Source organism: Muscardinus avellanarius (assembly GCF_963383645.1).
Source record: "Muscardinus avellanarius genome assembly, chromosome: 18".
NCBI lineage: Eukaryota > Metazoa > Chordata > Mammalia > Rodentia > Gliridae > Muscardinus > Muscardinus avellanarius.
The window spans coordinates 5,932,383-6,002,076 of record NC_137804.1 but is presented as its reverse complement, the minus strand read 5'-3'; the positions used below and the strand labels follow the sequence as shown (position 1 = coordinate 6,002,076).

Sequence of the window (69,694 nt, the reverse complement as noted above, 5' to 3'; positions counted from 1 at the left end):
CAGGAGATCACCGATCTCTCCTGTGCGTCCTCCAAACACGTTGGGGCTGTGTGCTCCAGCGGTCTCCGCTCTACCTGTCCTGAGTCGGCCTCTGGAGGAGGGCAAAGCTTCCAAGATAAACACCTGAGTGACTCAACTCTGGGATCCTCATTGCTGGGGAGCACGTCCTGCCCTAGAGAGCCAGTCGCAGCCTAGCCCAGAGCTCTGTGGCCCCGGTGAGCAAGGGGCCGCCCACCTCCTCGCACACAGATGCCCTTGCCCTTTCGTGCCAGGAGTGCTGGGTGGGAGGTGCAGGCCGATGGCTTGCCCTTTCTCCTGGGCCCTACCCCTTGACAGGGGCTGGATGGCACAATTTCTTCCTGACAGCTGCCAGGCACGCTTGGGCAGTCCCGGGGTGGGGAGAGGCTGGCTGAGGAAGGGACCCACCTGAGCGCAGCCGGCAGGCTCTGCCCGGCTCACTGGTTCAGCCCTGAGACACTTGGCCCTGTGTAAGGCCAAGTCTGTGGAGTTCCCTAAGAACACGAATAGGCCCGGGGTGGAAAGGTTCTTAGCAAGAAGGCCACAAATGCAACCTTTAAAGCAAAATGGTCGAGAGCTCTAATTACAAACAGGATTTCACGGGCAAAGTTAAAAGAATGGGGGAAGATATTTACAGTGCTCGGCACCTTTAAGGGCGAATACTAAGGCATTGTGGGGGAATGAGCAGGAAAGAAGAGAACAGGCTCAAAAAGATGGTGAGCAGCTTACAGAAGAGGAAACCTCAGTGGCTAGTAAGCTTATGAAGAGCTTTGGAATCCCCAGTGATGCGGAGCAGTGCACGTTCAGTCAGTCACCTCGCACCTCGTCTGCCGGCACACGCCTCGACACGAGGCCCTGAGCGCGAGGGGGAGGCTGGGGCTGCAGGCACGCGTGCTGCGGGCAGCCAGCAGCACACACCCTCTGCAGAGCCGTGCGCTGTGTGTTGAAGTCCTAGCCCCACACCGCAGAACGTGCCTCGCCAGCCGGACCTGGTGGCGCTCACGCGTCGTCCCAGTACTTGGGAGACGGAGGCAGGAGGAACTCGGGTTCATGGCCAGCCTCAGCTACTTAGTGAGGTCCTCCCTAACACAGTGAGACCCTGTTTCAAAATAGAGAATAAAAAATTGGTTTGGGGGTATAGCTTGGAGGTAGAATGCCCCTGGGCTCAATCCCCAGTAACACACACACACACACACACACACACACACACACACACACACACACACACAGAATGTGCCTGTGAACACATTGAGGTAAAATGAGGGCAGATGTGCGGGTCAGATGAGGACTGGTGTCTGTATAAAGAGAGATGAGGATGCAGACAGAGGGTCAAGGGGAGACAGCCGACACCTGAGTCCTGAGAAGGTAAACTCCATTGTTGAAGCCGCCCAGACGGTGGTATTTGTTTTGGCAGCTGAGGTAAACTAATACAGCCTATATACCCTAGTGCAGCGTGCACACACTGGGATGCAGACCTTTCACTCCTGTTTTGGGAAAATTCTTACCCAGAGCCTTCAGGGGACTGGTATAAAGATAAACGTTCATGGAGCATTGTTTGTGGTGGTGGGAGCCCATCTGTGTTCCACCATGGGCAAGCAGAGCACAGGCTCACACACCACAAAGCAGGCAGGGTCGCTGGGCTTCAATGTAAAGTGGAAACACGGATGGATCTTCAAGACTTAGCGCTAGCCGGGCGTGCTGTACTTGTACAGGTTTGAGGCCAGCCTCAGCAACGTAGGGACACCCTCAGCAACGTAGCAAGACCCTGTTTCAAAATAAAAACTAAAAAGGTGTGGGGGTGTGGCTCAGGGGTAGAAAGGCCCTGGATTCAATCCCCAGCACCAAACAAACAAACATCCTTAAGAGCTGAGTGAAAAATAACTTTTATATGATTGGTAACATGCACGTAAAATGGTAAAACCTTTTGTAAACACATATGCAAAGAGAACGTGTTAAATGCCTTTGAGGGGTTGTCTACAGGGACTAGGATCACGGGAATTAGGTAAAGGGATAGTAAGGAATTAAAAAAGAAAACGTTATCAGCAGACAGGTCTGAGAGCTGGGAAACAGGGTGGGTGGTATTTCTCCCGGGTGAGCCCTGCGGGCCGCCGGGCACTGAGCCTCCCATGAGCAAGGGAAGACCTGGAGTAGAGACGAGGGCTGCCTTGGTCAGGGCCGGCTTCTGGAGCCTGTGAGGGATGGGGGGGGGTTGCTCTGGAGGCCGAGCGGGTGGGCCGGAGCCCCCTGGGCCACTGGGGGACTTTCTCCTCCCCAGACTCGGGCTGCCTGACCAGTAGTTTCCTGGCGGGGACTCTTTCCCACAGGAGGGCCTCAGCCAACCAGCTCTCAGGAGGACGAGGACCACAGCTGCGGGGGACGGAGGTGGCCTGAGTCCTTCCTCCTACCCCAGAAATAGCCCAGAGCGGGAAGCGGGAAGTGGAGCCTGGGCTGGTGGCTTGGCCGGGCTGCCATTGCCCTGGGGGGCGGTGTCTCCGAAGGCAGGTTTTGGAGGCCCCAGGGATCGGCGCAAGGACCAGAGGCGAGGATGAACTTTCTCACAGAGCAGTCCAGCTGGGTTTGGGAGGGCAGCGAGCTCCCCGCCTGGAGGTGCGCAAGGAGGCCTGGAGGGGTGCAGAGAGGCGAGATGCCTTGGGTGGGACCTCGGAGCCTGCTGTTGCCATCTGGCAGACAGACATCGTCTTGCCTTGGTGTCCAAGGGGACATCGGTCTGTCCCCCGGGGTGTCTCCTGTGTCCATGGGGGCGAGCCAGGCTCCGGCTACAGGAAGCAGCCTATGCCAGCTCCCGTTTGAAGAGTAAATATTAGTCTTTTCAAGAGCTGCCTGTTCTCTGTCAGTTGGCATGGAAGACACTGAACTGGGGAGGGGGGTCACAGTCCCCATGACCAGATGGAATCTGTGGTCTCTGCTCACTCCACAGTGGAGGGCTCGAGAAACAGGCCTCATCCCGCTCCCCACTGCCCCAAACCTGTGAGCCGCTGAGCCCTGCCCAGGACAGGTTCAGCCCCTGCCAAGGCCCTAGGCAACAGCCCCTGGCTCTTAGACACTATACCAGCTGCTTTAACAAAGGCAGGGGGCTAGCTGTTTTACGTGGGCTTCAAGATCTCTGGGCCCCAGCTCTGACATATATGGTTTAAAATCCTCTGATTAGCTGGGCGTGGTGGCACATGGTTGGAATCCCAGTACTTGGGAGGCTGAGACAGGAGGAGCACAGGTTTGAGCCACACACTCAGCCCTATTTTATTTATTTTTTATAAATTTTTTTGCAGTACTAGGGATGGAACCCAGGGACATTCTACCTCCAGGCTACACCCCCAACCCTATTTTTTTTCCCTTTATTTTGAAGCAGGGTCTCAGTGAGTTGCCAAGGGCCTCACAAAGTATCTGAGGCTGTCTGCAAACCTGGATTCTTCTGTCTCAGCCTCCCAAGTGCTGGGATTACAAGTGTGCGACACCTCTCCCGGCTCTGTTTTTATTTTATTTTATTTTTATTTGAAACAGGGTCTCACTAACTTGCTGAGGGTGTAAGTTGCTGAGGCCGGCCTCAAATCTGCGACCTTCCCATCTTGGCCTTCAGAGTTCTGGGATTACAGGTGTGCACCACCACGCCCAGTGTACTAGGGCCTCGGGGCGGGGGGGCTACTCTCTTGCCCGACGAGGCCACCTGCAGGACCCCTGCCTCAGGGGCTCTTGGCCCATCTTTGCCAGTTTCCTACCAGGGTAAGCCGACAGCTCTGTACCTCATCTGTATTTCTTGTGGGTAGCACTGCATGCCCAAGAGCACCTCTGTCTCCCGCGCGGTCTATGAGTTGGTGTCCTGCCTTCCTGCCTCTCAGCGCTATGTGAAGCAGCCTCTGCTACCTCCTCGGAGGCTCCCGGTAGTAAGAAGTCCCCATTGCCCCAGGGGTGGCCAGCTCAGTAACTCCTCCTTATATTGACTTTTTTTTCTTTTTTCTTTTTTTTTTTTTTGGTACTAGGGATGGAACCCAGGGGCCTTCTACCTCAGAGCTACACCCCCAGCCTTATTTTTTATTCTTTATTTTGAAACAGGGTCTCACTGAGTTGCAGAGGCCTCACTAAATAGCTGAGGTTTGCCGCGAACCTGTGACCCTTCTGTCTCAGCCTCCCAAGTACTGGGATTGCAAGCGTGCGCCACCACGTCTGGATCTATTTTGTTCTTTATCTTGAAACAATAACTTATTTTATTCTTTATTTCTCACCAAGTTGTGGAGGGCCTTGCTAAGTAGCTGAGGCTGTCTGCAAACCCGCGATCCTCCTGGGCTTTATAGCGAATGTCTTCACGTCCTCTTTCCATTCTTTTCTGTTTCTGGGTCAGAGGCCCCCGTCTCAGGCACCGCTTTCTGCCCACTCGAGCTACAGAACTGTGCTGGGAATCATGGCTTGGCACCCAGCGCCTTCTCTGGTCCCTCCGTATTTCTGGAAGGCTCGGGATTGCTTTCCCGGGTATTACTCCTCCTGGGGGAGAGGCGCTGCCAAGAGGGTGGGAGGGCCCAGAAAGGCACAGCCAGCGCTTTCTGCAGCACACAGCTGCGGGCCAGCCCGACGGGCCAGAGGGCTTTTGTGACCAGGAGTATAGAAGTGGGCGCACTCGATTCCTCCAAGCCTCCCTCTGTGAAACCTCTTTCTGCACCAAACACCTAGGCCATGTTCTGATTCCCCACACTGGTCCATGACCGATCTGCTTCCATCCCTTCTATCAATCATCTACTGTGTCCACAGGTTCCGGGGGGGGGGGGATCCAGAGGTTCCACTCCTACCCAGAGATGGGCAGAGACACAGAGCCAGGCTCTGTCCCTACCCTCTAGCCATTCTCCCTTCCTTCCTCAGCAGATCAACTCCCCCATAGAAGCCTGAGGTCTCTCACAGCTGGAGTTCAGGTACACCACCCAATCTTGAGCCCCCAAGAGTCTGCAGACACTAGACCTCAAACGGTCATCTTCCCTTCTGCCTGCCGGTGGATAAGTTCTACGAGAAGGCAGTGACAGCCATTTTGTAACCAGGAGGCAGTTAGACCTGAGGAGGAAAGCCAATCTCCCTCTGATGGTAGAGCGGGCAGAGAGAAGACACGGAGGTCCACGATGACGGCCCTGAGCTGCTGCCTCCTCTGCCCTGCATTACCCTGCAGGATCTCCTCCCTCTGAGCCACGCACAGGCTGGCCCAGGGCCCTCGACGGTGATGTGTGGGAACTCCCTGCCCTGGCCTCAGGTGCAAATTGAAGAGGGTGGATATTTTGGGAGCATTTTCACCCCTGCGAGCCAACACCTGGCACACACAAAACTTAGGGGAAGAAAGATTTGTTTACGGGACTGGAGAGCTTAGTCCGTGTGTATACACAGTCCAGTTACGTGGTTCCCAGGCAAGGGCCTGGGCAACAGGAAGTAGGGAGAGCAAGAGGGGACAAGGGACAGGTTCGTCCCGAGGCCACACCCCGGCCCCACCTCTCAACATGGCCGTGGGAGCGCCTGCCTCCGGGGCCACTTTACTTTCCAACCGTAACAGCGGAAAAAGCAACAACAACCCATAAGCAAGGCAAATAATGTTTTTAATGCGATTATTTTAAAAAGTCAAATGAATGCAAAAAATATATGGTGAACAAAATATCAAGAGATTTTTTTTTTTTAAAATACAGACAGAATCAGTATTGCTAAGTAGATCTGCTCCTCCTAGTCCTCCACACTGGAAGGCCTTGCGATCTGACCCTCTAATGGAAGAGGCTCCGGGATTTGGAGAGTTGGGTTCAAGGCCAATCCTGAGCAAATCCCCATCCTTTTCTGGACTTTGGTTACCCCATCTGTCCTGCATGGAGCCCGGGGCATTGCTAAGATGGCCCCCTGACCTGTCCTCCTCATCCCAAGGCCTGCTGAGGTTACTGTCCTTCTTCCTGGGAGGCTATGTCTCCAGGGCCATCGGCTTCTGGCTATTAATATCTCCGCCATCCCTGGCCTGAGCAGGGTGTTTAATGACTGCCAGCTGTGGCTCTGGCCCCCTCCCCCAGGAGAGATAAGAGCAGTTCCTGTTCCCACATGGGGGGAGAGAGGGGAGACTGGCTGCTGCTCATTAAAACAGGCCTTGGGAGGTGGGAAGGCCAGCGGCTCTGGCTCCCCCCCTTCCAGATGTCCCACGGACATCATATTTGGTATGTCCCACACCAGCATCTCCCTGGCCCTCCTCCTGCCACCTGGGTGGGCGCCTTTCCCAGGTCTCAGCAGTCAGGGAGGCCTGCCCCGGCCTGCTCCATCCCGTCGGCCTCCTGTAAGCAGCCTCCTCTGTTTCTGCTGGAAAGATGCTCACCTGGGTTCAGGTGTCCCTGGCACCCACCCCATTCCCTTGGGACCCAGAGGCCCCTGCCCAGTCCTCAGAGTCAGCCTTAGCCGGGACGCTGGTCTCTGCCCCTTCTATGGGACATCCCCACTGGGTGGCCTGTGCCCCACAGCAGGGGAAATCACCCGCAAGGAGGTCCTTCCCACAGCGGGGCTGTGACTCTTCAGGCTGAAGTGGTGGTGGGGGACTCTTACCCTTGGATTCCCGGGGATACCCCTTGAGTTGGCTGGGCTTCTTCCTCAGGGCCCGGGGTCAGGGCCGATAGTGGCCAAGGTCCAGCCTGCGGCCGGCCAGAGGCTGAGCCTTGCTTGGGCTAGAGCAGGGCGCCTGTGGGAAGAGGTCCGGGGTTTTGGTCTGAGGGCCAGGCTCTGGGCCTTTTTATCCCAGGTTGGCTCAAGGGCCTGTGGGATCACCATTTCCTCCCTCTTGGCTCTCACTGCATGGGGCTCCTGAGTGATTTGGCTTCCTGGGAGGGTCTTGCCTGGGCACCTGGAGTCCTAACACCACCTTAGCAAAGTCCTCGAAGTGCCCACCAGGGGGCAATGGAGAGCAGCTGGCCCGGAGTGGCAGGTCTGTCCTGGCAGGGGAGGGTCACCTGTACTGGCTGCATGGCGACTTCCAGCCCGAACTGGCTGGCTGTGTTCTTTTGGCTTCTCCCCTGAGACGGTTTCGACTTCTATCCATTCCTGAATTCCATCACGGGCTTCTCAGCTATCACCTTTCTCGGCAGGACCCCATCTCAGTCCTTCCTTTCACTGACCATGTCTTGGGTCTCTCTGCTGCGTTCACTACCCACCTCTTGGGTGATAACTCCACTCCCCTCCCCAGGGCTCTCTGCCAAGCCCCGAAATCAGGCCACACTAATAGGGGGCTTAGGGTACTGCTGTGGGCAGTTCAGACCCGGCGTGGCCCAGGACCCCTCCTGGCCTTCGTCCACCTCAGGAAGTCCCTCGAGTCTCTGGCCTGTCATTTGGTGTTGGCCCCTGAGATGGCACTGAGCAGGACAGGGCATTGAAGGAGGCTTGTGGCAGATACGAGCCCTTGCCAACCCCTGTGACCTCTTTACAAGCGTGGCACCTGGCTCCAGCTCCCCAGCCAGGCAAACTCCCTGTGGGTTTGGAGGTGGAAATAAAGAGGGCAGATTGGCCAACGGCGGTGGAGCCGGCGCCACTGGCTGGGCCTGAGCGCGCTTGCTCAGTACGGGCTGTCTAAACCTTCCAATTTGGCCCACTCTCTCTGCTCACTGGTGTGCTGGTGCCAGCTGCCCTCTCCTCTTGGCTGGGCCCCAGGTGATGATGGTACGGTCAGCATATGCCCGTTTTCTCCTCACTTTTCCAGAATGACTGTGGCCTGTGAAGTTTCGCCACTTCTGGGACCACAGGCAGCTCTGCCCTGGGCTTTGTCCTGGTTCAAGACAAGAACGGTCTCCCCCATGGCTGATTTGGGGGGGAGCGTCACAACAGGGGCCTGTTCTAATTTCATTGCACTCAGAAGAGAGGGTACAACTCAGAAAGCGAGTCGTGGGCCCTCTGAACGAGCCTCCTCGCGGGGACTCAGGATTCCCAGGGCGGTGGGTTCTGGCTTTAGCGATGTTTTGGACCACCCTCCTGTGGAGTGCTGTGAACAGGAAGCTGGGCTACACTGGAACACCAGCAGCCAGGGGAAGGAAGCCAATTCAAGCCGGTAATTATCGTTGCACAAGCCTGTTGCTGACCTGAGAGCATCTTCTGGCAGGAGCCTGGGTCGGAAGCTGCCTGGTCACAAGGGTGAAAGGCAGAGCCAGGGAGCTGTGACCTCCAGGCTAGAGGACCAGCCATACCCGATCTGGGGGCTGGGGCAGGGACGGGGTTCAGAAGAATGACAATAATAATATCAGCAGTGATACAAAAAAAAAAAAAAGAAAAGCACAAGAAGATCCAACTGGTTACAATATATAAAAAATACAGCAGTGGAGCAAGAGTCTGTGGTTTCTGATGAGCCAGATTTGAGTCCAAGTCCTGTCTGCAGGACAGGGCGAGACACCTTCCCTCTGAGACTCGGTTTTCCCCTCGGGGAAATGGGGACAGTCGTGTCTGCCTTGCTGGGTTGACGTGAGGTCAAGGGGCCCAGGACTGCAGGTCTCTGAGCCTAGTCACCCCAGGTGGCACACAGGCGACCCGTCAAGGAGAGGCTGGCGATTGCTTTGGTTGTGCATAAGGCTGGTGTGACGTCGCACTGGACGGAGGAAGCCACCGGGCTGGGGGAGAGGTGGGCGGAGGCGGAGGCCCCAGCAGTGGCCGGCACAGCGTCCTCCTTCCCAGAGGCCCCTGAGCTCTTGGTCCACGAGTTGCATCATTTGGCCACGGGGATTAGAGACAGCCACGCTCCCCAAACCCAAGCTCCAGATCACAACCTTCTCTGCCTGAGGTAGAGAAACCACTCACCTGGAGGAGCCGGCAGGTGTGAGGACACACCGGGAGGGGGCTGCGCCCTCCGGAGATGCTTTAACTCAAGGAAACCTGTGGGCCACACGGTGAATCTCAGGCACCGCCTGGGTCGTGGTGGTGGTGGGTGATCTTCGGTGCAGGACCAGCCTGCCCCGGGATCACAAAACCTTTGAAGTTGGGCAGTTGCTCCCCTCTGATTGGTCAGAAGCTATGCGGGGGCGGAGCCAGGAGGAAGGTATGCAGATTGCTTGCCCTTGATTGGCAGAGAGCCTTTGGGGGCGGGGCCTGACGACAGGTCCACCGCTTCCTCCCGGCTCTCTCTACCGGTGCGTTCCCTTCCCAGCAGTGTCCGCACCCGGCAGCCAGGGCGCCACACCTGGGCCCCTGTTCACGGTGCCAGCCGGGTGGGTGCGCAGGGGCGGAGGGCCACCCCGGGGTGCCGGTTAGACCAGGGAGACTTCGGCCTGGAAGCTGGAGGAGCGGCGCGCGCTGGGGCTGACGCGGGTCAGCATGGAGACCTGCGTGCTGCTCGTGGCGCCGTTGCTGCCTCCCCACTGGTGCGGGTGTTTGGGGTTCCAGCCCAGCACGCCCTGCAGATGCCAGCGCCGCCACTTCCGCCGCAGCTCCGCCTGCACCTAGAAGGGGGGGGGCGTTCAGGCCGGCGCTCGCCGCTCCCTATTTGGGGTGCTGAGCCAACCGGTCACATCCTCTAAGTGAGAGGCCCAGATGCTGGCTTTGGACGTGCAGAGCTGGAAGCCGGTTGGGGCCAGGCTCAAATCAGAGCCAGGATCACAGGGTGCCGGCCTAGGGAGGATGCTGCCTGGGGGTGGCTGCACCCCGGATCTTCTCACCCCTGCACTCCAGCGAGCTGGACCTCATCCAGGTGGATGTTCCTGCCCCCGACCAGGGCTCCACAGAGACTCTGCTTCGGCTCACCGCCCACCCCCACTCACTGCCCCAGCCACATAACTAGAAGCTTCTCCAGCTCTGCCAAGCTCAGCAATCAGCCCCCCACCCTGGGGGTGCTGGAATGCAGATTCTAGGCCAGCAGGTCTGGGGTGGTTTCGGAGATGTGCAGTTTTTTTTTTGTTTGTTTTGTTTTTTGCAGTTCTGGGGATGGAACCCTGGGGCGTTCTACCTCCAAGCTACACCTCTGGCCTGATCTTTTATTCTTTATTTTGAAACAGGGTCTCACTGAGTTGCAAAGGGCTTCGCTAAGTAGCTGAGGCTATCTGTGAACCAAAATCCTCCTGTTTCAGCCTCTCAAATGCTGGGATTGCAAGCATGCGTCACCATGCCCGGCAAAGATGTGCATTTTTTAACCAGGTTCTTGTCTGAGGACCACACTTGGAAGGGCAAGGTCTGGCCCGTCCCTGTGTCTGCACACAGCCCACCCGGGTCTGCGCTCTGGGCCTGGGAGGTCAGTTCCCTAGCAGGGGCTTACCTCGCCATTGAGGAAGCAGTAGAGGACGGCCACCACAAAGCCCTGCAGAGGGACAGCAGAGGTGAGGCCCGCAGACCTCGGGCGCCCCAGCCCGTCCGGCCCCACACTGCCCCCGCCGTGTTTCCCTGCTTAGGCAACCCAGCAGGTATTAGGAGGCAGAGGCTGGAACCCAGGGGCCAAGGGCCCAGCTGGCTTTCCTGAGAGGCCAGAGAGGAAGCCATCCCAGAGCCCACGGTGCCTACCTGGAAGGAGCCCACGACCAACTCAAAGACCATTTTCACTTCTGCCTTGAAGTTGTCGGGAAAGAAGGCAAACATGATGTAGTGTACTCCAAACAGCGGAATCAGCAGGAGCGTGGACTTGGCCAGCCTCCTGCGGACAGGGAGGGGCAGCTGTGGGTGTGTGCGGCTATACCCGTGGCCGCCACAGACCTGGCGTGGGGGTCGTTGAAGCACCAGACGCAGGCGAGAGGAGGGACCGCGGGCTCCCCTGCCCCTCCGCGTCACGCCCACGCTGCTCCTGCTGGGCATCCTCAGCACCACTGCCCTCTTGTCCTTGGACCCCTAGGCTGGGGGGAGTTCAGAGAAAGAAGCTTCCTCCGTTGTGACCCTTCCGGAGGAGAGAGGCAAGTGAGGGTGATGTATCACAGTGAGATGTTCCGGGGCCCAGGGACATCTGAGATCCTGCTTTCCCGCTCCGGGCCTCAGTTTACCCAGTCTGTGTAACAGGACACAGTCAAGTTCCAGAGACGGGTCCACTGTAAGCTCGGAAGTGCTTTGGGTGCTACAGAGCACGGCACATCCATGGAAGACCACTTCTTCATTGGGAATGAGTACTTAGAGGAAGTCCTTCCAGCTGGGACGCCATGTGCCCCAGGCCACTTGGGTAGGGGTGAGTGCCTGAGTTTGCGCCTGGCCCCCGGGGGTCAGCCTGGGCTAACCAGTACCGCTGCCTAGCTTTGGCTTTTCCGCTGTGTGCCCCCTCCTCTGAGATCGTACGCCTCTCCCCACCTCTCCACACCAGTGCACACACTCTCAGCATGCGCCCAAGGGCCAGCCTCGCGTGCTCAGCACGCCGAAAGCTCTCCTCTCTCCCAGGGGACCTCCCAGCTAGGTCTGTGCACCGCTGACCTTACAGCTGGTCCAGGCAGTGTAAGCCCGTGCAGCCCTGGCTGGGAGGTCTGAGAGAACTTGGTGATGGCCGTGGGGTGTCTCTGCCCCTCTCTCTCCTGCCCTGGCTGGCAGTCAGTCTAGGGAGGCCCAGCCTGGGACAGGGAAGCTGGCCTCGCCCTCCCCATTCTTTCCTGCGCCTGTCTCCCAGCTACGCCGGGATCCCGCTCACTGCCCACCCCTCCTGGGCTGCAAACCTATCCCACATTCTTGTGCTGAGGCTGACAGATGGAGTCATGCTTTAAATCGAAGGCTTATGGGGAGGTGGAGAGTGGGCGCTGACAGGCCCTCCTCGGGGGACTGCTGTCTCCTTTCCCACCACCCTGCTGACAGCTGTTCCCACACACCCTCTCGGGCCGGTCAGAGCCTCTTCCTCAGATTCGAGTGAATTTGAGCCACTGTGTGTTGGCGGCCATGGGCAGGGGAGGGGCCGGGCTGTCCCTCAGCCCACATTAGACCCGCACAGGACCCTCCCTTCTCCAGCAGGAAGAGGAGCCCCCAGCCCGGCAGCGGAGGATGCTGTCACTCCCAGAATGTGTCTTAGTCTCATCCGAGAGACTCACACGCTTCCAGAATAGAATCCTAAATCCAGCAGCTCGTGACATTCTAGCCGGGAATCTCAGGACCACAGCACACGCTTCCCCAAGAGGAGCCAGGCCAAGAACATTCTAGGTTCCTGGGACCGGAAGGCCTCCGTGGGCTGCCAGGTTTTTCCTGTCTCAACAGCTCTGAGGCTCCATCTCCTGTTCCCATCCGCGGCCATGCAGACCCTGCTCGCCTTCCCATGAGCGACTTCTCCACATTGACATGTTTCTTTATTATCTACCTGGTGCTCCCACAAAACCCGCCTCTCCCTGCAGTCCTCCCAGGCACAGGGAACAGATATCACACCTTCCCAAGCAAGGAACACAGTCCCCCAGCCATGGACTCTACACCCCGCTCTCCCTGCCCAGGGCGTTGCGCTTCCAAACCCTGGGGCGGAGGGAGTGTGTCCGTGGGGCCATTTCCACGGGCCCCGCGGGATGAAGGGAGATAGAGCATGAAGATCCCTCTGCACCTGCCGCACATGCCCACTGCACATGTCCCCTACTGCTGAGGAGGCTGAACCTGGCTGTCCCGTGCAGACTGGGGCTCCCCCGGGGCGTTTCCCCATGGGGCACTTATTGTACCCTTTTCCTGTACCATGAACACCCTAGGGACGGGGCACACGGGGTCAACAAGACACAGGCTGTCTCTGTCCTGTCGAGCTCAGGGGTTTGGCAGGAGGCGCTGCCTGGGAAGGATGGCAGGTGAGCGATCGCAGGAGCAGCCATGAGGCTGGGGGCAGCGGACGTGGGGTCCCAAGGGCAGCGGCTGCCGGGTTCTGCGGGCAGTGTCGTGAGGAGTGTGGGGGTGGGGAGTGTGGGCAGGCTGAGCTGATGGGGGCAGAGGTGACCAGAGCAGTGTGAGGTTCTGGTGACCCTGAGGTTTGGAGCAGGGGGCTCCCGGGGATCCGGGTTGACTTGGGTTGGGGGTGGGGGTGCAGGGGCCAAACACTGGGCCCACACTCACGAGTACGGACTGCTGTCGCTCTTCCCGATGTCCGGGGGCCGCAGCTTCTGGACCAGGATTCGGATGATGCAAATGAACAGGATGAAGTTCACCTGTCGGGTGGGAGCCCTGAGGTCACCACTCGCAGGGGGGTGCCCGTTCCCTGGGCCCCTGAGGTCGCCACTCGAGGGGAGTGCCCATCCCCTGGGCCCCTGAGGTCGCCACTTGCAGGGGAGTGCCCATCCCCTGGGCCCCTGAGGTCGCCACTCGAGAAGTGCCCATCCCCTGGGCCCTTGAGGTCGCCACTCGAGGGGAGTGCCCATCCCCTGGGCTCCTGAGGTCGCCACTCGGAGGGGTGCCCGTCTCCTGGGCCCCTGAGGTCGCCACTGGAGGGGTGCCCGTCCCCTGGGCCCCTGAGGTCGCCACTGGAGGGGTGCCCGTCCCCTGGGCCCCTGAGGTCGTCACTCGGAGGGGTGCCCGTCCCCTGGGCCCCTGAGGTCGCCACTGGAGGGGAGTGCCCATCCCCTGGGTCCCTGAGGTCGCCACTCGAGGGGAGTGCCCATCCCCTGGGTCCCTGAGGTCGCCACTCAGAGGGGTGCCCGTCCCCTGGGCCCCTGAGGTCACCACCCGAGGGGAGTGCCCGTCCCCTGGACATAGCCTGTCCTCTCCAGCAGGGCCCTGATTTCTCTCCATCACCTCGCTGCCCCCGCCCCCCCGACAGGTCATCTGGGCTCTACCGCACATCCCTAAGGACCATGACTCCCAACCCACCCAGGGAAGAACTGGTGACCTGGGGCGGGGGACGACCCTGTGCCAGGCAGGGGGAGGCCGAGGGCTCGGTTCTAACCCAGACACCGATTTCCTGAGTGATTTAAGCCGCCTACCCAACCTGGGCCTCAGTTTCCCCCCTGCAGCGGGTGGGAGAGGCTTTACCAAGATGGAGGCCAGGATCGGAGCCTTTATGATCCACCAGAGTGAGGATTCAATGGTGTCCCAGCACCTGAGCAGCGTTGGTGGGGGAGAGAGAGACTGTCCTCAGCCAGAGGGTCAGCTGTCCCCTCCACTGTCCCCGGCTTGGCTCTCAGCCCTTTGGAGACCATAGGCTGGAGGCCACTGTCCCCCAAGTCATCTCCGACCTGCCCCCTGGACCAAGGGCTGGGGTCTGGCACCTGTCACCCACCCTGGGCATCTCCCCCAAGTGATAGTAGCCTAGGGAAGGACAAGAGGACAGGGTGATGGCTCACCCGTAATCCTCAAAGAGGATCCTGGTGATGGTCCACACGATGATGAAGGTGCTGGGCAGCCCTGCCAGGGCCCAAGGGAGGGAGGACGCGATGAGGAGGGAGAGATTCGGGGAAAGATCCAGAGAGGGGGAGGGAGAGACAAGGGGGTTTTCAGGGATGCCAACCTCATTTGCACAGGTTGTACACTGTGCAGAGATACTCTCTTGAGGCATCTGATGAAACCTACAGCTGAGAGGCTGTGTCCACCCACAGGAACATATCTCTCTCTCTCTCTCTTTCTTTCTTTCTTTCTTTCTCTCTCTCTCTCTCCCTCCCTCCCTCCCTCCCTCCCTCCCTCCTTTCCTCCCTCCCTCCCTCTCTCTCTTTCTCTTGTGTCTGGGGATGGAACCCAGGCACATTTTACCTCTGAGCTCTACCCCCAGCCCTATTTTTTGTTCTTTATTTTGAAACAGGGTCTCACTGAGTTGTAGAGGGCCTCGCTAAGTAGCTGAGGCTGTCTGCAAACCCGCGATCCTCCTGTCTCAGCCTCCCAAGTACTGGGATTACAAGCGTGCGCCGCCACGCCCGGCTTCCAGTTCTTTCTTATTTTGACAGGCACCTTAGAGATTAGCAGTGCCCTTCACGTGCCAGGGGCCTACAGGGAAGTGGGAAGATGTTTATGGATCCGTTCCACAGGGCAGCCCAGCTGTAGCCTTGAGGACCCCTGCCCAGGGCCAGGCATCCCAGGGACTTTTGTCACGGCTGCCCACGATCCTCCAGGGCGGGCACTGAGAATGCAGGCAGGGTGTCGCCCTCCCCCAGTGAGCTCCCAGGCTGTGCCCCTGTTCCCGGCCTGGCAGCCCTCCCTGGTACCATACCCCAGCCGATGAGTATGTACCCCCAGAAGTACTTCCGCTCGGAGAAGAAGGAGACGGCCAGTAGCGTGTGCAGGTAGAGGCCCTCCACCAGCAGCCAGAAGAAGTTGGCCATGATACAGTATTGGAAAAAGACCATGGCGGCTTTGCAGCCCACCTGCAGGGGAGGAACAGAGAGGGGCTCGCAGGCCGGCAGGGAGCCCTGGCTGCTACGTGCCTTAGCCTGGGTGGGGTAGGCACAGTGTGGCCCTGCCAACTGAATGTCCCTTCTTGTTTTCCCTTTTTGTGTGTGTTTGTGGTAGGGGGATGGAACCCAGGGGCATTCTACCTCTGAGCTGCAGCCTCATCCCTATTTTTTATTTTTTATCTTGAAGCAGGGTCTCACTGAGTTGCAAAGGGCCTCCCTAAGTAGCTGAGGCTGGCCGCGAACCATGATCTTCCTGTCTCAGCCTCCCGAATGCTGGGATTGCAAGCGTGCGCCACCACGCCTGGCATCCTTGTTGTTTTAAACTGTACTCGTGGCAATCCCACTACCCCTGACTCTACAGCCAGCCCCTGATGCTTTGGGACAAGTTGGCCAATGTAATTATCTATCCATTCGCCCGTCCACTGTTGCTTTACCACCAACTCACTGATTGGTCCGTGCCTCTGTCTATCATCCACACATCTTTTCCTTGACCAGTCCATCTGCTCACTCAGCTGTCTTTCATCTGTCTGCCACCCACCCACCTACGCCCACCAAGCATCCGTCCCTCCTCTGCCTACCGACCCTCTACTGTCCTCTGCTCAATCTGCCTGCCTTCATCCACTGTCCTTCTGCCCACTCACCCATCCCTGTGCCTGTTTACTCTGCCAGCCACTGGCCTGCCCATCCATGGACCCTCCCCCCCAACTCATCCATCTTATTCCAGTTAGGATTGAAGGTTTCTGGAAGAAGTAAGGGGGCAAATTCGTGCATGAGTTCGCGAGGGCTGTGGCTATGTGGGGCGGGGCCGAATGGAGGCCTGGGGGTGTGGAGTGAGAAGCGGGTGAGGGACACACATGGGCACCAGGAAAAGGGGAGGAGGGAGCCGGGGAGCCGTGACCATTGCTCCTGGGGCTGGGGGACACTGGTTCCCAGGCAGTGAGGGCAAGGGAGGGGTTGGGCAACCCAGAGGAGGCAATCAGGGCTCTGGGTGGCCCGCCTGGTGGGACCGGAAGGTCTTCTGGACCTTCTGTTCCATTTCAGATCAAAGCGAGATGTCTGGGCGCCTGGGTATAAACAGAGCCACCCTCCTCCAGGAAGTCCCCCGGCTCCCACTCCCCCTGTACCCACAACATCGGTCCCCACCCTTCCTTCCTGTGCCCGTGGCTTTGAGACATGCCCAGAGAGTAGCTCCCCTCCCTGGTGAGGGCTGGGAAGCCCCCCTCAGGGCATCCTCAGTCCCTCCAGAGGCAGGTGTGTGGACTCCCTACCTGTCCTCACTGGCGACTGCGTGTCCCTCGCCTTAGGAAAGCTGCGCTGTGTTGCTAACGAGGCGAGTTGGGGAGCGGTCCCCCTTCCTCTTTAGCAAGCATGCTGGAGGTGGGACAGCCCCAGGCTCGGCGGGGTCCCCCAGTGGCCCCCGAGGCCACGCAGCACACGCTGGTCTTTCCCTCTCTCCCCTCCAGCTGCCTGAAATGTCACTGCTACAAGCTCATTTTCTGGGAAGGACGTTCAGCTGACCCTCGATGTAAAGCACTCTGCCTGGGTCACCATGAAGCAGCGAGCCCTTGGCTGGCCAGGGCTGGCCTCTAGCGCTGTCCCGGCTCGGGGGCACCCAGAGAGGGGCCTTTAGCTCAGAATCACTTGGGGATGGAGGCCTTGGTGACTGGCCATGAACTTCCTCAGCCTCCTTCCTAGAGAAAGCCCAGAACTGCGGGGCAGGGGCCAGAGGAGGTCGAGTGGAGGGGCAGTTACTCGAGTAGGCAGGCCTAGCAAGCACAGCCCTGGTTTCGGAGGGCGGGTTGGAAGGAATCTTAGAGGTTCATGCACAGGTGGGGACACTAAGTAGGGGCTGCCCAAAGCCAGTGGCTGGGGAGCAACTCAATGGGAGCCCCCGCTGGCTGAGCAACGTCTCCTGTGGTTGGGAGGGGAGTGGGATGTGCTGGGCCACTCTTAGAGAGAGGGAGAGAAAGAGAGAGTAGGGGGAGCAGGAGGAGGAGGGGGAGGGGAGGAGGAGAAAGAGAGAGAGAGAAGTAGGGGAGAGGAAGAGAAGATGGCTAAGCCAGCCAGGGCCTCACCGAGCCCTTGGAGCAGTCGTCGAACTCCGTGCTGTCGAAGAGGGCCAAGTCTTTGATGAAGACGGCAGCCGCCCGCAGGATGAAGGACACGAAGAGGTGTGTGTGGATGTAGTTCCGCGTGCAATGGAGCTTCCTGCATGGGACGGGCACTGCTGGGAGGCCGCGGGGCCTTGGACCCCTCCCCACCAGCAGTGGCCTCCAGAGTGTAGGCTGTGCCTATGAGAGGGTGCCGTCCCATGGCACAGAGCGCCCCCACCCCCAGCCGCCCTGTCCTCCTGCGCAGCCAGGACCTCAGCCAGGGAGCGGGCCGGCCCTCGGTGCCCCACCTGCAGGTCCAGGCCAGCCTGGGGGCTCTAGGCTGCAGGGGCACCTGGGGGAAGCCGGTGGGACTGTGAGCTGCCCGGGCCTGGGCAGTGCAGGGGACAGGATGTCCTGAGCCAGGCTGGGCTCACCCACAGAGTGACCCTGGCCAGGTTTGTTTTACCGGAAAAGGCTCAGGATAGCTGTGGCGATCAGCAGGGTGGCAAGGGACAGGCTGTAGCCTATGGTGTAGCCGGTCTTCACGGAGTGGTAGAACATGGTCTGCTGTTGCTGCAGAGAGGAGGGCGAGGACCTTGGTGGGCGGGCAGGCTCCTGGGGGCTGCACCCTCCGCCTGCCCGAGCTGCTTGGCAGATGAGGAGGCCCCAGAGCAGCGGAGCCCAGGACCCCCAACCATCCAGTTTCCACAGGCCAGACAGAACTGAGCCAGGCTGGCTGGGTTGAGTCCAGTCCTCTACTCCCACGTGAGGGTATGTTCACGGGCCAGGCCCTGCGTTCGGGTCACTCTTTCTTCACTCATTCGACCCTGTGTCCGGCCCCTCTGGACTCTGGGACCCCCGGTGAGCTCTCTCTCTCTCTGCACGGCCAGCGGGTGCAGAGTGTTGGTCAACAAAGATGCGGGGTGTAAGTCCCACTTGGAGCTCCCCGGGACCGGGGGCGGCAGGATGAGAGCCACCTGGCTTCTCCGAGGGAGGTGGGACCTCGCCAGGCTCAAAGACGTCTCGCTTAACTCCGTCTCTCATGTCCTGTCCATGGACCCACATGCCCGGTGACAGTCACTGGGCACGCCCTCCCCCACCCCCACACCTGCCTGGGGCCAGGAGGGGCCACGGGAACTGGGGCCTCTGGCTCCGCCCACGGGCCTCCTAAGTCCTCTGGAGACCGCTGCTCCCTTGGGAGCAGGGAGAACTTATCTGAGGAAGGTGCCTGGGGTGAGCCGATATGATCACAGACAGGCGCGCGATTGTGTCTGCACCCTGAAGAAGTGAGGGCCCCTGGCGAAGGGCTCCCATCAGAGCCCAGCTCCTCACCACGCTGCTACATGGCCCCCCAAGTCCTTACAGCGACCACCTATGCCTTCCCTGTCCAGGTCCTGGGGACAATGGCCCTTTCTTGCCCCCCCCCCCCCCGCGCTTGCTGCTGGGTGTCTGAGGCCGGTTCCTTCTGGATCTGCACCTGGATGTCTTCTCTGGACACTGCAGCGATGCTGCCTGCCTATCCCCGGGCAGTGGGGGGGCAGCCCCTCTCGGGGGACTATTTCTGCTCCTCTGCTCCGCAGAGAGCTTCTAGAAATGCAGGCTGGGAGAGAGGGAGGAGCAAGGAGTCCTGGGCCGGCAGGGCAGGGTGCTGGGGGGCTCACCTCTTCCAGACTGGACACCTTGTCATCTAAGCCACAGGCGATGGGGTAGGGGCCAGGCTCCAGCGGCGTCCAGCCCTCCTCGGTGCAGTTGCGGCTCACATTGTAGCCTGGCAGGGTGGGAGGCAGGGGATAGAGGCTGGAGTTGGGGTGGGCCGGGCGCTGGAGCAAGCTATGGGGCCTCTGTGCGGGGCACCAGGCAGAAAGCTTAGCCCCACTCCACCAAGCCCTGGTGCTGACTGGCTCCGGCTGCCCTCACCCAGACAGATGCCCAGGCCATCCCTAGGGCTCCGGAGGCTGGAGGATGTTCTGCACAGATGGCAGAATCGTAGCAGACATTCCCAGACTCAGCTTGACCCTTCTCGTCTTGGTCTGACTCTGACCCAGGGCAGTGCAAACTCCAGGCCTTGTCTCGGACTCAGCCTGGAGCCTCTTCACAATGACCCCTGGCCCCTGGATGAGCTTGTTTTTTGTTTTTTTGTTTGTTTGTTTTGCAGTACTGGGGATGGAACCCAGGGTATTCTACCTCTGAGCTACATCCTCAGTCCTAATTTTTATTCTTTATTTTGAAAGAGGGTCTCACTGAGTTGCAAAGGGCCTTACCAAGTAGCTGAGGCTGTCCACGAACTGCGGTCCTCTGGTCTCAGCCTCTCAAATGCTGGGATTATAAGCGTGTCCCACCATGCCCGGCTCTCCTGTCCCCCAACTTGGGAAGGCTAGAGGGATAGTTTTAGCACCTAGACCCTATCATAGGACCACCCTGTGGGAATTTGACCAGGGTGCCCATCCCAGGCATTAAGTGCAGACTTCTTAGGTTGGCGTGGAGGACCGGCTGGGTGCGAGGAGGTGTCCCATAGACCCCACAGATGTGGCTGACATAGACCGTGCATTTCTCCTCTCAACCCAAATAGCTATTCTATGTTTTATTCTAAAATAGGCCCGTCAAGCCGGGCTTGGTGGCGCAGGCCTATAATCTCAGTACTTGGGAAGCTAAAACAGGAAGGTCACAGGTTCAAAGTCAGCCTCTGCAGCTTGGTGAGACCCTCATCAACTTAGGAATGTAAGAAAATGCAATGCAGACCCCGGTACAGCTTTGACGGGAGCATCTGTCCACACAGACCTTGGAAACCTTGACGGGCCCACCCCGTCGCGTGCACAGAGAGTGCTGTTCCCTCGTCTTTGGATGTTCCAATAACAATATCTGCTTACCGACCCCCCTTCCTTGTGTAACTGTTGGTTGACCTTATCCCAGTGTTGTCCTGAAAGGCTGTTGCTCAACGGCGGGCCAGCTGCTGTTCTCTTTAGACCCCATCCCAGGTCCCTCACCCCAGCCTCATCCCCACCCCGGATCGCTTAAGGAACTCCCCTGCTTGAATCCTCTGTCTCTATGCTTGTACCACTGCCCTCCCCAAAAATAACAAGGGAGACCTTTTTTTCCAAAATAATAAAAAAAAAAAGAACCAGGTGTGGTGGCACACCACCAGTCCTGTCCCGGTACTTGGAAGGCTGAGACAGGAAGATCACAGGTTCAAGGACAGCCTCAGCAATGTAGTGAGATTCTCAGCAACCTAGCAAGACCTCATTTCAAACACAAAAATTAAAACGGGCTGGGAGTGTAGCTCAGAGGTGGAAGCGACTTAGCACACCTGCCTGTGGTCCCCGGCTGCCCCTTCTCCCTCCCAGCACCCTTCGCTGCCTTTGAGACATCCATTTGTTGTCTCATGAGGTGTCTTTCCAACTAGAGCCAGAGGGCAGGCAGGGCGGCTGTTCCTAGTGTCCCCCGCTCACAGTTGTCTAGCCCAACGCTGCTCGTGCTAACAGGTGCTTATCCACAGAAGGGAGAATGGCCAGCTGTATCCAGGGGCCTTGACTTGGAGCAAAAAAGCCTGCATCCTAAAGGGGCTCCCTTTCCTCTCCGTCTCACGTGTGAGCGCTCATTTAGGCAGAACTTGGCAAGGTGTGTAAGCAAAGCTGTGCGGTGGCTTCATGGGGTGCAAAAGGTCATCGGCTCCGGGCAGGGAAAGACTGAATCACAACCGACTAGCCCAAGACAACAGGAACACGATGGCCATAATGTAATCAAGTGCCTGCCAGTCAATCAGTTATCAATGGCTCAGCAAATATTTAGTGAGCCCTTCCCATGGCTTATCTCTATATGAAGAGCTAATCAAATCCCACGAGTCCTTCAGAGATCCAGCGCCAGGTCCTCCTCTGCCAGGGAGCCCCCTGCTATTGCCCTAGCCCCTCTGAACCCGTCTCAGAGTTGAGTCCCTGCTCCAGCTGCCCCTGCCCCGCAGCCCAGAGCCCTTACCTTGAATGGGGGAGAAGAGTTTGAAGATGATGGGGCAGGCCAGGACCACCATCTGGCCCCGAGGGGTGGCCGGCCAGCAGGTCAGGTTGTCCCACATCTTGCTGCAGCCTGTGGGGTGAAGGCAGAGGACACGGGGGTCACCAGGTCTCTTCCCCTTCCTGCTGGGCTCCCACCGCGAGGTGCTCCCTCTGAGAGGAGCCCCAGCTCTGCCCAGGGTGCCCACGGAGAGGAAGGCCTGGCTACCGACCACAGTTCTCCTCGAGGACCGCAAGGATGAAGCGTCCCCTGGGGGTGTTTTGAACACTTGGAGGTTTTGTTTGTTGCAGTGATGGACAGCCTCACCTGGCATTTGCCTGACTGTTTGGGGGGCTCAGGGGTGTACTCTTCTAGGTCCTTGCCTTTGCTCTTCAGGAGCCCAGTGCCCCCGAGGGACTAGACTCCCCTGGACCCCTTTCACCCCCTTCTGGAGGGCCACTTAATTGTCTCTTTGCAATCCTGCCAGTCCCATAGATTTGCTCAGGAAACCCAACCCCGGAGCCAAGGGAGGCCAGGCAGGTTACCAGGGTGGTCCTGCACAGTGATGGGTCTGTACAACTTTCAGATGGGCCACTGGGCCTTTGTGCAGGGAAGACCTTTTTCAATAGCTAGAGTTTACATTCTTTTTCCTTTTGATGGCACTAGAGGTTGAACCTGGTTGGGGGGGGCATTCTACCTCTGAGCTACACCTCCAGCCCTTTTTATTTATTTACCTTTTTTTTTTTTTTGCAGTATTAGAGGTGGAACCCAGGGGCATTCCACTTCAGAGCTACACTCTCAGCCCTATTTTTTAAATTTTAATTTCTAATTCTGACACAGGGTCTCACTAAGTTGCAAAGGGTCCCACTAAGTAGCTGAGTCTGTCGGTGAAATGCAATCCTCCTGTCTCAGCCTCCCAAATGCTGGAATTACAAATATGCACCACCACACCCGGCTTTCTATTTTTTATTCTTTATTTTGATAACAGGGTCCCACTCAGTTGCAGAGTCTGCCCTCAAACCTGCCTCAGCCTCAGCCTGTAGGAAGGCATGTGCCACCACACCCGGCTTCCATAATTTTTTTTTTTTTTTTTGGTGGTACTGGGGATGGAACCCAGGGGCCTTCTACCTCTGGGCTACACTCTCAGACCTATTTTATATTTTATTTGGAAACAGGGTCTCTTAAGCCAGCCAAGGCTGGCTTCGAACCTACGCGATCCTCCTGACTCAGCCTCCCAAGCGCGGGGATTACAAGCGTGCGCCACCACGCCCGGCTTTCATTTTATATTTAAACCCATGGCATTTGTTACACGCAATTGCATTTAGTGTACACAAGGTTTCCCGGGAAGGCAACCGCCGAGTAAAGGGAGAGAAGAATGTGCTTGGTTCTGAAATTCAGGAAGAGTTGCTGGGCGTTTGAGAAGCTCGCGTCACCTGCAGCAGCGCTGCCTGTGGCATGTGAGTCACCGGCACAGCCCTCGTACAGCTCAGTCTGCATCTACAGCTCACATTCCCTGAGTTTATATTTATAGGTACGACCTTCAGACTGTCTCTTCTATCGCGGGGCGCAATCAGGCCGGAATGTGTACCCAGCCTTTTATTATAAATGGCTTTCCCTTTTGTTTTTCTTTTATATTATAGCTAGAACATTTTTTTGGCAGCACAACGTGTGGCCTTTATTTTTATGATTTGTAAGAAAACTGACATTTTGCGTTTCCAAATTATTATATTACCCAATTACCCGCAGCAGTTTAAAGAACTTCAACGGGATCCTACTTGCTGACACAGCAAGGCTATCATTCCACACATCCGAAAAGCAAGGCTTGTCCCAAGAGGGCCTATTCCAGACCATCACCTTCTATAAAAATTTTAAAAAAAGAAAAACGAATCTGCGCATATTCTAAGCTTCATTTTATAATAGCAAAAAGTGGCCTTAGAAAAAGCGTTTGTTATAAACGGAGGTCTTAGCGGGATGGAGAGCAAGTATATACAGGTGCAGCTGGGTCATGAGAGGCTGCCTGGGGCTCCGAGCCCCATGGCCATCCTCGCTCAGCTGGGCTAGGGACCTGATGCAGTGCTTTTTCTGCACAGCTGCGAGTCTGGGGGGCCTGACTGTTTGTGGGCCTCAGGGGTGTACTTTTCTAGGTCCTTGCCTTTGCTCTTCAGGAGTCCAGTGCCCCCGAGGGACTAGGCTCCCCTGGACCCCTTTCACCCCCTTCTGGAGGGCCGCTTAATTGTCTCTTTGCAATCCTGCCAGTCCCATAGATTTGCTCAGGAAACCCAACCCCGCAGCCAAAGTCAACGCCAGCTGGGCCAAGCCCAGCCCAGCCCAGTCCGAAGGTTCCCAAGTTCCCAAGAAGGGGGCCTGGGAAGAGGAGGTGGAGATGGCCCCACTTGGGGAAGAGCCTCGGGGCTGAGTGCGGAGTGGGTTCTAAGGGGGGGGGGAGAGCGGGTGTGGCAGTCAGGTGGACCCGCAGCTACAGGCTGAGGAAGACACCTGGGTCTCCCGTCTGCTCAGCCAAGTCAGCCTTCCTCAGTCCCTCAACCATCCACCTGACCTATACTGAGGGCTCCGGCAGCCTCCAAGGAGACCACGGAGGAACCTGTCCGGCCAGTCAAATCCTGCAGGTTTAAGACCCTGGTAGAAACATCCTCACAGGCTGACGTAGCTGTGGTATGTGCTTGGCACTGCTCTAGCCTCTTGAAACGAACGGCTTATTTAACCCTTCCATTTCATACGTGAGCGAAACCCAGGCAGGGCGATTAGGCATGGCCGAAGGTCAGAGCGCTGGCGAGCGGTCCGGCTTGTTTGCTGGGTCCCTCTCCTGGTCTGAGGGGCTCGACGGCATTGCTTGGGGAAGGTCGCTGCTGCTAGACCTTGTTTACCCCTCTCCGACAGTGCTGGCCACACCCTGCTTTGCAGGCTAGCTATTGTGTCTGGGTCCCCGCCGGACTTCAGGCTCTGAATCTTCAGCTGCAAGCACAGGCTGGGGCGTAGATTCCAGGCTGGGTTTCTGGCCCGGAGCTCAGCTCCATAGGAGTGAGATACCAGAGAGGCAGAGTGGGCCCTGCCCTCGGGTGGCCACATCGGCCTCAGGGAATCTCAGCATGACCACGGCTGGGCTGCGAATGGTGCTGGGGGACCGGGCAGGGACAGGGAAGAGGAGCCATTAGGGGTGTGATCAGGGATGCTTCTATCAAGAGGCAGGACAGAGCTGATTTGCTGAGGCCGTGAGTCAGGGGGGGTGGCCATGCTTGGTCCTGGAATGGCCTCTCGGCCTGAGTGTATTCCCTGTGTGCCCACTGGGGGCCATCACCCCAACAGAACAGCCCAATCCAGAGCCTGTGATGAGGGCTGGGGAGGCAGGGCAGTATGGGGTCACTGCTGCGTCATTTTCTGGAATTATACACATACACACTCACAGGTATTCCCAGGCACACAAAACCCCAGACACGCATGCAAACACCCATACAGGGACACTTACCTGGGCAGCGAAAGACCAGACACAAGCACACAGACACAGAGAAATGCACAACTCAGAAACAGACCCATTGGACACCACGGGCATTTGCACCAAGAAACAGACACAGTATACCGGGCAGACACATCTAGGCATGTCCAGGCTTCAACAGACACACGCTCCCGAGTCCTAGACACACCAAGTCATGGCACCAGACCCCAGGGGACAGGCACCGTCCCCAGCAGACGTGGGCCGGGAGCATGTACCTGCTAGTGCAGGTTAAATATGGTGGCCCGCAGGGTCACGGGCAGACCTGCGCCCTCAGCCCCATGCCGGCCCTCCTCGGATCTCAGGCTGGCTGCTGAGTGGCAGAGCGTTGGCACGTCACAGGCAGCCTGTGCCAGCTGTGATCTCACCGAGATGACGGAGTAGCCTGCCCCTGGGGCCGGGGAGGCACGGTATGGGGTCTGTGGTCTGGGGTCTGGGCCTCTGGGGCCAGACCATGGGCTGGCAGCCTGCCGAGGCCGCGCCCCGGGCCCGCCTCCTGCCCAGGCCGGGTGGGTGGGGCGTGTAGGTGGCACAGGGCCACCGCCTCTTGACCCAGGGCGCCTTGTAGGCCTCACGAGACAGGGACATTCTTACTTGGGACCCATGGGGCAAGGCCCATCATGCCCTGCGGCTGCGCACATTTGCACACGGCAGCCTGGGTACCAGGGCCAAGAAGGTGGGGCGCGGGAGGGTTACATAACTGTCCGCCTCAGGGAGGTGGCCGGGGAGCCAGCGAGACACAGAGGTGCTTCCCGCCCCGGAGCAAGGCTGTCGTGTCACCTCAGGAGCTAACCCTGGGCAGGCACAGCCACGTCATTGGGCCCGGTCCCCGGCGAGCCCCGAACCTGACACCCACCCCCTGCCCCACAGGCACAGGCAGCCAGCCTCTGTGCCCCCTTCCCAGGCCCTCCCAACCTGCCTGGATTTCCAAACTGTCTCAACGCCAGGCTGCCGTGCCCAGGGGAGGGTGCTGGGCTTGGACCACTGGACACCGCTCCTCACTGCCCACTGGGGCACTCCCAGACCCCCGAGGGGACTCTCTGAGCTGACCTAGACTGTCCACTCAGCAGGATGATGAAATGGAGGGCCTGTGGACCTGCTGAGGGTGGGCTGGGCTGGGGAGGTTGCGGGTGCTCACACCACCATCAGCCTCTGGGCATGGCGGCCATGGAGCAGGGCCTCCTTTCCCGCCATGATGCGCATCTCAGACCCACCCAGACTGGCTTGTTGCTCCTTCTTGCGCTGCACTTCCAAGAGGGCTTTGAACGCCCGTGTGGTCCCCCGCTCTTCCTCTGAGGTGCTAACAGTTCTGGGGCCAGGTCTCCCTATCCCAGCTCCACCAAATGTGGGGTGGGGGTGGGGAACCTGACCTGGAATTCTCCCTCTGGGATGCCTGCCCCTCTGTGGGCTGGGCCCCGGGCCCTGGGATCCGCCCGCCTTGTTGTCCACAAGCCCCATCACAGGGCACCCTGGGCCTTCCGTCCACCTTTCCTGAGCCCCCAAGGGCAGAGTTGGTGTTACAGCTTTCACAACTGCACTTTCGTGAGCTCTCCGCTGACGGCTGGGCGCTCCCCAGACCTGGGGTGGGGCGCTGAGAACCTGAAGGCCTGGGGTCCTTCCTTTGTCCATCTGCCCCCCAACTTCTCCTCCCCCTGCCCTGTGACCCCGCAAGAGACGAGGATGGGATGGGAGGGACCTGACGCGGGCGCGGCCTTGGGCTCCGGCGGGCGGCCTCCCTGCCCGCGGGCCTCACCTGTGGTCTCGTTCTCCTGCTGGGCCTCCTCCAGGCACTGCTGGTGCTGTCTCTCCATCATCTGTAGGTAGTCACACTCCTGATGCAGCCTGGCCGCCCGGCCGCCCTGGGGACAGAGGCAGGAGTGCCCATCAGTCTTGTCTCCAGCCTCCAGGAGCCTGGGCAGAGCGGGGCCCAGGCAGGCGGCTGCCCCGGGCGGATCCAAGTCCCGGATAGAAGCCTCATCCCAGCCCCAGGCTGAGCCCTGGCTCCACCTGGACAGCCCACGCTGCCGTCCACTGTACCCAGAGCCAGTCTGACTTGAGGACACAGCACGGCTTCTCAGGCTTAGAGCCCTGAGGCGGCCCAGGGCTGTCTGCCGCTGCCCAGCTGGGCCGGGGGTTCTCTGTCCTTGTCCCCATCTCCCTGGGTGGGTGGGGCCCAGCTAGTGTCACCCAGTTATGGGGAGCTGGTTCCTGGGCCAGGCCTGGGAGGGAGCCTGGGGCCTGGCTGAGTGTTTTAGCCTCCTTCCTGGTCCCGGAGCTCCTGCCAGGGACCTCCCCTGGCTCCTTTACTCCTAAATAATTCAAGCTATACGAGATCTAACCAAGGCCAGGGAGGTGGGAGGAAGTTTCAGAGACCCCTCCAAGATGTCTCGAAGTCTCGCCAGGCCTCCTGTGTGTCTGGAAGGTGGGGAAAGGGAATGAAAAGGCCGACGTGGCCCCCCACCGCCCTCCACTGTGCCTGGCGAGGGAGCTGGCTGAAGAGAGAGCAGATCAGAGTGGCAAGACCTGTTGGCACCGGGGCAGACATGTGAAGAGGGGCAATGGCCATTTAGCAACCAATAAAAAACAGGATTTGGGTGGAGAAGGAGGGTGAAGTTCTTGACGCAGGAACAGATGGGGTGGTGGCAGCTCCTGTGTGTCTCTTTGACTTCAGGGAAGTGCCCGCCAGGCCTGGAGATCCCGCATCAGTCTCCTTTCTATGCCCTGGGAGGAGAACAGCTCAGTTTCCCATGGGGGCCACAGGAGAGAGTCCAGCAAGACCTCCCCAGAATCAGAGACACTCAGCGTCTCTTCCAAGTTGTCCTTCACATCCAAGGAGAACAGGGTCTTTACCTCCCTGGGCCTCAGTTTTTCTGGAAGCAAATTGGGCCCCCCACCACCTCCCCTGAAGACTTGAACGTTTCTGGAGGTGGGTGCCTGGGAGGAGCATAGGGGACCCCTTTCACTGATCTAAGTAATTCCACCCCAGCAAAGGTCATGCGTCTCGGTGGCGGTGAGCTCTCTGTTGCCATTAAGGGAGGACAACTCTGCGCCCAACAGGCTACACAGTGGCATCTCCTCCACCCCAAAACGCTCTCATCCTTGGCAAAGGCTTTGTGGAGCTGTACTGACTCGCAGGTCACCCACAGCCCGACTTCCCCACATTCACCTAGCATGGTGACCCACCTAGCCAGGTCCAAGCACAGGACTCCTTGTCCAGAAAACCTTGTGGAATTCCCCAGCATCCGGATCTCACCTGCCCACGGTCAGGAAGCCACACGGTGAACACAGGTCCCCTCGCTGGCCATGAACTTTGCCAGCCAATGGGGGTCAGGGCATGAGCCAGCGAATCATTTAACACTTGGCATCTGGAAGGCCAACTCCGTCCTGGAGTAGGATGCAGTCATTTGCGTAAGTGGACAAAGATTGAGGCTTAAAGGAAACGCTGTGACTGTGGGTTCTCTCTAGGGTCATGCGCTTCCCCTTTCCTGCAGGGAACCATCAATGGACTGGCTCATTCTCAGCATGTAGGTCAGGTAGATCCCAGAGGAACCCAGGGACCGGCCACTGGCACGAGACTGTTGGTCTATCTCGCCTGTCTTGGAGAACATTCTCCAGCAGGCACTTCCCCAGCCCCGTTGTCTACCAACAGGGGTCTTTCTGCTTTCTCGGACCTTCTAGGTGCATCGGATTCTCCTGCCCATTCTCACCTCCTGTCACATGCAAGCAGGACAGACGTACTGGACATCTATTGTCCACTTTCCACCATCCTAAACTCTCCTCTGGCGCCGTATCCTCATCTCTGTCTGGGAAACCGCTCCCTTTCCTGCTCCTGGTCCATGGGATTCTAATGAATCCTCTTTCAGGGGATTGACATGTGACCGAGACTTAAGCCACTGAGTATTCCTGGCCACAGCGCTTGGCCCGTGGCCCAAGGCAGGCTACTCGGAGCCAGAAGGTTCACCCCTGGGACTTCGGATTAACCTAATAGGAAAGCGGATCCGCTTCTCCCCATGGGGATGGAAATCTTGAAGGACGGACGCAGAGGCTGGAGCGTCTGCTGCCATCTTGTCTACGAGTGGAACACAGTAAGAAAGACCATGCAAATGGGGGCAGAAAGAGGGGATGGACAGGAACCTTGTCTGGGCCCCCTGAATGTAGTCAGGTCTGAAACCAGCACTTCCCACGACACGAGCCAACGCCTTTATTTATGGCTTAAACCAGATGAGTTCTCTGTCCCTGTAACCCAGTGTCCAATTCTGAGCACAGGACAATGGGTGTCCTTCTTTCCTGGGTCCTCTTAACCTAGGGCTATGACCGTGCAGTATGCCAAGACATACTTCTTTTCCAAATGCTATGGGGACCTAGCATTCCTAGCAGTTTCTATTGGCTACTCTCTGAGGGTTAGAAAAGCACTGAGTCGACTTCTCGAGCCAATTCTGTTTCCCCTGCAGCACAGCCATGCCACAGAGCCTTTCCTAAGAGGCAGCTCGGAAGGGAGAGAGACAGGTCGGTCCCGGAGTCCCTGGAGTAACCCAGGAACCCGGGGTGGCTCTGAATCAAGTGAGGGTGGCAGAAAAGACGAACTCTGCCTTTGCTGTGGCTTAGTTGAGTGACAGGCCCTATCTAGAGCCGAATGGTGGGAATGGAGACCCCAAGAGGGACCCGAGGTGACCGAGCAAACGCACGTTCCCAGAAGGGACAGATGTCTCGGCCACTGTTCTGGATACTATCATTCCTTTCCATAGCCTTGCTTTCGTCCATCTGGTCAACCATGAACCTTTAAGGGCCAGGGCCAGGACAGCTCCCTCTAGTCCTTATCACTGAGGAATTCAGGCAGACTTTGGACTTCCTCTCTCACTTATTTCCCTTTTCTAAACATCCTCATTATCCCTCTGGACTCCGGGTACACAGAGGGTTGGAAAATTCCCTGGCCCAGTACTGCCAAGTCTTCCGATCCCAGGGAAAGTCTCCAGGGTAGGAAATAGCTGCAGAGTGTGGGCTCCATACGGAATGAGCAGTAGAGGCAGGTCCTGGCAGGCATGTGAGGGTCGGCCACTCAGAGGTGGAGTTAGAGTGTCGGGGACCAGGGGACGTATGCATAAAGCATGCCTGGTGTATCCAAGGTTTCCAGAAGCCTGGTGCAGCCACAGCGAGGACCAGGGGCGATAGAAGACAAGCCAAGAGTCATCGGCAGGGGTGGGGTTGGGAAGGGTATTGGAGTGTGCGCTTCGACTCCCAGGCTGTGAGGGCTGTCAAAGATTTGAGGCAGGAGAGTGAGGAGAGGAGGTTGCAAAGACCCCTCAGGTTGCAGTCAGGGGCACTGGGGGGGCCTGAGTCTTTCTGGGGAGCCACAGGATGCCATGTGCTTCTGAAGTCAGCTCAGGGGGCTCTTTGTTCTTTCTGGGAACGTTTTGCGGAGGCAGTGCATGGGAAGTAAAAGGTAGGAAGCTCAGAGCGGTCCAGTCTACCATCTTTCCGTTACTCCGGCCCTGTACAGAAACCATCACACACTCTCCAGCCAGAAACCTCGAGGTGACAGACACAGAGGGAAACTGAGGACCCAGGGAGGAAGCTGTGTTGAGAGGCACACAGGACCTTTTTGTGTGTGAAGTGGCAGGGGACGTAGCTCTGGCAGATAGAGGAAGGGACAGGAGGAGAAAAGGGCGGGAAGGGAGGGGCTGGGGATGTAAGAAGGTAAGCTAGACTGTGGAATCTATTCGGAGGTCACAGAAGAGAGGGGAGACAGGCTCCCGGCGCTGCAGGGGCACTGAAAGGAGACCAGACCCGAAATTATCGTGAAATGACAGGAGGGAGTCTGCAGGGGTGACAGGAACGTAAAATAGCCTGAGCAGTGGCGCGCACACCGTTCTACACTGATGTGACAATTCACTGTGACTTCAGATGTGTGCATTCTACTAAAGCCTCGGGGCGTGCTCCGGGGCTTGCCACCGTGGCCCTCGAAGAGTTGGCGACACTTACTGAGCAAAGCCTGGTGTAGCAGGTCCCGGAGCCACACCGCCTGCCATTTCCTGGCTTGGTGACTTTGCCTGATTTGCCCAACCTTGTCTGCAAAGTGAGACAGTGACGGCCCCTCTGTCCAGGGTCACATGCAAATGACACCGGCCTCGCTGTAGGAGACTGCCTATAAGGGTTCTTGCCAGAGCCCCAGCCCAGCCCCTGTGAGCTTTGTGAGCCCAGGCAAGCTGAAAGTCCTACCCACCGACAAGAGTGGCCATGACCCCTAGAAGAGAGGTCTCCAGTCTGTCTGTCCCCTCGTCCCCACTGTTGCTTTGAATGTTTCTTCCTTTTCCTCTATTTCTGTATCTCTTTGCTAATTGCCCAAAGCCTCTCCTTTCTACAACTCCAGATTTTGCAAACCATACCTTCCCTTGGGGAAGAAGGCTTCCCTTGGGGAAGAAGAGTCAGTAGAATGAGAAGTGCATGTGCATGTATGTGTGCGTGTGTGTGTGTGTGTGTGTGTATGTGTGTGTGTGTGTGTGTGTGTGTGTGAGAGAGAGAGAGAGAGAGAGAGAGAGAGAGAGAGAGAGAGAGAGAGAGAGAAATATGGGGGGGGTACAGGTTTGGGCAAAAACAAAAAACAAAACAAATAAACAAATAAACAAACAAAAAAGCCAGAACTTTCAGAGCTCAGAGTGGTTCCAGGACCAGGACTCTATCACTGAGAAGAATCTATACAGAGACACCCAGCCTGTCCCCATCTCAGGGAGCTTCTTGGGTGGTTTCCTTTGGGGTATGAAGTCTGTCAGGCCAAATATTCTATTTAAGTCCTCTAGAGCCTAGAAGTCACCCTGAGCCCCCCTGAGGAAGCAGGTTGACAGGGTCCGGGTTACAACCATGGTGTTGGTAGATTGTGCTGGGTCTGGGGCCACCTGCAGAGGCCCCAGCAATAGCATGCACGCACGCACACACGCACGCACGCACGCACGCACACACGGGGAGCCAGCCCGCTGCGAGTCCTGGGTACAAAGAGTCCCCTCCGCTGGTGACTTGCCATGCAGGAAGAACTTGTTTTAAAGTCAGATAGGAGGAGATACGGATCCTCCTATCTGGAGCCACACAAGAGAGCATGCTTGTCAGGCAGACCCTGCCCACGGAAGCCGGGCGGCAGGCACAGTGCCAAGGCAGGCTGCTCTCTCCCCACGCACCTGCCTGCCGGCCATCCTGCCCTATCAGACACAGACGGGGAAGCTCCTGCGATGAGACAAAGCCCTGGTGTCACAGTTCACGTTGTGTCGCTTGATTAAATGTGGGCAGGGACATTTAAATATTAGACATGAAGGAAACTAATATTCAAATTTTGTTAGGTGTGCTGATTCAGGGTAAAAAAAGGTGAGGTTGTCTGTAACTGACTTGAACAGACTACAGCTAAGAAACAAAACAAAGCAAAAAAAAAAAAAACAAAAAAACCCCCGATGCACTGGGCATGGTGGCACCCACCTATAGTCTCAGTACTTGGGAGGCTGGGACAAGAGGATCGTAGGTTCAAGACCAGCCTCAGCAGCTTAGTGAGGCTCTCAGTAACCCGGGGAGACCCTGTTTCAGACAAGACTGGGCACATTCAGAGTAGTATGGCCGTAGAAGGGGGAGACCCTGTTTCAAAAATAAAAAGGAAAAATATTTAGAAAAGAGCTGCGCATATAGCTTGAAGATAGAATACCTGAGTCAAATCATCAGTCACACACACACACACAAGAACAATCAAAGCCCCCACCAAAACCAAACATTTCAAATGATGCAAACTGATGTTAACCATTATCAAACCTAGAAAGCAAGTACTTGTGTGCTCATTATACTATTTTTTTTACTCATCTGTTTGAAAAATTTTGCAATAAAAGTAAAAAAAAAAAAAAGTGGTGGTACATTCCATTCAGGAGGCTGAGACAGGAGAATTGTAATTTCGAGGCCAGCCCAGGAAGTTTAGCGAGACTGTCCCAGAATAAAGAGTAACAAGGGGCGACCACCGTAGAGCTTTTGCTTAGCGTGTGGGAGGCCGTGGCTTTGATCCCTAGTACCAGGAGTCAAACAGAGCCCCTACAGGTGGTGGAAAGATTAAGCTATCTCCCCTTCTTCTGAAGAACCTCTAAGATGTGCAAGACAGCATGTGCAGATTGGAGTTCTCCTGGGTAAGCGTAGCCTTTAGTCCCCAGTTCCATTCCTCATCCCAGTGGAGGGCTGCAGTGGGGGGTCCAGGGATGGCTGGAGGTGGCAGGCAGATGGAGCCCAGGGTGGACTGCCTCCCCCACCCAGCCCTCTCTGGGCCACCTGCCTGGACCTGGAGCTCCGTCCCTCAGGGTGTGTGACCAAGTCCCGAGGATGGAGCTTCTGCCTGTCCTGGCTGGACAAGGGTCCATAGGTCTCCCAGGCTGGGGCGTGCACGGTCCCTGGGGTTCCCACAGCAGCCCTGCAGAGTGCAGCCCTGCTCCACAGAGCGCCTGGGGCCGCAGGCGCGAGGCAGAGCCGGCCCGCTGGGCTGTCTTCCCAGCTCTCCTGCACGGGGCACAGGATTCTCGCTCTCTCTTTTGAGGGGAGGAAACTGAGGCCCTTTCACGGAGATTAAAGATGCTCCTCTGTCAACCGTCCATTGCCCTGGAGTGGGATGGGGATCAGGCTTCCTGTGCTCCCCGCAGAAGCCCCAGAAACCTCAGGGAAGGCCAAGTGTCAGGGCCGCAGAACAGGGGGGTGGAAACTTTCGAAAGAACTTCCTCTTCCAGTGTGCTTTCCCCCCGGAATCCCTGGGCGGCCCAGCCAAAGCTGGCACTCCACTGCAGGGGGAGCCCACCCAGCGGCAGCAAGACTCCAAGGCCAAGAGGGGGCTCTGGGGACAGCCCTGGGGCAGGCCCTCAGGACAGGCGGCCAGCACCTTGCCTCAGAGAGGAGCAGCAGGGGCCATGGCCGCTCCCCACCCTGGGTCCCTGGCTCTCCCAGACTCTAGGGGAGCTGGGGATTCTCTTCCTTTCCTCCTCCTCCCATGGAGATGGGAGGTTGGCCCTGTTATCTTAACTTTGGAGGTTGGCCCTGTTATTTTAACTTTTCAGGGCATCGTCCTGCCTCTGCCGGGAGGCCCTCCCTAACTACCCTCTCAGTGTCCCTGTCCCCTTCTGAGAGGCTGCACCCCATCCCGCCAGGACTCCTGCCCCCAGGTCCCCGGGCACACTGTCCTCCAGCAGCCTGGGTGCTGAGCAGCCTCTGCCCTCCACAGGTGCATCTGCAGGAGGAGGCCTGCACCTGCGGTCCAGGGCGGCCGCGAGGGCCTGCGGTGGCCTTGGGTGGACTTCCTCCTCCCACACTGGAGTTTTCTTTCCTTATTTTGCTTCCCTGTTCAGAGATTTCCTCTTCCCTGGCTGAGGTCAGGACATCATAAAAGGGAGTGATAAGACTTTGGGCTTTTAACTTGAACTTTGCAGCCACCATTTTATGGCTCTCCTAGGGCCTGCCCCTCCCTCAGCCCCGCTCCGGAGCCTGGCTGGGGGCAGGACTGCCCAGGAGTCAGTCTAGAGGGAGAACTGGAGGGGGAGCGCCTCAGTCTGGCCGGCCTCCTGGGGGCTGGTCGAGTCTCTGCACCTAGTGGACCCAGCCGCTGGACTGGGTTGTCAGAACTGTGGGAGGGGGAGAAATCCCCGCCCTGAGCCGTGGGATGGGCACAGAGCCCAGGCTGGGAGGTGAGTGGAGCCGAAGGTAGGGTTGGGGCAGGAGTGGGGAGGCTGAGAGTGTTAGAGCAATCAGGGAAGGTTGTCTGGAGGAGGTGCCAGGGTTGGAAATTAAACGAACAAGATGTGGAAAGACAGGAGGAATTGGAAGAGCTACACTTGGACTATCTCAAGATGGGAGGGCAGACAGAGTGGCCTGGTGTGACAGACCCCCCAAACAACAACACACCCTCTCGGCACCGCTGGGCTCAGAAGCCTCCAAGGATGAAGGAATGTGATGCTGATGGATGCCCAAGGCCAGGGTTCATCCAAAGAGTCGGTAGCTGCGACCCAGGACCCAGGGCGCAGAGCCAGAGGGCAGCTGGCTGTCTAGAGGCCCTGTGCCCCCAGGCGTGGGGCTGCAGGTGCCTTGGGCTCAGGGCCTGGTAAAGCTTTGAGTGCTCAGGGGGCTGTCCCTGGCTACCAATGGCAGCTCAGTCCTAGCCAGGTAGTGAGCTTCCCGGCCCTGGGGTGTGCAAAATGCCAACTGGATGGCAAACGGGTGCCTGCGGGGTGGTGGTGATGGTCAGCTGACCATGGATAGAAGGGACCCCCACCCTCTCTGGCCAGCCTGGAGGCCCCTTGTATTTTAAGCCCTGCCCAAACAGCACCTCCAGGCTCCTGGAGGCCACAGGCAGAGGTCCGGAGAAAGCCAGCCTCCTTCCAGGTCTGACTGGTGGTGGGCAGGCGGCTCTGACTCTGAGCGCCACTTGGCCCGTCTGTAAAAGGGGCTCAGCAGGCTCAGAGAGCCCGAGGTCTTCTCTGCTCCTAGAGGGCTGACCCGCTGCTGCCCTGAGTCCCCGGTGCGCGCCCACGGTCTGGTCTCCACAAGCACACCACCTGTGGGGCACCGGGGCACGCACGTGTCAGGCACCTCATGACCTTGTGGAGAGGGAGCAGAAGGAGGAGGAAGAGGGGCCACTGCTCCTTGGCCACGGGGTCCCCGCTCGGCCTCCCCAGGCAGGACGCCTCCGGCCGCCAGCCACCTTGGGCTCCAAGACTTACTTTTCTGCCCTCGGCAGCGGGAGGCGCGGGAGGAGTCGCCCGCCTTCCCCTTCCCAGCCCCTGGGCCCGCGCTGGTGTCCTGCGGAGCCGTCATCCCGCAGGTGCCCCCGGCGCCGGGACGCCCCCGCGCAGCCCCGACGGCGGCCCTCCCCGTCTGCTGCCCGCGGAGGCTATCAGATCGCCCATCTCCGCTGGCCACGGCACAGGGCCTCCTCGCCGCCGCCGCAGCCCGCGGCCAGTTCTCGCAGGCAAGTCGGAGGCCCGTCCCGGTGGAGGCGGGCTGGCCCGCTGCGCCCGCTCGGGGGGGGGGGCTGCGCGGCAGAACCCGGCCCGACGCCCACCCCCGCGCTCGGGTCGAAGATCCGGTCGGGGCGGAGGTGAGAACCGGGCCGGCGCCCAGCACCCCACCGCACACTCACCGCGGGCCCGAGGGCGCAGGCGAGGGCTCCGGCCAGGACGCACAGCCAGCGGGCGGGCGCGGGGCTCGGCGGGCGCATGGCGGCGGAGCCCGGGGCGGGCGGCCAGCCTGGCCGAGTGGCGCGGGCGCGGGGCCGGGCGCTAAGAGGCGCGGCGCGGGACTGGGCGGGCCGCGGGGGCTCGCCTGACGGGCGGCGGGCCCAGCCAATGGGCCGGCGGGGGCGGGGCCGCCGCGCAGGTAGGGGGCGGGGCCGGCGCCCCGAGCCCCCGGCGCGATCCCACGCGGCCGTCGTGGGTCGTGAGCACGCGGACGCCTCGGGCCTGGGGGCTCCCCCCGGCGTGTCCGGACGCCGGCGCGCCCCACCTTCCCCGCGGGGCTCACCACGCTCCCCAGCGCGGCGCTGCGGGCTCCCGCCTCCGCGCGCCCCCGCCGCCCCGCGCCCGGGCTCTGCACGCCCGCCCGGAGCCGCCGCCTCCGGGAAGCCTCCCCGGCAGCCTCCCGGCCCGGATTGCAAGACAGCGACCCGGGCGCGTGGTGTGACTGTGTCCAGGGCCCCCAGGTCATCACGCGCCAGAGAGGCTGGGCGAAGGGGGCGGCGGGCAGAGGGCGGCCCCACCCCAGGTTCCCGGGTGCAGCTCGGGTCAGGGGGCGCCCTGGAGAGCGCCCTGGCCCTTTCCACACCCGGGCCTAAGCCGCTCCAGGGCGATCCGCCGGCCGGGCCGGGCACCTGCGAGGCGGGCTGGGCCGGGGTTCCAGCGCCCTCGCGCGGGGAAGGGGAAGCCAGAGCCCCGCTCGCGGGCCGGGCGCCGCGGCGGACCCGAGCAAGCGGGGGACCTCGTCCTCCTCCCGCCTTCCCTCTTTCTTTTACAGCAGGGGAGACTGAGGCCCGGAGATGGCCCAGGACCCCGGCTCCCGCCTGCGGCCAGGCGGACCAGTCCCGGGACGACTTCCGCTAGCCTCCCCCACCGCCTGTACATGGAGCTCGGTTTATTCGCCGCTAGGACAGGACGCGGATTCTCCAGCTCTGAGCCTGGCGAGCGCGTCCTCCCGCGCAGTAAGCAAGCTGGCGCCGCAGAAGCTGGGGCGCCCCTGCTGGCGGGTGGGGTTGGGTCGAGGGGTGGAAGGAGAGGCTTTGCCCAGCGGGGTCCGCGAGCGGAGTTCCCCGGGCCTCGGGGAGCTCCGGCCTGCAGCGCGGGTAGCTCGGGCTGCTCCCTGCTGGGGTGGGGGCGGGGCGGGCCTCAGGGGAGTCGGGAGAAGCGGGAAGGGAGGAGCACCCAGCCCCCTGCATCCGTGTCTCCCCGTGACGCCACTGCCTTCCTCCTCTCTACCATTCCGCCGTGGGCCTCCGCCCCACCTAGGCCCTCTTCTCCCCCATCTACTAATGGTGGGCTCTGCACCATACCCGTGCTAGCACTTGGGGCACAGACGTGGCTAAACCCGAGGCGCCCCCTTGCCAGAGGAGGGCCGGGGGAAATGCTGGCCTCCCTCCGGGTCTGTGCCCTCGACAGCCTGGAAGCCAGTCCTTCCCTGATGCGGGCCCCAAGGCCCCATCTTTCTGGGTGTGAAGCCGCCCCTCCTGGAGGGCAGGTCTGATGACTGCTGGCATTCTCTGCTCAGTCCTCCTGGGGCCAGGATTCAGGGGTTCTTGCCGCTCCCTGTCACCCTGGGTGCCCTCTCGAGCCTCAGCTGCCGAGCAAGGGGGGGATCATGTCCTCAATCTAGGGAGTCACCTCTGCCGCGTGGTGGAGCCCTGGACGGGACAGCAGATTCAGGGGCTTCTGATCTCAGGACCCTCGGTGCAGAATGCCGAGCCCCTGGTGAAGCTTGTCTGCCCAGCGGAGCCTCCCGCTCTGAGAACAGGGACCTGGGAGCCTTGGGAGCCAGGAATGGGGAGCAGCAGAGAGCTGGCCTCTGCCTTCCCCGGGGCCCTGGCGGGGCGGCTGGTGAGCAGGGAGGGGAGAGAGAGAGGGAGCCTCCAGGCCAGCAGTGCCCCCCGGGGAGGGGCTGCCCTGTCCACCCGTGCCCTCCTTAGTGGAAGGCCGGCCAGGCTGGAGCTGGAGGGAAACACACAGGCCTCCTGACGCCCTGAGTCCCAGGAAGGGGATGCGTCTTCCTGCAGGTGCTTCTGATGAAAATCATTCCTTTGTTCTTTTAGAATTGTCCCCCTGGGAGATGCGCCCTTCCTTCCTTCCTTCTGTCTAGCGAAGGGCACAGAACAGTTCAGCACTGAGAGCCGGAGATAAACCAAAACCTAAACAAAACTCAGCCAGGGCGACCCCGCCCCACCCCGGTTTCCTACTCATGACTCCCAGACGTCTCATCCTGGTTCTGAGATGGGGTGGGGCGTGTCAGGCGGGCTCAGTCTGGGGTGTCCTGTGGGATCTGATGAGGAGGCCAGCCCTTGGCCCACTCGGGTGATTTGGGAAGGCTTCCTGGAGGGGGAGGACGTGGGAGCAGGGGCGAGGTGGACAGAATTCGTTACCTGGAGTCTCTGTTCCCTGAAGCCGAAGCCCTCTGCTTCAGCCCAGGCTGGGGAGGAGGCCACAGCCACCTCCTGCTCTTGGGTCTCCTGCCCCTCTAACAGCAGCAGAGGAGAGTCTGCAGTTACTCACGAGGGGCTCCCCGCCTGCCTCCTGCGTGCCTCCCCCAGTCCTTCAGCCTCCTCCAGCAGCCAGGCCAGGAGCTCCATGACCTGAGGTTCTTTGGGGAGCGGGGGTGGGGACCATAGAGTGGCTGGCCAGCGGAGGAGCCCACCTGGCCTGGGGGCTCTGCTCCGGGACTCTCCCCACAGCCACCCACGGTGCTGCCCGTCCTGATGCAGGTGAGAGTTGAAGAGACTAACAAACTTTAGATCTCTATCCACAGAGCTGGACAGCTCCAGGGATATGAGGTGCTCACCACCTCCCCTGGCTTCTCCTCCCCCCCTCCTTCTTTTTGCAGTACTGGGGATGGAACCCAGGGGCATTCTACCTCCGAGCTACAACCCCAGTCCTATTTTTTAAATTTTTTTTTTAATTTTGAAACAGGGTCTCACTGAATTGCAGAGGGCCTCACTAAGTAGCTGAGTCTGTCAGTGAACCACGATCCTCCGGTCTCAGCCTCCCAAATGCTGGGATTATAAACATGTGCCACCACACCCGGCCCTATTTTTTATTCTTTATTTTGAAACAGAAGCTCACTGAGTTGCCAAGGACCTCACTAAGTAGCTGAGGCGGTCTGCAAACCGCCATCCTCCTGTCTCAGCATCCCGAATGCTGGGATGACAAGCGTGCGCCACCACGCCCGGCTTTGTCCCTTCTTTTGGAGCCAGTTCTTCCCATGTGGAGGTGCATCTGAACCCCAAGCTGTGGCTTGCCAGAGGGAAGCAGAGGCCCAGGCAGGCATGCAAATAAGAAGCAGCTAGATGCACTGGGCCCGCGTGTGATCTCAGCTGCTTGAGAGGCTGTGGCAGGAGGACTGTTAAGTTCGAGATGGGTAGTGGCAAATTAGCCAGACCCTGTCTCAAAATAAAAAAGGGCTGGAGGGGTATCTCAGTGGTAGAAAACCCCTGGGTTCAATGTCTGGAGGAGGAGGAGGAGGAGACGGGGAAGAGGAGGAGGAAGAGGAAGAGGAGGAGGAGGGAGAGGAGGAGGAAGATAGGAAGGAGGAGGGAAAGGAGGAGGGGGAGAAGAAGAAGGATGAGGAGGAAGAAGAGGAGGAGAAGAAGAAGCATTCCTTTTTGTAATAAAATAAGCATCATCCACACACCCATTCATCCCTCAGGTGTTGCACCCGCCCTGGTCTGGCCCTGTAAGGGAAGCATGTGGCTGTGACGGAGGCGGGGCAGCTACTCCAGGGCCAGGTCTCTTGGGTGGGCTGGGGGATCTTTTGGGAGTGCTGCAGCCACACCAAGGAAGGAAGCAAAGCTCACAAAGTGCGGGTGATGGGGAAGAGCTGCCCCCACTCATGATGTGGAAACAGAGCCCCGGGACCGGTCCTGGACCTGTGTGCCTTCAGCCCTGAAGGCTGGAGCTTAAAGCTCTGGGGGGGGGGGGGGAGGACATGCCAACAGCAGGGTGTCTGCTCTGGCCACCCAGTGAGCGGACGCGGAGTTGTGGTTAGACGTGCTGGGGTTTGCTGGATGGCAGGGCGACCTCGTGCAGACAGGAGAGGAGAAAGCAGGATTGGTGGCGAGACCCTCGAGCTGTGCTGCAGACCTGCAGGTCTCTGCCAACCCGACAGTGAGTCTTAGTCACGCTCTGTGCGGCGTCACTGGCTGGGGCTGCCAGGGCTCAGATGCTGTGGTGGCACCTGCAGGCGGTACAGCTGGAGGCTGGCAGCTCACGCATGCACTCCTCACAGATGAAAGGCAAGTCCTTTCCAGAGGGAGACCCAAGAGATGCACGGTGATGTCTACCACAAAGGGGAAACCGAGGCACGGGACATGGAAGGGCAGGGAGCTTCTGCCCTGCTCCAGGAGCCAGAGGATGAGACCTCTTGGGAACTCCCAGTGTGAGCACAGAGGGAATGACTGGGACTCCTCTTCTCACCCCAGGGCTGGGTGTCAAGGCTTGGGAGCTGCAGAGGAGGGGCCATGTCTTCCTATGATGCCTTCAGTGGAAGCCAGTCTCTGGTGCAGTGCTCACTGCAGAGGGAGAGGGAGAGAGAGAGGAAAAGAAGGAGAGAGAGGAGGAGAGAAAGGAGGAGAGAGTGGAGAGAGAGAAGGAGAGAGAGAAAGGAGAGAGGAGAGAAGAGAAGAGAGAAGAGGAGAGAGGAGAGAAGAGAACAGAGAGAGAGAGGGAGGGAGGGAGGGAGGGAGAGAGAGAGAGAGAGAGAGAGAGAGAGAGAGAGGGATAAGAGTATATGACACTGTGTGTGGGTCTGTATAGACACCTGCTCCAGCTGGGGGTCTGAGAGCAGGGCTTCCCCAGTGTGTACCAGGAGTGGGTAGAGCTCGGGCCAGGTTCTGGGTAGCTGGGGACCAAGAGGGAAAGAGTCCAGAGATGGCTTCCAGAAAACCAGTAACGATAGCCGGGCGTGGTGGGCACGCTTGTGATCCCAGCATTTGGGAGGCTGAGACCGGAGGATCGCGGTTTGTGGACAGCCTCAGCTACTTAGTGTGGCCCTCTGCAACTCAGTGAGACCCAGTTTCAAGATAAAGAATAAAAAACAGGGCAGGGGGTGTAGCTCGGAGGTCAGATGCCCCTGGGTTCCATCCCCAGACCTGCAAAAACAAAAACCAAAAACCAAACCAAACCAAAAAAAAAAACAGTACCATCAGCACTGGGTTTGCTCAGAGCTGGTTTTGGGGCTGTGGGCTCTCTCGGGGTGCTTTCCAGCCCAGGGGACCTCAAAGTCTCACACTTGCCTCCCTACTCGAGGCCCCACCTTCCTGTGAAGTGGTGTTGCTGACCTTGGAAGAAGATTCTAGAAGAGAGAGATAGCGATATTGAATTTATATAACATAATGAACGCCACCAGAGATTAGTGTGTGTGTGTGTGTGTGTGTGTGTGTGTGTGCGCGCAAAACCGGCGAGTCAACCCAAGGCGTCTACACCTGAGCTACCCTCTCAGTCCTTTTTATCTTAAATATATGTATGCATGTATGTATGTATGTATTTTTTGTGGTGCTAAGGATTAAACCGAGGGGCATTCTACTTCTGAGCTATACCTCCTGCCCTATTTTATTTTTTTACTTGGAAACAGGGTCTCGCTAAATTGCTGACAGCCTTACTAAGTTGCTGAGGTTGGCTTCAAACCTGCAATTCTCCCGTCTCAGGTCTCAAGTACTGGGATTAGAGGTGCACCACACCTGGCTGGCTTGCTTATTTATTTATTTATTTATTTATTTATTTATTTATTTATTTATTTATTTTGCAGTACTGGGGATGGAATTCAAGGGCATTCTACTTCCAAGCAACACTCCCAGCCCTATTTTTTTCTTCTTTATTTTGAAACAGGGTCTCGCTGAGTTGCAAAGGGCCTTGCTAAGTAGCTGAGGCTGTCCATGGACCACAATCCTCCTGTCTCAGCCTCCCGAATGCTGGGATTACAAGTGTGCGCCACCATGCCCGGCTCCGGCTTATTTTTTATGTTGGAGCAGGGCCTCACTAAGTTACCACATGCTGGCCTTGAATCTATGATCCTTCTGTTTCAGCCTCCCAAGTACTGGGATTACGAGGTGCATCACCACCTCGCTGGTCTAGGACCTCATTTTTTGATGGCCATAGGCTGGGGTCACTCTCAGTTCCCTGAGGCTCACCCCGGGGCTGGTCCCCTGACCCTCTCCACAGATGTGTGTGCCACAGATGTGGCAGGCCAGCAAGAGAGCATCTGTTGTAGCTGTGAACTTCTGTGACATCTTCTGTCTCCAAGCCCCAGAGCCTCTTTAAAGAAAGCTTACCTCCTCAAGTTAGGCTCAACCAGGCTCGAGGGGCTACTCAGGGTGTGCACACCAGGGGGTAGGAATTTGGGGTGCTGTCTTAGAAATCTGCCAGCCTCAGGAGGCATACACAGTGGGATCCAAATTATACTGAATATTTAAAAAAATCTCAACTACAAATACGGCATGATGTTATGGTATAATAGGACTACGTGATTGATAGCAGGCTTGAGTTTCACACTCTTTTCTCTTATAGGTTTGGACACATTTTATACACACATACAATTATCTAAAAAAAACCAAAAATTGCCCTTCTAAGCAGCTCTTTATTAAAGGAATAAAATTTGAAGTGATAAATTAGTTAGAAATAAATAACAATGAATATTAAGACCCAAATGATATGGGCATGGTATAATTAGAGAAAAATTGCAGTCTTAATTACATGCATTTCAAGCACAAAAGAATGAAATATTAGGAAAATAGGGTTACAAATAAAATACTAGAAGAGAAACAACAAATTAAACCCAAAGGAAGAAGACTCCAGGGCCTGAGAGTCTTGGCGGGGCTGCAGGCCGCATGCCCAGGGTCCAGCCTCCGGAGTACCCTGCAGCTCCCTTCCTGAGGTGGGGAACAGGTGGCCGGGTTGGTGCTGCAATCTGGGGCTCAAGGAGGAGCCCCCCTCCTTGTCCCTGGTTCCCAGGCTTGGCACTTGAAAACGAACCCCGGGACGGGAAGTATCTTGAGGCTGCTTCTGCTTTTCTCCTCGGTGAGAGATCATCTGCCCAAGAGAGGAATCGTTTCCAGGGAGAACAGGGAGGACCATCTCTTGGTTTCATTGTGACATTGGACCCCGCCAGCCCTGCACGTGGTGCCCACCTTCTCCAAGTGGGGCCGGAACTGCCCTCAGCCATGTGGCGCCTGCCCCGAGGCACGGGGGTACACAGGCAACATCCTCTTTCCTCCTTTGGAGGAAACTTGGAGGGGGAAGCCCTTGGCTGGGGTGGTGGGACGGACCCCAGCAGAATCAAACTGGGGTTGCCTGGAAACCCAGATGTGGAAGAGAACTAGCTGAGTGGGACCATGGTCACGGGATCGGGAACCAGGCCAGGGGCGCTTGTGAACATGAAGAGAGGCAGGAGGAAGAGCGATGAGGAAGGAGGGATGGGGCAGGAGGGAGGGGAGGAGGAGGAAAGGGAGGAGGGAAGGGGAGAGAAGGAGAAGGAGGAATAAGGAGGAGGGAGGGCAGGAGGGGAGGGGGGGCAGGAGGGGGAGGAGGGGGGCAGGAGGGGGAGGAAGGGGGGCAGGAGAGATGGGGCAGGAGGGAGCACAGGAGGGAGGGGGAGAGAAGGAGAAGGGGGAATGGGGAGGAGGGATGAGGGGCTGAGATTGGAGGAGGAGGAAGGAAAGTGGGTGGGAGGGAAGGGAAGAGCTAGCGGGGAGCTGAGCACAGCGGGGGAGGGAGAGGTCCCTTCTCTTCCCACGCCTGCCTCCCACCCCCCTCCTGGCTGTGCTGGCTGCATCCGCCCACTGCCCACTGCTGTAGCCTCCTGAGGACCGGCTTCTCCCTGACACCTGCTCCTGGTTGACTGTTAGAGTTCTGTGGTTCATGAGAAGAGCGTCACAAGGTTCCCGGGAGCTCCCTACTCTCACTCCTCTGTGTCCCGTCCTTGTCCTTAACCGCGATCATTTTGAGTCAAATCATGGAGTTACCATTTTCTTTCCCTATTTCAGTGTGTCTAGCTAAGTAGAGACTTTCAACCTTACTGGCCTACTCACTCCCTTTTTAGGGAAAAAAACCAAACCAAGCCAGTGCCCACACCAGGTGCACCGTCGCCCCTCATTTTTACCCGTCTCCCCCAGTGGCACCCGAGGCCACTGTCACTCCTGCATAGCTCCAGCCTCCACCACTGATACCGCCGACTTTGGGAGTCCATGCAAAGACAGACTCTTTAAAAATGTTACCACCATACGGTCACACAGTGCCGTCCACACCTACAGGGCCCCGAGGGTCCTGGTCCTGTTAAACGTCCAGCTACTTCCTAGTTTTCTTTCCTTACCTTACAGTGTTTTTTTTTTTTTTAAACAGTTTCTTTAAATAAGAGCCACACACTCACATTTTCTTCCTTTCTCTCTCTTTTTAACCAGTGTGTTTGAGTAAGAGCCACACACCAACCTGTCCTGTAGAGACGTTCCATCTCTGCCCAGGCCTCTCTTCACCTTGCAAAGTTCTCTTTTGAAGAAACTGGGTCGATGGTCCCGTGTCCTCGAAGCCTACGATTGGAGTTTGCCGATTGCCTCCCTGTGGTTATTTAACCTATTTCTCCCAGCCTGGTTATTTTAAAACATCAGTGGGACCCTGTCGCTCCGTAGTTCAAAGTGCTCCCCTGTTCTGAGTGACTCCTCTGACACTCCTCTTTCTGGATCATCCCCTGGTCCCTGTCCAGCGACACGGGCCTCCTGCTATTCTTTTTGTGTGTGTGTGCGGTACTGGGGATGGAGCCCAGGGGCATTCTACCTCCGAGCTGCACCCCCAGCCCTGTTTTTTATTCTTTATTTTGAATCAGGGTCTCACTGAGTTGCAGAAGGCTTCACTAAGTAGCTGAGGCTGTCCGCAAACTACGACCCTCCTGTCTCAGCCTCCCGAATGCTGGGATGACAAGCGTGCGCCACCACGCCCGGCTGAAACACTCTTTTCTTAGGTCTCCCCATAGCGCCCTCCTTTTCTGCTGGAGCCCAGACCCCGCCCCACTTAGGAGTGAAAATCAATCCCTCCCAGCAATTCCCAAGCCCCATCACCACCCTACTCTTCTCTTCCCTTCTCTTCCCTTCTCTTCTCTTCTCTTCTCTTCTCTTCTTTTCTCTTCTCTTCTCTTCTTTCTTTCCCTTCTTTCATTTTCTTTCTTTCTTTCTTTCTTTCTTTCTTTCTTTCTTTCTTTCTTTCATTTTCTCTTCTCTCTCTCTGTCTCTCTTATTCTTCTTCTTTTTTTTTTTTTTTGGTACTAGAGATTGAGTCCAGAGGCATTCTACCTTCGAAGCAAAACCCTCATCCCCATTTCATTTCTTGTTTGGAAACAGAGTCTCCTTAAGTCGATGAGAGTCTCTCTACTTGCTGAGGCTGTCCTCCAACCTACCGTTCTCCTGTCTGAGCCTCCCAAGTCCTGGGATTACAGGCATGTCCACGCTAATTTGGTTTCAGATCCCTATCAGCGTCTGAGGCACCTGCTTAATTACCTGTGAATTCCTTTACTGCGTTATCTCCCCACTAGAACACAGACCCCACAGCGCAGGGGTCCTGCTCTTTCCTGATATGCCTCAGGTCTCTGGAGCAGCACCCAGCACACAGTAGGCCCCTTTTTCATTGTATTAAGTGAACAGATGGATCTTCCTAAAACCCAGGACTGACCCTGGACTCCCCTTCCCCATGTTTCTTTTTTCTTTTTCTTTCTTGGGGGAGGGGGCATGTGTAGTACTAAAGACTTAACCCAGGGGCATTCTACCCCTAAGCTTCACCTTCAGCCCTATTTTTTATTTGGAAACAGGGTCTCACTAAGTTGCAGAGGGCCTCACTAAGGTGCTGAGGCCGGCCATGAACCTGCGATCCTCCTGTCTCAGCCTCCCAAGTACTGGGATTATAGGTGTGCACCCCCACACCTGGCTAGTCCCCAGGTTTCTAATGTGGCCCTCTCCCCGGGCTCTGGGGGACCCTCTGGCCCTTCCTCCCTGGCTTGGAGGTTCTTCTTCCCCGTGGGGCCTGAAGACTTTGCCCCACTTCCTCCCGCCTGGGCTCTGCTTTTAGGCCTCTGAGCCCTGGCAGGGCTGTTCCAGGAATCTTTTCCAGCTTCCCGCATGGGTTTTATCTCGTGAGAGGCTTTGTCAAGCCTCAGGTCTGCAGTCCTTGCCACCCTTCTAGGAGAACTTCTGGGGCCTCTGCTGGGCATGGCAGGCCCCGAGCAGGCATCAGTGAAGGTCGCAGAAGCCAGAGAAAGCATTGGGCCAGGGCCTCTTCTGCTTCAACCCACCTCTGACTCCAGGGCTTGGCCAAGCCTTACCCTGGGCCTGGCCTCCACCTTGAGTTACTTACGACCCTAGGCTGACTCCAGATCCCAGCCTGATCCCAACCCTGATCATGGGCCTCAGCCTAGAGCGACCCATGACCCTAGGATGACCTGGCCCTGACCCAGAATGACCCACAACCCCAGGATGACCTAGCCCATCTCAGAACAACCCACGACCCCAGGATGACCTGGCCCTGACTCCAACCCATCCACGCTGTGGCACAGGAGCGACAGGGTGCGGTTGGCTCCCAGCAGGCACTGGCCGAGTCTCTGCTCTGCAGCACCGGCCCCCCGAGGCCAGGAGCCAGGGCCTCGAGGCCAGGAACCTCCGGGCCCCTGGGAGTGCGGTTCTCACACCTGCCCTTTCCCTCTCATCCCTCCTCTCTGGCTCCCACCCCTGTGGACACTGCCTGCCCTGGGAAGGGACTTCCAGGCCAGGTGCCAGGGGAGGGAGGGCCTGGCCGGACCAGCCCACGCCTCTGTTTGCACAGGTCGGTAAAAATAGCTTCAGCGACGCACAGCTCTTGCATTTCCTCCCTGCCCTGGTCCTGCCCGGCCCACGTCACCTGCCAGGTGTGTGTGCCCCAGGCTGCTCCTTGCCCCGGATGGCACAGGTCCATGGCTCAGGAGCCTCGAAGAAGAACCACCTCCGGTGTAGCTTTCACGACCGTAAGAAAACAATTCTCCATTTCTGGAGCCCCCCTTCTCTCGTTCTCTGCTGCTGGGCCTCGCAAAGCCATAGATGAGAGACACAGCACCCGGGCCAGGAGGGTGCGGGGAGGAGGGTCTCGACTCAGCCTCACGCGAGCCTCCACGCTGCCCTGGGAGAAGGGGAAACCTCTGCCTCCTCCTGTCGCTCTTTCTTCTTTTGGTCTCTATCACGGGAGGTCCGAAGCTGCGCCCTAGCAAATAACGGCATCTAAGGCTTCCTCCGCCAGGACGCGCTCTCCTGACGACCAGGACGTGAGTCCCCTGGACAGTGTGGGTGAAGCCCGCACTCTGAGGCCGCGGACACTGCCTCCCTCGCACACGGACACCTGGCCTTCCTCGCTCCGCCCTCTCTCTGGCTTCCGGTGGCTCCTGGAGAGCTCTGGTCTCTCTCGCCTTGTGGGAGCCTCACCTCGATTTCTTCTTTCCTCATAGTCCTGCGTGTACATCTGTCTGCAAATGTTCCCCCATCTTCAGGACGGCACGCATGCTCCTTTTAGCTCGGTCACCCCTGAAGAGCCCGTCTCCAAAAGGTGTCGCGTTCTGAGTTTCTGGGGTTGGGAATTCAACGCGTGACTCTGCGGGGGACACAGCTCCACTCGGGGCGCTCAGCCTGTGTACCGGGTTACCCTGGACTTGGTGGGTGAAGTGTTAACAGTTGTTGTTGCTTCTGGTGTCTGTGGGCCAGGCCCCGGACAGCGAGTTGGCCGGATGGTGTTGTCTCGAGAGCTCTCCAGAGTGCACCATCAGATGACCAGGGTGTGGACTTCTAAAGCTTTGCCTGGGTTGGGAATCTGTATTCAAAGCGACACACTCATGTTGGCCGTTTGTCACTGTGCCAGGAATACTGACAGGGCCAACTCGGGAGACAGAAGTTTTATTTATTTATTTATTGTGGTACTGGGGGTGGAACCCAGGGGCATTCTACTTCCTGGCCTGCACCCCTAGCCCTATTTTTATTCTTTATTTTGAAACCAGGTCTCACTGGGTTACAGAGAGCCTCACTAAGTAGCTGAGGCTGTCCGCGAACTGCGATCTTCCTGTGTCAGCCTCCCTAGTACTGGGATTGCAAGTGTGCGCCACCATGCCTGGCTAGGAGGGAAGATCTACTCTGGCTCCTGGTTTTGGACTATGGCCGGCTGGTTCCAATGCTCTGGGTTTGGGGAAGATGGAACATCATAGTGAAAGGTTGTGTGAAGGAGAGCTGCTCAACTTACAGCAGCCAGGAAACCAAGGGGGACGATAGAACACAAGGAAGGACTGGGGAAAAGATAAACCCTTCCAGGGCCCATCACCAGTGACCTACTTCCTTCGACTGAGTTTCACGTCCTACAGTCTTCACCACCTCTGAATAATCCATTCAAACATTAAACCACACATGAGGCCAGAACCCTCGTGGTCCAATCACTACCCCAAAGCCCCACCTCTGAACCTCACCACGTTGGGAATCCAGCCTCCAACACATGAGCCTTTGGTGAGGTTTCATATCCAAACCATCACACCATGGTTGTCAGCAGGACGCCTTGATTCCTCTCCACCTAGAGCTCATCGCAGGGACGCTGGCGCATCCTTCTGCCATTGTGGGTGGCTTCCCCTGAGCCAGGGATCCAGAGCTTCAAGATGGCTGAGTGCCTTTTCTGGCTAGCCTTGGGGGTCAAAGGCTGTCACTGCGCCATCTCCTCTTGGCCTCAGAGAGTGTTGTTGACTCAGAGGGAGGAAGATCCACAGAATATACTCATATAGAGCCTCTGCGGGGCTCTTTCGGTGCAGTGGGCCTGGCCCTTGGCTCTGGAATTCCATCAGCTCTTCCCCTCCATCAGCCTTGGTATTTTCTGCGATTTCTGGCATCATCTACAACCCAGGGGACTCAGGCATTTCTCTACTTTCATTCCCTTTCTCCCCATGTCATCCCTATAAAAAGATCCTCTGAGCTGGGACCTGGAGCACGGGTGATTTCCTTGGGAAGTGGTCCCGGAGAGCAGCAGTAGGGGTTGGGGACCTGACAGTGCTGAATGAGCAGGCGTGAGGGCAGGTCATCCAGGAAGCTGTGGTTTCTGTCCAGTGTCCACCATCTGTCAGCCATCAAAGGCTGAGCCTAGCAAGGAAACTCCCCAGAGCACATCTCACTTGCCCAGAGTGTTGTCTTTGCAGGTCTGTGGTCAGAGAAACCCACAGGCCAGGAAGCGCGGCTGCAGTGAGGAGCTGCAGGTGTGTTTTGCTGGAGCCTGCGTGCAAAGGGATCCGGGCAGGGCTCCATCTTCATGGCTCTCTTCCTGGGTCGCCCCACAGGCCTGTGCTCTACAGGGAAAAGGAAAGCGCAGACAGCCAGACCTAGCCCTGACCGCAGACGTCAGAGAAGAGAGCACTGATACGTTAGGCAAAACGTTAGCAGCACCCCCAGAGGGGGCCAGTGTGTTGGGGAGCCTTAGAGAATTGAGTGTCTCTGCGGGCCCTGGGGAGGTGTCATGAGGAGGCTGGCCTATGAGAGCCAAGAGGGAGTCCCAGGGCAGTGGAGGACAGGGAGGACATCCCGGCAGGTGGCCCAGGAGGAGCAAAGGTGCTGTGGCAGGAGAATTAGGAAGGCAGGCCGGCCAGGGTGGAGGAGCTGAGCAGGCAGGCGGGTGGGCTGGGCCCTTGGCTCCGTTCTGGGGAGCCCTGGGCATTTCCTCCTGTGGAGGCCACCTCCAGAGCCACTCCAGCTCCCTGTCCTCTCTCTGGGGCAGCTCAACCCCTGCCAGCTGCCAAGTGCTCCGGCGAGAAGCCACGGCCCTCTTTAGCTAGCGTGGGATCAGCCGCCTTGAGACTCGGGGACACCCAGGATGTATTAGAAGGCCATAAATCGCCAGATTAAAAAATAAATTGCAGAGCCCAGCTCAGCTCTGCAAATGTCCAACGTGGTTTCATTTCTGCTGGGGGCTACGGGAGAGGCAGGGACAGGCTTGGTGGGAGCCTGGACAAACCTGAGCCTCCGGGCCCAGAGGGTGCTGGGCCCGGGCAGGGTCTGACCTGCATGGCGCCTCTGGGCCATGTATATACGGGCCCTTTGGCATGTATTTGGAGGAGAGAAGAAAGAGCCTTCAAGGGCATGGCCATCTCTTACCCTGGGATCTGCAGGGGTTTCGTTGCCTTGAGGCAGGAGGGGAGGGACTGTCTGCAGGGGCTGCCTTTGATTCTCAGATAAGCCTCTCTGCTTATCTGGGATAAAGGAATTGTTGGTTGTGCTGGGGCTGTTCAATCTCACTCTCCCTTTAGACTCAGGAAGAAAAAAAAAGAGGGCCCAATTTCTGTTGGTCTGGATCTTCCTAGATGAGGCTGGGCCTCCGTCTGATCAAGGTCTTTGTGTGGGATTGGGGATTGAGCCAGGGGAAATCTGAGCTGCATCCCCAACATTTATTATTATTATTATTATTATTATTATTATTATTATTATTATTTTGTTTTGAAAACGAGGTTCACTAAGCTGCTGAGGCTGTCCTCCTTTGGACCTGCAGCCCTCCTGTCTCAGCCTCCCACATACTAGAATTATGGGTGAGCACCACCACCCTTGGTGTCATGGTTTCTTAATGATGGGATGGCAGAATTTCCCTGAGAAAGGGGGAGGCCTGGTCTGGTTTTTCCTTGGGGCGGGACAATAAGAGAATGTGGGCAGGGGAATGAGCTTCCAGGCAGGGAGCAGAACCGAAGAGTTGTCAAGGAGAGTCTGCGCTCTGGGCTCTGTCCCGGGCACTTGCGTGTCCAACACATGGACAGGGAAGCAGGTCTGGGAGAGGCGGAGGGACCCGGGGAGCTCCGTGGTGGTGCAGAGAGCGGCTGTTCCCACAGCCCTCGCCCCCTCCTGGGCTGCGGTGTGACATCTTCAAGCCCAAGCGTGTCATTGCATTTCCACATCAGCTTTGGGAAGCACGAAGCGGCTGAGGGACCTGGGGGCCAGGACTGAGGGGTACATTTAGCCTCAGGAATCGCAAGGTACCTATATGCAGGGGAGGCTGGAGGTCGGGAGGAGACTCGACCTCTGGGTCCCCAGATAATGGAGGAAGAGGATGCTTGGAGAGCCAGCAGATGATAGAGCTGTTAGGTTTTCTGCCGAAGTCCAGAGGCGACCACAAGCAGAAATTGCTCAGAGGAAGCCGGGTGTGGTGGTGCATCTTTGTAACCCAGCATTCGGGAGGCTGAGTTAGTGAGGCCCTCTGCTACTCAGTGAGACCCTGTTTCAAAATAGACAATAAAGCCGGGTGTGGTGGTGCACGCCTATAATCCCAGGATTCGTGAGACTGAGCTAGGAGGATTATGGCCAGCCTCAGCTACTTAGTGAGGTCCTTTGCAACTCAGTGAGACCCTGTCTCAAAAACAGTAAAGAATAAAAATATAGGGCTGGGGTATAGCTCGGAGGTAGAATGCCTCTGGGTTCCACCCCTAGTATGGCAAAAAAGAAAAAAGAAAGAAAGAAATTGCACAGAAGGTGTCTGGGCCCGGGCTCGGGGTCCTTTCCCACTTCTGAGGCCACTCAGGAGTGCAGGGCCCAGGACACATGCTGGAGCTCTGATTCCCATGGGAAGGTCCTCACTGCTGGCCAGTAGCCAGGGCAGGGCTGAGCCGTCTGATGGTCTGGCTGTAAGAGAACTGTGACTGAAGCCACCAGTGGACTCAGGACCACACAACATCCTAGGTCCTGGAGGATGGTGGACCTTCTGTGGGGATGGCCTCCACCCCTTCTCCAGCACCTGGGACACCCGGGTCTCTGTCCTGGGAGGTATGGCAGTGTGGTCACAGTTGGAGATGCATCAGCTCCTGCCCACCCAGCACTGTGGGCTGAGGCCTGGGCTACCCGCCCTGGACAATGGACAAGCATATTGTCCCTTGAAGGCCGGGTGTCCTGACCCCTACCTAGTTCAGTTGCACAATGCCTGAGGTCACAGACTGGCTTTTCCTTGGAGCCCGAGGGAACCAGATTGGAAGCTGCAGGTATGATTCAGGTGCATCACGGGAAGAGGCGTCGTTTGTAGCTCACAAAGAACTATCTGGAAGGAGCAGGGAATAGTCAACGGGCTCTTTGTATTTCCAAGCTGGAGAGGGCCGTCTGTCTGGAGGGATGGGCTGCCTCTCAGGCGCCTGTAAACCAGGCTCCTGGAGGAACCAGGAAGAAACTGGATTGTGCAGGAACAGGGAGGGGAAAGGCTTTGCTTGCAGAGTGGGGGTTGATGGACCAAATCCCAGAAAAGCGTTAATTTCCTGGGGATCCAAGAAGAATTTGGGGGGTTTTCCAAGTGGTGTTATTGGTGGCTGGGCCTCAGGGTGGGCACTGAGTATATGTGAAGGCTTCTGTTTTTTTCTGCATCTCTGGGCTTCTTGGTGATTCCAGGGATTTGTCGACCCAAGAGGCAAGACCTTGAATGTCAACGGCAAAGTATAATGTGTGGCCACATCAGACCCCCATTCCTTGGTGGACCACACCTTCCAGTTGCTGCACATGTGACCTAATAGCTCTCAGCTCCTCCTGCTCTGGAGAACTGCTCACCAGCGAGAGTCATACACTCAGGAGCTCGAACCCTCCGTCCCAGGCAGCTCTGGGCCGAAGCCCATTGGTTAAAAGGTCTGGCTCCTTCCTCTGAGTGGGAGTGGCTCAGTGGGATCAGTCTGAAGCTGAGTCTAGCTGGAATCCCCACTTAGCTCCTTACTGGATGTTTTTTCTTTGAAGATTAGGAAGAGGGTGACAGCACGTTATGCCATCACTTCTGTTCAACATTGTACTGGAGACTGCAGCTAGTGCAATAAGACAAGAAAAAGAAAGAAAGGGTACTTGGATTGGAAGGGATGAATTACACTGTCTTTATTCATCTACAAAGAAAATGCTGTAGAATCTCTCTAAGAGGTGATAAGAATTAATAATGAGTCGAACAAGTTTATAAAGCAGAAATAATTATGCAAAACCAATATTTATATGTCCTAGAATATAGTATTTCTGTATACTAGAGATGAGCTTTTAGAAATTAAAATAGAAAGGCAAAAAGGCTGAGATAATCAAAGTAATCAAAACAACTTTGCAAAGTTGGAGGACTGGTGTTATCTACTTTGAAGACTTTTTATAAATTAAAGAAGCCAACATGGTGTACTACAGAAAGAGAATAAATATATCAATGGAAGAGAATACAGCCCAGAAATAGGTCCATATGCATAGTCAAGGGTCTAACATCCAAGGTTTGATGTGTGTGTGTGTGTGTGTGTGTGTGTGTGTGTATAAAATTTGGAAACAGGGTCTCACTAAGTTCCCGAGAGCTGCCAAACAGGAGCTGGGACAACAGGCCCCCAGGGCATGATGGGGAGAAGGAGAGAGAGCCAGGGGAAGGGTTGGGGGGCATATACAGCCCCCAAGACCACAGCCCCAGGGGCCCACACGTGCCCTGCCGCCAGAGCCCGAGGTCCGGGGGACACTTCCAAACCCTGATCCATCCGCGTGCCAGTTGCGCCCTGCTGCTCTCCTCCAGCGCTGCCCATCTCTGTCCTCAGTCACGACCTCTCTTCCTGTTTCACAAGCATCTTCAGTGACTGAGACGAGTGTGCGCAGGCTGTCCGCATCTGAGCCTATACATTCTAGCGTCTTCCTTGTTGCTAACAATGAGCGGCCCTTGTTCTTTGCGCACGCCAGCCCCCCTCACACACACCAGATCCGCCCCGCCTTTCCTCCTGGAACGGCCTGCTCTGGCAGCCCTTCCTTCTTTCTGTACGGTCCTCCCCTTCTTTCTTAGGAATCGTTTCCATCAGTATCCTAAACTCATGTGTCATCCTACAGCCTCCTGTGTCTCGTGCCTTAAAAATCATCTTTGGGCATTAACTTCCCTTCTCTCTACGGCACCATCTCTGCTCTCTGTTTGGAAAGACTTGCATCTTCTCTGCTGGTTTTTTCCCAGTGTTCTTTTTTTTGCTGGCTCGTGCACAACTCCTGCAGGATCTGTCCCCGGCACTGCACACACACTGTAGGAGCCTAGGCTTCTGTGGACCCCCAGGGCAATATATGACATGAATCAGGTTTCGTTCAGTTGCTGAAGCTGGCCTTGAAATTGCGATCCTCCCAAGTGCTGGGATTACAGGCTTACACCACCACACTGGGCTTATAGTCCAGAATATTTTCACCATACTTCTCCACCCAAGCTGGGGAGTGGGTAAAGAAAGGCCAAATGGAGAGGAATTGTAAAGGGACCCCAAAGCTGACCCTGGGTGAACCCCACATTTCAAGCCCTTCAGTTGCATTTTCCCCTGCAAAACATGCCCGTCTTAAGTTCCATTTCCTTCTGTCTCCAGCACAAGTGCCTACTTATTTGGTGCCCACTGAACAATGATGTGTGTGTGTGTGTGTGTGTGTGTGTGTGTGTGTGTGTGTGTGTTACTGGAGATTGAACCCAGGGGCATTGAATCCTGAGATTGAACTCTGAGATATACCCCCAGCCCTATTTTATGTTTTATTTTTAAACAGAGTCTCACTAATTTGCAGAGGGTATCACTAAGTTCCAGGGCTTGGCCTTGATTCCACGATCCTCCTGTCTCAGCCTCTCAAGTACTGGGGTTATAGGCTTGTGCCACCACGCCCAGCCACTGATGTGCTGTTGACACACTGTCTGTGCAGACATCAGGCATCCTTTCCTGAAGGAGAAGCTCTAACCTTTCGGATCCCGGGCCTCTGGGGCCTAGGTCTCCGGCGAGGGTCTCGGGACAGGTCCCCTTGGTCAGGCTGCCTCCCGTGCTCCCTTCTATCAGTGGAGTCCCCGCCATGGCCAGGTGCAGTGTCACCACCAGGTGGCAGTGACGCCCTGCTCAGAGGCTCTGCACCCAGCCACCTGTCACTTTCCCTGGGGTACAGAAAGGAGGATTGTGGAGTAGAGCCCAGCCTCCGAGGTCACCCGGGAAAGTGGGGGCGCTCACTTGCCCCTGGGTAGCTCCACGCTCGGGCAAGGGGCAGGTGCACCTCAGTTTCCTCCCCCGTAGTGGAGCTTTGTCCCAGACCCAGAATTGGGTCACCGCAGCAGCGTTGAACTGAGCTCCAATCTCGCAGGATCGAAACTCACCGAGCACTTATCACATTTCAGATTTGCGCCAAGATCTGCGCATACGTTAACTCCTTTCCTTCCCTGAAAAGCCCGTGAAGCACATCCTATCATCAAACTCATTTTCCAGATGGAGAAACTGGGTCACAGAGCGTTTGGGTAACTTGTCCAGCATCACACAGCGAACAGAAAGCAGGGCTGGGGTTAGGACCCAGGGGGCTGCCTTCAGAGCCCCTCCTGCCTAACTTCTTGGCCACATCCCTCCTGTCACCAGCAGGTGTCAGTTACACACTGTCCCCATGTGGCCAACTCGGGCAACAGCGGGTCCCGAGCCTCTGGGGACGAGGAACGGGAAGGCAGGAGCATCAGGAGCAAAGCCAAGAGAGACCCCGCCATCGAGCTGCCCCGAAGCCTGGCCGGCCTTCCCGAGTCCGTAGCCTGTGGCCCTAAGACTGCAGGCAGAGTCCTCTGCAAGGCGTCTGCCCTGTCTTGGTGTCTGGGCCCCTGCAGGCTGGCGTCTTAGAGTATGTGGGGACTTGCCAGGGAGACAATGCTGGCTCTCTTCTGGGACCATCAATTTTCTCTTGAGATCATCGTGTGTGTGTGTGTGTGTGTGTGTGTGTGTGTGTGTGTGTGTGTTGGGGAGGAGCTACTGGGGACCGAACCCCATGGTGCTGAGCTATGCCGCCAGTCCTTTTTACTTATTCACCTATTTTTATTTTGAGACAAGGGTCTCCCTAAGTCACGGGGGCTGGCATGGAGCTTGCCACCCTCTGCCTCGGCCTCCCAAGTATTGGGATCACAAGCGTGCACCACCATGCCTGGCATTGGGGCCCATCTTGAAGGAGCATAGCTCATCTCCCAATCTTCCTCACCTCCTAGTGTGCCCTGCATCCTCAGCAGACCACTGACGGCCCAGAGCCCTCATGGGCCACAGGTTTGAAAATCGTCTACCAATGGAAGGGAGAGTTTCAGAAGGAGCTTGGTAGAGCTGTTCCACCAGTCCTGTCTGCCTCATCTGCAATTAATGTCATTATTACTTTCACACTGAAGATTCAACCCAGGGGAGTCTACCTCTGACCTACATCCCCAACTCTTTTTATTTTGAAACAGGTTCTCAATAAGTTGCTGAGGCTGGCCTTGAACCTGAGATCCTCCTGTCTCAGCCTCCTAAGTACTAGGGTCACAGGTGCATGCTACAGAGCCTGGCTTCTGCGATTTTTGAACATGATAAAATAAAAATGGATGTGTGTCAGCTCCTGCTAATTGAGGTTCTCTGTTACTCGCAGTCTAATTTTATATTCATAAACTATAGACCCATAGAACAGGGATGTTCCTTTAGAGCTGTTGATTTTAAACTTTTAAAAAAAATTTAATTGGCAGAGAGAAATTGTGTAACTCTACGGAGGTCCGTGTGACGTCTCAGTGCATTTTTACGTCATGTATTAGTCAACTCGGGGTACTGAGGTCATCTCAAGCATTTACTTTTCTTAGTGATGGGAACGTTCGGAATCTTCTTCTGGCCTTTCTGCGTGGCACAACACAAAATCAAAGTGGCCTTGTGGAATCTGAAAGCCAAGACAAGTGTTGACCCCTGTCCTCCCATACCAGCGCTTCCCAGTGCGATGTCTAGACAGAGGAAGAGCCAGGACGGGGGATGGAATGCAAAAAACCTTGAGCTCACGTCCTCGGCACCTACAGAGGGGCTCCTTCCCATCTCCAGCAGCCTGGCCTTTATTCCTGTCCCAACCCTTCGTGTTCCTGGCCACCAGGTGTTGGCTGCTTGTTACGGTTGTCAGACTCTCAAAGGACAGGGGTACCTGGTCCATTCACCTCATCCTTCCCTGCCATCTGCTAGAAACCGTAGCAACCATCTCTTTATACCACTGCCCAGAGTGGGACCGCCATTGTGCCTACTCCACCAGTTGGTGACAAGAACGTGGCACCCCAGGGAATCCCAGACGCCCATCTGCCGTGGTCAAGACAGAGAAGAGACAGGAGGCTGCTGGGCTTTGGGAACCGGAAGTGCTTTACAGCAGCCGCACGCCTGCACCTTCCCGTTGGAGCAGCTGCGGTATGAGCTTGGAGCTCCCAGCCTGGGCTCTGCGGATGCTCGCAGGAGGCTGGAGGGACCCAGGCGTGGCATCACCTACGGGACGCTATGAACCTGCCAGACACAGATAAGTGGAGGTTTAATTCTGGTAGGTGTTTTTTTTTCTTCTTCTCAGCCATCAGGCTAAAAATGTAGCCCTGTGTGTAATAATACACAGGCCTTAGTCACCGACGACCGCGAGGCTGTGACGCGGCGCAGCCTCCCGCCCTTGGCAGCCTGGCTGCGAATTCACACTTCCTGACTCAAAGGCATCTTTTGGGGTGCTCCAAATGTAATCAAGGCATTTTCAGAAGATCCCAAGGGGATCGGGAAGAGGCGCGGCCGGCCCTCTGGGCCAGCTGGGACCGCGTTTGATAGGAGGCATGATTGTCACCCACTGGGATAGGAAATTCAGTTTCACAGGGGCTGAAGTCACGTCATTAGATTAAACTTGGAAAGAACATCTGTGCCCGAGAGGCCACGATTGCCTCGGCGTGGAGCTTAGAAGGTCTTGGAAACAGAGTAGGTTTTGACATACATTATTTTAACCTTAAGGATTGTAGGTTCAAACAAAATATTTATTTTTCTTTTTTTGTGGTACTAGGGGTTAGACCCGGGAGCATTCCACCTCTGAGTTATACCCCCAGCCCTATTTTATTTTATTTTTTAAATTTTTGTTTGAAACAGGGTCTCACTAAGTTTCGGAGAGCCTCACTAAATTGCTGAGGTGTGCTGAGAACCTGCGATCCTCCTCGTCTCAGCCTCCCAATTATTGGGACTAGGGGCATGCGCCGCTACATCTGGCTAAACAAAATCTTTAAATGCTACCTATGCAGAGCCGGGCGCGGTGGCGCACACTTGTCATCCCAGCATTTGGGAGGCTGAGACCGGAGGATCACGGTTTGAAGCCAGCCTCAGCTACTTAGTGAGGCCCTTTGCAACTCGGTGAGACCCTGTTTCAAAATAAAGAAGAAAAAAATAGGGCTGGGGGTGTAGCCTGGAGGTAGAATGCCCCTGGGTTCCATTCATAATTTTATAAAATACAAGCATACGCACATATAATGTGTGTGTGTGTGTGTATATATATATATATATATATATATATATAGTGTGTGTGTGTGTGTTGTGTGTGTGCGCGTGTGTGCGTGTGTGCACATGTAGGGAGAGGGAAGGGTCCAAATCATTCTCCACATTTTCGAAGATCTGATGAGATTTTTATACACACACACACACACGATGTTTCTGTGCCCCAGCTCTGGACGGAATGTAAAGCGTGTCTGGAATTGTGATCACAGAAGCAGCAGGCCGGGCTTCTGCAGGGCAGCTTATGATACATTTATCAAAGCTGCAGGAGCCAAGCCGTAAAAGTCCTTCTGGCACCATCGCTATTCATTCCTGCCACCACCCCGGTGGGGGCAATTAGCGTCCGCGGTGCCCAGAAGCGCACTCACAGCATTTTTATTTTTAGGGACCCTTTATTTCCTCAGACCCCAGATTCATTCTGCAGAGCGGGAGATTTTTTTTATTTATGAAATCCTGGCCAAACGACCATGCTGGATTTGAGTCTCAGGATCCACCCACTGTCTGAGTCCTCTCCTGTGAACCGAATTCCTGCTGTTCGCTGAGCTGTCAGGAGAGGGCCGTGCCCCTCAGCAGGCGCACCCTGAGCAGGGATGTGCACACGGCTACAGGTGAAGGATTCCAACACTGGAAGAATGCTGCCACCGGGCGTTCTTGAAAAGCAGGCAGTGACGGGGGCGGCTAGCCGGAGGGGCGGCCGGGTTTTGAGGGATGTATAGAAGTTGGACAATTCAAAGTTCTTCCAGCGTAGGGAATAGCATGTGTGCAAGCCGGCAGCTCTGACCCGTGGCAGGGATCTGAGAGCGGAGAAGACCCTTCCCGCCCTTGCAGCGAGCAGGAGCTCGGCGGGAGAGGGCATCGTGTCCAGGCAGGAAGGGCTCTTGCCCCTGCTGTTTCTCAGAGGAGGAATGTGATCCTCGGTAACTCTGCTAGTTAGGAAATACAAAAGGCTTAAAAAACCTTTTTTTTTTTCAAGTAATAGGACCCTATGAATAAAATCAAAGTTGAAAGAGCATAAGGGAGACTGATTTTGAGAAAAAAGAGAATCAAAGCCTTGCCAGCTCTAAAAGGAAAATAGCCCCAAAATAGTTTCTTGACTTAGATTGGGAAACCCTCAGATGTATGCAGCATGTAATACATAATTTTATAAAATACAAGCATACGCACATATAATGTGTGTGTGTGTGTATATATATATATATATTGTGTGTGCGTGTGTGTGTGTATGCACGTGTGCGTGTGTGCGCGTGTGCGTGTGTGCGTGTGTGCGTGTGTGCGCATGTAGGGAGAGGGAACATCGCCATGGGTACAGAGAATCTCTCGCCTGAGCTGAGCCCCAACTTGGCAGACAGCTGAGGACCCGCTGACAGTAGTGTGCACTCGCTGGAAAATCGTGTCTGTATGATTTTCATATCTGGAGGGAGCGTCCCAGCATCTACCACAGGACCTGTAGGAAGAGTCTAAGGAGCCAGGAAATGACGGGGAACGCCCCATTTCTTGCCACCCGACTTGTGCACCATGACTTGTGACTCCAACATGTAAATCCATGATCCCAAGAACAAAGTCCACGTGAGCCGTTCCTCTGACATATGCCTGCTGATCTCTTACGCGCCTTTTATTAAGGGGAGTCCCTCATCTTCCTCCCGGCGGGCCTGAACATAAAACCGGGGCCCCCGTCTCCTCGCCATCTGAGCACACGCTGCTCACTGTCACTTGTGGGGGGCTGTTCCTATGTTACGTTCTCCAGGGAAAGGCTGGAGAGTCCCATGAGACAAGCATTTTTTTTTTTTTTTGGCAGTACTGGGGATGGAACCCAGGGGCATTCTACCTTCAAGATATACCCCCAGCTATTTTTTATTCTTTATTTTGAAACAGGGTTTCACTGAGTTGCAAAGGGCCTCACTAAGTAGTAGCTGAGGCTGCCCGTGAACCGCGATCCTCCTGTGTCTGTTCCCCAAATGCTGAGATTACAAGCGTGCATCCCCACACCAGGCCTACCATTCTTTATTTCTGGGTTTTCCTAGATCCATGAGTCAAATACTGCAGGAGCTGCTGGGACCTTGGCTAGTAACTGCCTCAGGCAACAACTTGCCACATTGTCACTGAGAGGGGACCTGCATATCTTGTGCTAATGGCTGGTGGGGTCCTGGGTTTCAGAATCTGAGAGCTCCAGGCCCTGGCCGGTTCACAGCATCAAGCTGTGGATAGAAGCAGGTCCTGCGAAGGGTATGGTGATGGTGTTCTGTGGACCTCAAAGACGGTACTGAGGGCTCAGCAGGACAGAGGCTCCGATCTGAGCATCCCCGGTCACCCCATCTGGCCCTTTGGCAGTTAGTGACTGCCCCCAAAGCCAGCGCCCCTCACCCTTCAATCCTGCCACATTCAACTGGTTGCAAACCCTCTTCTGTGCTCTTCTTTTGGGCCACACATGTTTTATCTGATCTCATGTGTCTCGGGTGGTATCCCTGCTTTGTTTCATTGCCCCCGGTCCGCCTTGCTTCTACTGAAGCTCATGCCGTCAAACCTGTTATTCTAACCGTTCCTTCTTGTTTTAATTGCTACAGCATTTTCTGAGACAGCCTGGAGTTGCTGCGACTCCCAGCCTCCCTCCCCTCCTCCCCGCTCCGGGCTTGACGCCTGCCTCTTCAGCCCTCCTTCCTCGCTCCTTCTCTTTCCCTTGGGTTTCGCGGTTGTTTCTCCCTCCACATTTGTTTCCACGTCTCCAGTGTGCCTGTTGTTAAGCGTGAGAGCTGGTGGGGCTGAGTGATAGTGCCTGCCCGCGGCGGAGAAACGCTCGGCGCCATCACCCTCTCCCGTTCTCTCGGCGGCTGCCAAGTGTGTTTCAGAGATGCTCATGGGCACCTTGCTTTCTTTGGGCTCTCTCTCTTAGCAAAGCTGCAAAGCTGGAAGGCCGGGACAGGGAACGCTGGTGAAACCCGAGTCTTGCAAGCATGTAGTGTCTGGCCACTCGCGGAGGCTGTGGGTAAAATATTAAACGCCGTCCCACCTGTCCATGAGCAGCCACTCACTCATTTGTTCAACGTGTGGTGCTTGATTTCCTATTGGGGCCACAGAGGACACTGAGCCACGGCCTGGGCCCCAGAAACTCATCAGTCATTACTGCGTCCCCAGCGGGTACCAAGCATAACCCGGGAACCGCATGGAAAGAGTCTGATTGGTAATGTCTTCTGGGGAAGATGGGAGGAGACAGCCAAAAGGGCTTGGCTCTGCCCCCGACTCTGAAGACCGGGGAGAAGGCCATTCTAGAGTCGACCCTTGTGGTTTGGGGTGCACTGCTGGAGGAGGGATCCCCGAGAGGCCAATATTTCTTCCGGGAAGCGTGGTAGACAGGATGGGGCTGGGAAGGAGCTTGTGATGGGGGGTGGGTGGAGCACAGAGGAAAATCACTCAAAAAGGAGGTCCACGGGGCACCAAAGGCCTTAGGGGAATCTGTATGGGAAACCCTAGAGGGCAAGGCAGCCAGGCCCCGGTCCTGGGAGCTGGGGTGGACCATATCTGGAGAACCAGCTGGCTTTGAAACAAGCACATGATGATTTGAACAGCGGAGGAATGCTCAAACCATCACTGGGAGCCAAGGGGAAAGAGTGAATGTGTGAGTTAGTTAGTTTGTTGGTTCAGGGGATTGAACCCAGGGGCATTCTATCTCCAAGCTACACCCCAGGCCTATTCTATTTTATTATTTTAAAACAGGGTCTCGCTAAGTTGCTGAGGCTGGCCTCGATCCTGCGATCCTCCTGTCTCACCAGCAGTTTTAGTTTCAGAGAAAAATGGGTGAAAATAGTCCAAGTCTCCAGAAATGGGTGCATGGAATGACCATTCCGTGCAAGCTAGCTGGCCCCAATATCATTCATCGCGAATCTTCACAGAGTCCTTCTCTGGTTCCAGACCGCTTCCTAAGTAGTCGTGTTGGCCAGTTGGTACCCACAGCAATCCAGGCCCATCTGGGCTCCATAAATAATTACCGAGTCTCTACCCATTATCAGGCCCTGTACCAAGTGTTGGGGCCGCAGCAGAGAGCAACCCAGAAAAGCCACGGCCTTCCAGAGGTAACATCCCAGCAGAAGACTGAGGAAGATACTCATCAGATACAATCAACCACGGAATATATCAGATAGTGCTAGTGTTATGGGAAAGGAAAGTGGGGCCTGAGAAAGGGAGTCGGGAGGCCCAAGGAAACAGATTCTCCTGCGTCACCATGTTATAAATAAGGCAAATCTAAGCCTCCAAGAATCCTCTACCAACTGTCCACTGAAGACTTTAAATGAAGTGGAGAGCCATTTGCGGAGAAGAGTTAGTTAGGTCCTGGGATGTAGGTGTTAAATGCGTCTCCATGGTGACATATAACAAGTTCCTCTGTCCCCTGTGGTTTTTGAAAATTGCTGGTTGGGCAGAGGCTGGACCACTCTGTTCCAGTGCAGCTCAGTGTTCAAGGCCGCTCTGTGGGGGTCCTTGCTCTTCCACCAGGAGGCACTCGTTTTCTGGGGCTCTCTATCTGGGGACGAGAGTGGTCACTTGGTGCTCTGGCCCCAGTCCATTGGCTCACGAGGGGCTGCAAACTGGCGGTGTTCTAGTTCGCCATCCCTACTTCGCTCTCGTGGCAGGGAAGCTCCCCTTCACTGTTCAGATGTTTACAGGGCAAATACGGGCCATGTTCGGTTCTTTCCCTTTTTTAATTTTCAAAGCAACATGTAGATGCACTATGACCCGAGGAATTGTGTTTTCAGAAGATAAAGAGCTGAGCCACTTCTGCAGGGGGACCTCTCAATTTCTCAATTTCTCTTAATCGTTTTGCAAGAGAGGTGTTAGTTAATACATCCATTTTTTTTTTGTGTGTGTGGGTCTGGGGATGGAACCCAGGGGCATTCAACCTCTGAGCTATGCCCTCTGCCCTATTTTTTATTTCTTATTTTGAAACAGGGTCTCACTAAGTTGCGGAGGGCCTCACTAAGTAGCTGAGGCTGTCCGCGAACCGCGATCCTCCGGTCTCAGCCTCCCGAATGCTGGGATGACAAGCGTGCGCCACCACGCCCGGCTCTATCCGTTTCTATATAGAGAGAAGTGAATAACTGAGAGATGGAAGGGTTAATAGGCGGGAGAGCTGGAGTTTATCTCACATCTGGCTGCAGAGACCAGACGATTGCATGTAGGGCATTTGCCTAATCCTGGGATCTGGCTGGCAGGAGCTGAGTCCTGCTTGCCAGAAATAAAAAAAAAAAAACTATAGTCTGAAAAAAAATGACGTATGTATCCTTGTGGCCTAAGAATACTCTTAATAAAAACTGCACCTTGGTCCTAATTAGAGCATTGAATTGATTTTGGAATACTTGTGCTGTTAACCAGTAACCCCTAAGCCAGTCCTCAGTCTGGGCTGCCTTAAAGAGATTTCCACGCTTTGCTTGTTGCAACACCATATCGTGATTTACAATTCTGGGGTGCGTGATCAATAAGGGTGGCAAAGGAACTTTGAACCAAAAGGGGTTTGTTTATAAAGGAGTCCCGGAGAAGCCGGGGAGTAACTGTAGGGCCAAAGAGATCAACTGGGAATGGAAGGCCAACATAGGTCATAAAGCCCATTCGTGGAGAGGCGTTGTCGGATTAATTGGCAGGTCCCTGGAAGACCATCAGAACAGCCAGTGGGATAGCGGAGATTCTCCATCAGGGTGATTCTCTAGCAAGTGACTCTTAATGCTTGGAGTACGGGCTCACAGGACTGAGGTGCGGAACCGTCCTGCAGAAGATCTGACTCCACTCCAGGGCTCAGGTGCTGTGCTCAGCACGTGCTGTCTCTCTCTGCTTCTGAGCTCTGCTGGCTGTGGGTTGCATCCGTCCTCACGGACTCTCTCCTGTGGTCCCAAGACGGCAATGCTATCTTCTAGCTCCTGTGGCTATCACCTTCCTGCTCGACATGACTAGAAACAAGCAAATAGCCTTCATTTTCTGCTCATCGAGTCCTAGTGTCCCAAGAGGGTCATGCGCCTGTCCTTGAACCAACCACGGTAGCCAGGGGATGGGCTGCTCCGGCTGGCTTGGCTGCAGGTCACGGGCTGCTGCCCTGGCAGGGGTGGGAAGTTGGTAGAGCCCATGAGAACTATGGATGGTGTTATCAGGAGAGGTGTGAAAGAAGGACGAGAAGTAGAACCAGCAGAATTCCATTTTTGTCTTATCCAAGAAACTCAGGGATGGGTTCAAGGAATACAGGGAACTGTGGTTTCCCTGAAGTTGTGCAAGTTTGTGTTTCTATCCAGGGAGATGATACCTAGCCTCGATTATATTCTCCAGGAGGTCCATGGCCCCAAAGAGTAGATGGTGATCAGTGATAGAATGGTGGATGACGAACCAGACCGAATCCAACGGAGAGGGGGAAATCCAAGAGAACGATGGATAGAGAACCAGAGGGAGTCGCTTCTCTAAAACCAAGACTTACAGGGCGAGTGGTGAGTTGGCCCGGGCCACCCTCCCCCGTCATGCCATTTTGGCATGGGGCTGTAACTATTTTCTGTATTTCTATGTTTTTAATAAACTTCTTTAAATCTTCAAAAAAAAAAAAATAAACCCAAGACTTACCTGTGCACGGTCTTTTCAAGTACTTTCTATATAAAATGTAGAATGTACTCTTTTTTTTTTTTTTTTGGTACTGGAGATGGAACCCAGGGGCATTCTACCTCCGAGCTACACCTTCAGCCCTATTTTTAAAAATTATTTATTTGGAAACAGGGTCTCACTGAGTTGCAAAGGGCCTCGCTAAGTAGCTGAGGCTGTCCTTGAACCAAGATCCTCCTGTCTCAGCCTCCTAAATGCTGGGATTACAAGCGTGCGCCACCACGCCCGGCTTGGAATGTACTCTTTAACTGTCTCTTACCAAATGATGGCAGGCCCGTGGCGATTACTAGAGATGGTAAGTACAGTGAAGAGTTTGGTTGCCATCCTGTCTTCAGTTTTAGAAGTGACAGACCCCCCTTCTCATCCACGAAAGCTGGAGGCTGAGCCGCAGTACAGTTGCCAGCTCTGCAGATGAGGCGGTTCCTATGGGCCCGAGCAGGGCTTGTCGTTGAACCACCAGACAGGTCCAGCCAGATACTCCGGAGGTGGGCCAGCCCCGGGCATTTCAAGAAGATGTGCAGCTGACCCGTACAATCAGGAACATCTTCCCTAAGAGCCCATGAAATGGGGGGTCCCTCCCAGGATTATGAGGCCCTGCTTTTTCTACAAGGGCCAGCCCACGCTAGCGGCCCTGGTCCCTTCAGAGCCTGCCTCTGCAGCACCGTTTGCCCAGGCACCGAGAACTGCCCAGACTATGAAAGGAAAGACCCTTTGGGAATTGCTTCCTTGTAACGATGCCAAGGCTGTTATTTCCCCGCTAATCCCAGGCCAGAGCCCAGCGTGCGCATTGTTGACAGCAGATAATGTTAGTTTTCTGGCCGATAGAGTGGCGGGTGAGCAAACACCAGGCGGCTGGCAGAATCCCTGACTTCCTGAGCGGCCACAATCTCAGACTCACTGGAGTCGAAACACAGAGGCCTAAGCACCCTTGCCCTTTGCGTGTGCCGGGAGATGAGGATGAGGTTACCCCTGAGCGGTTCTTGTAAATAGCCGCCCTCATTTCCCCTCCCAGCTGCACTTTGGATTTTAATTAGCCTCAAAGCCTGCGTGGTGGCCTTTTGCTGGTTTCCCTCACCCAGATGACTCAAAGCCTGGCCCAAGGATGCTTTGACTTTTGGGTGCAGTGCCCGGGGATTCTGTTGAAGTGCAGGATCTGATGCAGATCCGGGGTGGGTCCGAGAATCTCCTTTTCTAACAAGCTTCCGGTGGACACTGAGGCTCCTCCAAGGTCTGCACAGAGAGGGCGCAGGGCTGGGTTGATCAAAGACTTCCCACCCCGCCTGCACATCTGAGGCACCCTTGCCTGCCGACCTGGTGTGCCCTGGGCACCGGCTGCTGCATTCCTGGATGCTCCTCCGCCTTGGCCTGGGCGTTCATGGCTGGCTTATTGTGGACCAAGAAATGTCTGCACAGCCTGCTGAGATGGGCCTATTTCTACCTACCTTGTACTTGGAGACACTGAGCTTTGGAGAGTAGAGTTCCTTGTTCCGAGCCACACGGCTATGGCGAAGCAGCTCTGGGACCTGGCCAGGATTTTTGTCCCTGGATCACAGAAGCAGGGAGGCAAAGTTTGAAGAGGAGGAGCGTTTAAGAGTCAGAGAGAGTGAGGAGCCTTTGCTTATTCCGTGTCCCTGGGCGTATCGCCTGGATCCTGCAGCACTGTGTTTCCCCTGTAAAGCAGGGACCCACTTCTCAGGAGTCCCAGGAGCCATAAACAAGATGACCCGAGTGGGCCTGGCTCCCAGAGCCTGGGTGGGGGGGTCACTATCCTCAGGCCCTGTGGCCGCTCCACTCCCCGGGGCCCCTCTCCGGTGGCACTGGGCCCAGGCCCTGGGGTGTCGCTCATGTTTTCTGTGTTCATGTCGACTCTTGGGGTGAAAGGTCCACGTGTGAAGCAGGTGTCAATGTGGCTCTCGATTGGTTCACGGCCTTGATGGGCTCCTGCACCCCGTGGGCCTCAGTGGGAGGCCCTGGGCTCCTCAGTGTGGGCTGATGATGGAATTTACACTTTCATAAGAAGAAGAATCCATGGGAGGGATCGTTCATTCATTCATTCATTCATTCATTCATTCAGTGCTTTCTGCTCACTGAGACCCCTCCCCCAAGTGGCTCAAGACAAGTCCCTCCAGCCACAGGCCGGGCTTGTCTCCGCGTACCCCCACAGGAGGAGGGTGGCCGTCTATGCAGGTGTGTCTCTTGTGTTCCTGTGAGGCCTTCTTAAAGGCTCCCAAACCAAGACATCCCTGCCCCAAATCCTGGAAACCCTGAGTCCCAGGTAAGCAGGGACATCTGGCCACCCGGCCACAGCCACACAGACCCAGAGGACATCCCTCCTCCCCCTGCCTGCCCCTCTGTGCCTTCAGCCTTCTTTCTCTTGAGGGCCCTTTGAGGTGAGGGGTCCTGCTGGTTTTTCTCAACCTCTTTGTGATGTGGTTTCGTAGCCTCTGAGACCAGGAATGGCGTGCCTGCCTCCCGCCATGCCGGGACTTGCAGTTCGTGACGGGTCCCCCGCCTGGCAGCGTTTCTCCCTGCACAGCCTGACACCTTTCTCCGTCCTTGCAAGGCATCGTGGGTAGCCGAGGGAGGCTTTGTCCGGATGCTGTAACCAAAAGAGCGCTCACAACAGATGGCGTCTCCACCTCCCTCCCCCGACGGGCCGTCCTCACGACAGGGCTGCACACACCCTTTACCTCCGACACTCCGAGAGCTCACAGATGCGGGGCTGTTTTCTTTCTGATGCCGACTGAACAGGTCTTACACAAGGCAGCAACCGCTGCCGCTGATGCTTAGACTTGAAAAGGGATGTGTGTCGGAGTCACACAGGTCCCTTCGCTCTCTTTGGGCAACTCTCAGTAGCGAGGATCGATGCGTGACTGCAGGCGCCCCGGCGACGGCACCTCCTCGGGTCTCTGTGAGCATCCCGGAGGTGGACTGCGGGTGATGATTAGGGTGCAGTGGCGCCAGGCTCTGACAGGTGCCAGTGCCACCCTCGGGGCCCCTTATGCAGCAGCTCTAGGCACCAAGCTCACAGAGCAGAGGAGGAAGCAGTTGCCAGCCCCTGTCACTGGTATACTTCCCCGCCCACCCTTCTGACTAGAACTGGGCTAGAGGACACCAGCTGTAGAGGTGGGCAATGGGTCTATCCTTCTTCGCAATTAAGGGCTCTCTGTCCTATGCTGAAACAAGATGGAGACTCTTTTAGGAAGAAGTGGCTTTGCCTACATGACCAAAACTGTGTTCCCAATCCTCTTTCCTGGGGACTCTGAAGCCCTGAATTATTTTTTATTTTTGGTACTGGGAATGGAACCCAGGGGCATTCTACTTCTGAGCTACACCCCCAGCCCTATTTTTTATTCTTTATTTTTGAATCAGAGTCTCACTGAGTTGCAGAGGACCTCCCTGAGTAGTAGCTGAGGCTGGCCCTGAGCCGCGATCCTCCTGTCTCAGCCTCCCTAATGCAGCCCTGAATCCTGGTCCCGACCTGAGAGCATCTTGTCCCGTATGGATAGCATGCCACCCTGTGTGTCTCCCTCAGCCCTGACATGGGCCCCGGGCCCCTGGGGAAGGTTTCCGCATGCCGTAGCTTTTACTGGCAGCTTCAGAGCAAGAAATAATCTTGAAGTCAGGCAGACAGGGATGTTTTCAAGATGAAGCTCTAACTCAGAGATTGCTGGCTACCATCTTTTCTTGACTCCAGTCTTTTTTTTTTTTGTCTTTTTTGCAGACATCGTACAGATATAGATGCAGATATTGACACAGATACAAGTGTAATTATAGACTGTGGTATCTGAGGATGTCTGCGGAACAGATGGAGATCCATCTGTTGGGGAAGGTACCAGAGACGTCCAGCGAGGGCCAAGGGCCAGGGCCAACGGAGGGTCCCTGGACCCTGGACAGCAGTGAGACTCAGGGGTCAGGCGGACCAGCTCCGAGGCCCAAGTCAGAAGTCAGGCTGTGGTGCAGGGCTCCTGGCTTCTGTAAGGGACTGGGGACTCGAATCAGTCAAATCCATCTCACTGTTGATTGCAGCAGGCAAATAATTCAAAACAGAACCAAATGCCAGCGCCGTGGTGGATCAGCTGGCAGACGGCCCTGAGTGCGTGCATTCCTGCGACTGGAGTTAAAGGCGGCCTTCATGCATATTCAGGCGCCTTCACTTGCAGGAGGAGGGTCCCCTGAGCTGTGCTGAGGGCTTGGGACCAGGAGGCTGGTGGCTGATATTGGGCCCCACATGGCTGGGCCAGGGATGGGGGTAGATGATTAGCAGCCGGGGTGCCCGCCTGACTGTAGTCTGCCCTCTGGTATTTCCCGGGAAAGCTCAGGATCAGGAGGCCAGCAGGCTGTAATTGAGCAGGGTTTGTTGATGCCTTTGTTAGGTGCTTTGCATTCATAACTTGGGAAATTAACCAACTTACCCTGAGTGAATTGAAATTCGACCTTCCTCTGAATCCACCTCCTCTGGCGATGTTATAAATCAGAGGAAGCCAGGCGTGGTGGCGCACGCTTGTAATCCACGCACTTGGGAGGCCGAGACAGGAGGATCGCACGGGTTCAAAGCCAGCCTCAGCTACTTAGTGAGGCTTTCAGCAACTTAGTGAGACCCTGTTTCAAAAAAAAAAAAACAGTCTGGGAGTATAGCCTGGAGGTAAAAAGTCTCTGGGTTCCACCCCCAGTACCACCAAAATAAGTCAGAGGAAGATACAGGGCCCACCCAGAGCCAAGCTGGGTGGTGCTTGTCTGTAATCCCTACTTGGGAGGCTAAGATAGGAGAATGGCAGGTTCAAGGTCAGTTG

At 56.5% G+C, this 69,694-nt stretch overlaps 1 protein-coding gene across 2 annotated transcripts; it reads right to left on the bottom strand.

Annotated features, from left to right (window-relative positions):
- Nucleotides 1-9,248: 9,248 nt before the first annotated feature.
- On the bottom strand, nt 9,249-36,045 carry VIPR1 (vasoactive intestinal peptide receptor 1; the record flags this gene model as incomplete). Of its 2 annotated transcripts, none has more annotated exons than XM_080714948.1 (13): nt 9,249-9,440; nt 10,250-10,291; nt 10,492-10,621; nt 12,970-13,061; nt 13,882-13,948; nt 14,193-14,253; nt 15,050-15,203; nt 17,309-17,441; nt 17,793-17,896; nt 18,988-19,094; nt 21,296-21,403; nt 26,572-26,677; nt 35,950-36,045. In XM_080714948.1, the coding sequence occupies 13 exons, from the start codon at nt 36,025-36,027 to the stop codon at nt 9,249-9,251; spliced, it is 1,374 nt and encodes a 457-aa protein (XP_080571074.1). The 2 variants fall into 2 exon arrangements, with proteins under 2 accessions (XP_080571074.1, XP_080571073.1); XM_080714947.1 differs by having other exon boundaries at nt 17,793-17,899; nt 35,950-36,027.
- Nucleotides 36,046-69,694: the final 33,649 nt, after the last annotated feature.